At 46.6% G+C, this 60,948-nt stretch overlaps 4 protein-coding genes across 4 annotated transcripts; all 4 read right to left on the bottom strand.

Moving 5' to 3' along the window:
- Window positions 1-2,091: 2,091 nt before the first annotated feature.
- Window positions 2,092-7,138, bottom strand: CCL16 (C-C motif chemokine ligand 16). The gene is made up of 4 exons (XM_027518475.1): window positions 7,101-7,138; window positions 6,220-6,502; window positions 3,322-3,442; window positions 2,092-2,875 (listed from the first exon to the last, which is right to left on the bottom strand). Exons 2-4 carry the CDS (start codon window positions 6,287-6,289, stop codon window positions 2,764-2,766), a joined length of 303 nt encoding a protein of 100 aa, XP_027374276.1. The 5' UTR covers window positions 6,290-6,502; window positions 7,101-7,138; the 3' UTR covers window positions 2,092-2,763.
- A 1,838-nt stretch (window positions 7,139-8,976) lies between these two features.
- Window positions 8,977-13,700, bottom strand: LOC113877996 (C-C motif chemokine 14-like). Its single transcript, XM_027518768.1, has 3 exons — window positions 13,479-13,700; window positions 10,071-10,185; window positions 8,977-9,593 (listed from the first exon to the last, which is right to left on the bottom strand). Exons 1-3 carry the CDS (start codon window positions 13,561-13,563, stop codon window positions 9,509-9,511), a joined length of 285 nt encoding a protein of 94 aa, XP_027374569.1. The 5' UTR covers window positions 13,564-13,700; the 3' UTR covers window positions 8,977-9,508.
- Window positions 13,701-24,022: 10,322 nt separating this feature from the next.
- LOC113877830 (C-C motif chemokine 15-like) lies at window positions 24,023-29,202 on the bottom strand. The gene is made up of 4 exons (XM_027518373.1): window positions 28,811-29,202; window positions 26,039-26,113; window positions 25,085-25,196; window positions 24,023-24,668 (listed from the first exon to the last, which is right to left on the bottom strand). The coding sequence occupies exons 1-4, from the start codon at window positions 28,866-28,868 to the stop codon at window positions 24,473-24,475; spliced, it is 441 nt and encodes a 146-aa protein (XP_027374174.1). The 5' UTR covers window positions 28,869-29,202; the 3' UTR covers window positions 24,023-24,472.
- Window positions 29,203-47,060: 17,858 nt separating this feature from the next.
- LOC113877931 (regakine-1) lies at window positions 47,061-53,330 on the bottom strand. Its single transcript, XM_027518611.1, has 3 exons — window positions 52,997-53,330; window positions 47,684-47,798; window positions 47,061-47,457 (listed from the first exon to the last, which is right to left on the bottom strand). The coding sequence occupies exons 1-3, from the start codon at window positions 53,064-53,066 to the stop codon at window positions 47,364-47,366; spliced, it is 279 nt and encodes a 92-aa protein (XP_027374412.1). The 5' UTR covers window positions 53,067-53,330; the 3' UTR covers window positions 47,061-47,363.
- Between the last annotated feature and the right edge of the window lie 7,618 nt (window positions 53,331-60,948).

The raw sequence follows: 60,948 nt of genomic DNA, 5'->3' as shown, positions 1-60,948 counted from the left end.
TGACCTCTGTCCGGGACAAAGGGGAGGGTCAGAGTTTGAGGCCCTTACCTGCCCCAAGCTCCTGCTGGCCAGCGTGGTGACTGACAGGTCAGTACAGGAGTTAAAGTGCTTTTGGCACAAACGACAGAAGCTAAGACCTGCTAACTTGAGCTCGTGTAAGGAAAAGGGGGTACCCAGACACCCGTGGACACATTAATGAATGAACAAAACAGGGTAGACACAGACAATGAAATATCATTCAGGCCTAGCAAAGAATGAAATCCTGACAACATGCATAAATTTTAAAAACATTGTGCTACGTGAAATAAGACAGTTACAAAAGGTCAAATAACGAGATGATTCCATTTATACCTAGAGGTATAGGTACCTAGAGGTACCTAGAGGTTCCTAGAGGAATCGCGTTCATAGTGAAGGAAAGCAGAATAGTGGTTCCTAAGGGCTAGGAACTCCAGTACTTTAGCCACCTCATGCTAAGAGTTGACTCATTGGAAAAGACTGATGCTGGGAGGGATTGGGGGCAAGAGGAGAAGGGGACGACAGAAGATGAGATGGCTGGATGGCATCACTGACTCGATGGACGTGAGTTTGAGTGAACTCCAGGAGTTGGTGATGGACAGGGAGGCCTGGCATGCTGCAATTCATGGGGTTGCAAAGAGTCGGACACGACTGAGCGACTGAACTGAACTGAACTGAACTGAAGGGCTGGGGGGAGGGAGGAGGGGGAAGTTATTGTTTATGGGGAAGAGAGGTTTCAGTCTGGGGTGAGGGAAAAGTTCTGGAGATGGATAGTGGTGATGGTCGCATGACAATATGCCACTGAATTGTACACTTAAATACGGTAAAAATGTTGGGTACGTGTGAACACACACACAACAGAACTGACCTAAACCAGCAAAAAGTTATTGCAGAGGTGCTAAATGCCACCACGGTCCTCTAGGAATTCAAACAAACGGACAAAACAAACAAGAATAGTGGGAAGAATGTTGGGGCACCTCATGCAACTGAGGTTAGCCAAACCTCCAAGCCTGGAGGAGGGACAGGGCAGCTCCAGGGGCTTCCGCAGACGAGTACACAGACCTCTTCCCTTTGGACAATGCTCCAGGGCTGGTTTCTCAGGTCCGAAGTTCATCTAAGAGAGAGTCTGATTGGTCAGCTGGGGTCAGGTGGCGTCTGGGTGGGTTAGCGTCAGTTGGGGTCGGGGAGCAGGCAGGCAGGATGATGTAGTACCACGGGCGGCCACTGGGGGCAGGCTTGGGTCAGTTTAGCAGAATCCAAGTCATTGGAAGACCAGTCTTCCCAATGATCACTTCACCAAATTCGTTTCTCTATAGGGCTTTAGTCAGGGCTTTTGCCTGACTTTGCTTTGCCTTCACAACACCATTTTGGGGGAATGTTGGACTTTGTCTGAGTCCACTCCCTATTGTTGAGCTGGGGACAGAGAGGTAGGGAGGAGGGGGAAAAAATAATCCACGTCTGGAAAAAAAATAAAGTGAAAGTGTTAGTCACTCAGTCACGTCCTGCTCTTAGCCATCCATGGACTGTCACCTACCAGGCTCCTCCGTCTATGGAATTCTCCAGGCAAGACTACTGGCGTAGAATGCCATTACCTTCTCCAGGGGATCTTCCCTAAGCCCAGGAATCGAAGCCAGGTCTCCTGCATTGCAGGCAGATTCTTTACCATCTGATGTACCAGGGAAGCCCCCCACCTCTGGCCTCAGTGCTATATAAAAGCTCCAGTTCCCCAAATGGAGAAATTTCTCAGGGGAATGTGAAGACCCTGAAAAAACTGAGATTAAGTTTCTGCCATCCCAGCAGAAAGGAGGCAGGGAGTTAGAAACGAAGTTGGTAATAAAGGAAATTGTGTTTACTGAATGGTTGAGTTTTGGACCAGGATTTTCACCCCCAGCCTAGCCAAATGCCCTTCCAGCTTGCAGTGGGAGGGACCTAGGGATTGACACCTCCTCTTTTGTTTCAGTACCATCTGTACCCACATCACCCTGGGGAAGACCCAATATTGGGGAATTCAGCAAAGCCTCAGCAACAGGGACAAAAATCATTAGCATTTGACGATTCCCATAAGAAAAGGTTAGGTTTTTTGTTTTTAATTTTTATTTATTTGGCTGCCTTGGGTCTTAGTTGCGGCATGAGGGGTTTTTTAGTTGCCACGTGTGGGATCTAGTCCCCTGACCAGGGATTGAACCTGGGCCCCTGCACTGGGAGCACAGAGTCCTAGCCACTGGACCACCCGGGAAGTCCCAAAAGGTTAGGTTTTAAAAGAAAAGCATAATAGAAGAAAAAAGAGATCTAGACAAAGGATAAGGGTAGACAGGAAAAGTCAAGAGTCCCGTGAGTCTTTTAATGAGTGGGAGGCCAGAGAGAGCCAGAGGTGGTTTGGCTGTTGGGAGGCAGGACGTGATCGTTCAGGATGGGCTGGTGCATCGGAGGGAGGTGAGGGTCTGAAGCAGGACAAGGAGGAGGATGTGAAAGTGCTGTGCTGAGCGTTAAGGATGTATCCCTGCCCTCCCCCTCAACCTTGGCATTTCCTCCGGAGACTGAGAATATATTCGAAATGCTTTACTTTTTTGAATCTCTGGCCTCTTTCTCTGAAGGTGACTCTTGTCATTCAGACCACAAGGTTGCCTGTGTTTTCACGGGATTACGCCTTCCCCCCGCCCCCGTCGAACTTGGGCTCTGTTGGAGGCCTGACCACCACGGCGAGTTGTGGATCTGGGCTTGACCTTCCTCCCATCTGGTGATGTTAACCTAGGCCAACCTCCTGGAATGCCGCGGACGAAGTCTGGGATCCTTGACGTACTCTTGGACCCAGTCATTGTTGGGGTCGGTACAGACCTCTCGTTTCCGCTTGGTGATGAAGCTGTGGGGGCAGAGTTAGACCATCAGGGGCCCTGGAGCAGTTAGGGGTCCAGTCCACACGCTCCCCCTCACTTCTAGCTCACTGGGGGCTTGCCTCATGCCCTGTACCACCTCCCTAGGCCTCCCTCTGTCTGGGTCCCCTCAAAAAACTCCCCTCTCTGGCCTCTAGACCTCATCGTCTCTTCTTTCAGCCCCTCTCCATTCAGCCTAGACCCTCAGGCTCGAGTTCCGTTATGGCCACCGTTTCTTGGACCACATGAACCAGCCACGTGCCTCTGTAAGGTGGCAAAGTCTAGAACAAACCCCAGGCCTGTCCCATGAGAGTCAAAGCCCAGGCCCTTAACTGCTGCTCCCCTGTTCTAGCATGGAGACTTGGTTCTGTGTACCCCGATCCAGCCTTGGGCTCCCCTTCCCGCTGCCTGTAAATGTCTGCAGGACGGTGCTTACACGATTGCCGGCAGGTGACAGTTGAGGGCCTGTCTGTATCCCACCACCAGTTTCCTCGGCAATACTTTCTCATGATACTTCAGGCAGCAGTTGGGTGGGGGGTTCACCGACTCAGGAATTTCTGAGGGGATGACATTGAAAGCTGAGTTAAGAAGGCAGAGAGGAAGCCCATGGCTGCCCACCTCCATCTCCCATCTCTTGCATTTTGTCTGTTCTTCTGATGGCAAAGCCATCTGTCAGCAGGGATTGGTGGTAGCTTGATGGGTAACAGACAAGAGAAAAAGATGAATCTTCTGCAGATCTTTCAGCCTCATCTGAGGCTGAGCTTCATCAAGTACAAAGGACTGGGGGATTCACATTTGCTGATGAACTTGACTGGGCAAACATATATTAAGCTCCTATTACAAGCCAGGCTCTATGGGAGTTAGAACATGTGGAAGACACAGTCACTACTCTTGTGTCCCCTTATAGACCAGTCTGGGTGAAAAAGCAAAGTGAACAGATAAGCACTACAATGGGATAGAGTAGATTTTGACGCAAGGGGCCATGGGAACAGAACGAGGAGCACCTGACCCAGCCTGGCTGGTTGAGGAAGAAGTCCCGCAGCAGGTGATGTCTGAGCTGATTCCTGAGGGATGAGCAGGACTTAGGCAGACAGAGGGGTCATGGGATCTGGAAGAAAGAAATATATGGAGGCCTGAGGTGGGGGAAGCCCAGCGTGTCTGGGAGGATGGAGCAGTTCCAGGAGCCACAGTGCAAGGTGGGAAGGAAGAAGTAGGAAGAGGATATTAAAGAGGGCGGGGAGGGCTGCACCCCTTCTGAACTATGTCAGGGAGCCTGCATTCTGTCCTAGAGGCACCAGAGAAGCTGAGGTAGGGGGGAAGCTGAGATGCAAGGATGAGCAGGAGATGTCAGGGCAAGGGGAAAAGGCTTGTATTTAAGTTTTGGGGCCAGACAGCATGGGTTGGAGTCTTGACTAAATGACTTGAATCATGGGCAAATTTCTTAACCTCTCTGGATGCCTTCACCCATTAAATGAAGGTGAAAAAGCTCCATCCTACACAGCAGGGGAAGGAGAAGGCAGGATGAATTGAGACAGTGGCATTGACATATATATGCTACCATGTGTAAAACAGAGAGCTAGTGGGAAGCCGCTTTATAACCTAGGGCGCTCAGCTCAGTGCCCTGTGATGACCTAAAGAGCTGGGATGATGGGTGGGAGGGAGGCCCAAGAGGGCGAGGATGTGTGCAAACATACAGCTGATTCACATTGCGAACAAAACATTGTAAAACAGTTATTCTGCAAGTAACAAAATATCCTATGCTACACCATAATGAAACAATATTTAAAAAGAATGCATATATATGTATAACCAAATCACTTTGCTGTATAACAAGAATTAACAACATTGTAAATCAACTATACTTCAATAAAAATAAATCAATAATAATAAAAAGAAGTTATGTCCTAGGATCGTGGTGAGGATGAGTTGAGAAAATGCTTGCAAAACCCTTAACTCAGAGTCTGGTGTAGAAAGTGTCAGCGCTTGTGATTAAGAGCTGATGGTAGGGAGAATGGATACATGTGTAAGCATGGCTGAGTTCCTTCCCTGTGCACCTGAAACTATCGCAACATTGTTAATGGCTGCACTCCAATACAAAATAAAAACTTTTTCTTTTTTTTTTAAAGAGGTAATGGTAGTAATGGCCACTCTACTGGCTTGGAAAGTATTTTCTCTCCCTCTCTGACACTCCCAGGAGGCCAGACTTGGTTGGTTGGTAGCACTGTGTCCCCCTTGAGCTCCCCTGACTGCTCATCATTCAAGGATATTACCTTCCCCAGCCCCGAGACCTGCAGAGTGCAAATCCCTGACCAGTAGGTGGCAAAACTTGAGACGTCTCCAGGGCACCATTTGGCTGATCCATGCTTTGGCTGGGCCATTTTTCTTCCTGCCTGACCTTCCCGAAGGGCAATATTGCCCCCTCCCACCCCCAGGAGGCGCCTCTACCCACAGTGGCCCTGGTTCTTTAAGGCGACGTTTACAGGGATCAGGGGCGTGCTGAGAGTATGTGGGCAGATTACATGGTGTGTGTGACCCTCGCTCCCCCGAGGGTTCACAAAGGCAGAATCCAGCCAGACTACGTGCCAAGGGCAGCCTTAGGGAGAAAGAAAGGGCCATTAAAGGCGGGTATGTACTGAGAGATGGCCTGAGTCTCTGGTCCCTTGCCTGTCACCAGCCCTCATAAATGCTGGTAGAGGCAGAGCCCATGCATCTGTCTCATGGCTACAAAGCCTTTCAATCTCCTTCAACTCCTTTTCTCTTTTCTACAAACTTTTTTAGCCCTAGGCTGGGAGATGGAGCCAAGGGCCCAGAAATCCCCAAATGGCACATGTGGGCATCCCACTGGGGCGTCTCTTGGTTGCCATGGCAGTCCCAGAAATCTACAACAGATCCTGCCCGCAAGGGGTGTCTAGATTCAGACTCCCCGTTCTGGGCTTAGCCCCAAATCTCCCTCCGCCGGCCTCCCTGACTCCCTTGGTCCTGCCCTGCCAGAGCAGGCGTGGCTTTTCCCACCCACTTGCCTCGCCTTCCTCCTCATCACATATGTTTGTGATTGTCCCTTCTGCTCCTTCCTTGGCTCTTCCTCCTAAATGATCATTCCTGCTGTGTCCTCAGGACTCCTGACGTGACCTCGACCCAGCTTCCTGAGACTGCCCAGCCCCAGCAGCTCTGGAGCGCAGCTCAGCTCTGCTTGCCAGGGGCCAGTGTGCAGCAGCGTGGGTGCAGGTGGGGGCCTGGGGCTGATGACGGAGGCCTGAGAGCACTCTCGGCATCACCCTGGCCTGCTCCCTGTTCCCTTGGCTCAGTGCCGCCCTCCAGGGGCAGGTGGACTCACTTGGCTGGCTGTGAACAACAGAAGTGATGGTGAGAACGAGGAGAAAGAGGGCAGCCACGGAGACCTTCATCCTCTCAGTGGGCAGTCAGGCTCCGGGGGGAGGCTGGGCGGACACAGTCTCCTTCCTTGCTGGTCACCCACGCGGGGCCCTCAGCTCTCTGGACTCTGACCACTTCAGAGTGGGTGGAGGAAGAGAGACGACGGTCCTCCCTTCCTGTTTGCTGAAAGGGAGGGCAGTGGAGGGTGGGGTCTGGTGCACAGTTGAATTTGCTAATATTTGCATCTGCATGGAGGAAAAGAGAAAGGGAAGAATAGGCGCTGGGTGTCAGCTCCCTTCAGGCCCTATTTTACTTAAATTCACAGAGGGGAGTAGAGACTTTATTCCCGTTTTGCAGATGAGGCCCCTGAGGCTTAGAGAGGCTAAATAAATCTCACGTGGGTAGGAGGCAGAGGCTGTTTAGTCACTAAGTCGACTCGACTCTTTGTGGCCCCATGGACTGTAACCCACCAGGCTCCTCTGTCTGCGGGGTTCTCCAGGCCAGAATACCGGAGTGGGTTGCCATGCCCTCCTCCAGGGGATCTTCTCGACCCAGGGATTGAACCTACGTCTCCTCCATTGACAGGCGGATTCTTTACCACGGAGCCAGATAGGCAGTCCTGGAAACAGAATCTGTGTGGCTTCATCGAGTTCCCCGCCCCCATCTCTACTTTGGGAAAGAAGAGGGGAGGTTGAACCGACCTTTTCCCCAGGTGATCAGTCTTTGGGAGGCAAACAGAAAGCAGGGTTAGAGAGAGCACAGACTGAGGCAAGGGTAGGGTTTAGTGACCTCGGAAAAGAGTGTCCCCCTCGCCCCCGTCCGAGGACACACGATGGAACTCACACTTTCTTGTTGCAGATTACGTCACTAATACTCTTCCCCCATTCCTAAAGGGTCAGATCTTTGGGTTCCTGTTTGCTGAAATGTTTGTCTCATTTGTTGATGCTCTCATTTACCTCTTTGGACTTTGCACTGGGAACCAGTTTCAGGTCTAATCAGCTGATCCCTCCTGGGTGCCCTCATGCGTGCGGGTAAAGTCTCTTCAGTCATGTCCAAATATTTGCGACCCCAAGGACTGTAGCCCTCCAGGCTCCTCTGTCCTTCGGACTCTCCAGGCAAGAATACTGGAGTGGGTTGCCGTATCCTCTTCCAGGGGATCTTCCTAACCCAGGGATCAAACCAGCTTCTCTTAGGTCTCTGGCATTGGCAGGCGAGTTCTTTACCCCTAGCGTCACCTGGGAAGCCTGGGTGCCCTCAGTGTGGGTTAATCCAATCTGCCACCGTGGTCAATCATGGCCAGCAGAGGGCTGTCCAACACGGTGAACCTGACAACCTGCTTCTGGGTCCCAGAGTTCCAGCTTCCGCCCTTGGCTTTGGCTAAAGCTGGACTTGCCCCCTCGGGCTTCCCTGGCGGCTCGATGATAAAGAATCCGCCTGCAATGCAGGAGTCGCAGGAGAAGCAGGTTCAATCCCTGGGTCGGGAAGATGCCCTGGAGGAGGGCATGGCAACCCACTCCAGTAGAGGGGCTTGGTGGGCTACAAAGCGACTCAGCATGGGCCCATGGACCTGCCCCTCAGTATCTTCTCTTTTCAGACTGCCTCAGAACCCTGTTCCAGGCTGAAGGCAGCTTTCAGAGAAGAAATGAAAGAGGGGATTTGCTCTTTGATGGACTGTGACCTCTAGAGGCATGAGGGAGTGTTTCAGGAGATAGCAGTTGTGGGGGACGGGGTGTGGGGAAATAAGGATCTCGAAAATCCTTGTGGGTCTTGTTGTTTGGCAAGATTGCTTATAAAATAGGGAAAAGCAGGCAATGCAATTAGTCCTGGTGGGTTCAGGGCAGTTAGTGGTGGTAAAGCTGTGGCTTTTTATGAGGGTAGCGGGGTAGGTATATGAGATAACCCTTAACCTCTGTGTGTGGAGGAGAGGAGGTATGAGGAAGCCTGCTGTGCCTTTGCTGTGCAGACACCCTTGGTCTTTATGGAGGGCTGGAGACCAGGGAGGGTGGTCATCATGTCTACACTGGGTGTGCTCTTCCTCTGTGTATGCAGAGCTCCTTGAACCTGGAAGATGGGTCTGAGAGCCTTTGGGGTCAGCTGGAACATAAGCTTCCTCTTGGTTCCTTTCTCATTCCGTCTATCCACCCATCCACCATCCATTCATCCACCGATCTATGCATTCATCCATCCACCCATTCATCCACCATCCACTATCCATCCATCCATCCACCCATCTATCCATCCATCCATTTATGCATCCATCCACTCATTCATCCACCATCCATCCATCCACCCACTGATCTATTCATCCATTTATCCACCCACCCATCTATGCATCAATCCATCCACCCATCCATCTATGTACCATCCATTCATTCATCTATGCACCATCCATTCATTCATCTATGCATTCATCCATCCACCCGTTCATCCACCATCCACTATCCATCCATCTATGCATGCATGCATGCATCCATCCATCTACCCACCCACCCACCCATCCACCCACCCATCCATCCATTTCCTGAGCACCTGATGTGGGCCAGACTTTTTGCTATGCCTTGTGAAGTACACAAAAATGAATAAAACAATATAGTGCAACCTGATGTGTGTATGTGGATGGCGAAGAATTGGATAAAATTTGTCCATCAATCATTCCTATCTTAGCCAGCAGGGGACAAAGGCCTTGGGACCACCACAGAAAAAGACTATGGAACTTAACTGTTACAGAGAGGCCTTTATGAAGATTTAGCTGCAAAATCAAGCTTTCCTTGTGAAGCTTAAATAAATGAATGCACATAGACTGCTTTAGCAGAGTGCTTGGACTATGGAGGTGCTACAAAAATAGTATCTGTTTTTATTGTGGTCATTACTGTCTCAAGGTAGCCTTTATACAGCGTGTCTTCCTCACTTCCTGTTCAGTTTCTCTCTACCTCCATGGCAGACCTGACCCTTTTTTTTTTTTTTTGCACCAGGCTCTGGCCAAACTTCTGCAGAGTGAAGCATGAGGCTGAGGGTGGCACCCTGAGCTGCCTTGCCAGAGCAGGCATGGCTGGGCTCACCAGTGTCCTCAAGTCCGCAGCGAGCGGGGAAATTTAGTAGAAATGCATGAGGGCAGGGAAGGGCCTGACTGGTCTTTAATTCAAGTCAGGGCATCTCCCAGGAGGCGGCTGGGGCTGAGCTGGGAGGAGGGGAGTGGGGTTCAACCCCCTCTCTTTAAATCCCGAGCTGTGTCCTTCTCCATTACTTCTGGGTCACTCCTCCAGTTCCTTGATATAGTCCTGGACCCAGCCATCACGGGGGTTGGCACAGATGTAATGGCCCTTCTTGGTGATGAAGCTGTGGAACAAGAGGGGAGAAGGATGACCAACCAAGGCTCCGGGAGCCAGGAAGCGAGAGCCAGTCCTTCCTTCTTCACAGATTCCTCATTCCACCCAGACCGGTTCCCCTTCCTTAGTTAGAGGCAGCCCAGGGCCAGTGTATTTTCGGAGATACACCCTCCAGCCCCTCAGGGCTGCTTAGACCCGTCCAGTCTCCATGCCCAACCCAGGAGGTGTCCCTTGCCTCTCCTTCCTCTCCCCACCACATCCTCATCCATGGGCCCAGCTTCCTCCTGGACCCAGCAGGGCCCCCCTGACGGCCCCTGAGCCCCAAGTCTGCTTCTCCCTACCCCACCCCATGCTGCTTCTCTCTGTGGACACGCCTGAGAGCACTTTGGGGAGCACCCATCCTGCGTTCTCCCCCCTGCCCTTCCCCACCATGCTCCCAGCCCTACGGGCCCCCCATCCCCCAGGGTGGTGTGTGGGTTTCACCTACATGATTCCAGGCTTGGGGCATTGGCTGCTGGTCTCATAATAGCTTGAAACGCGCTGCCGGGGGACTGGCCGGCTCACGTAGGTGAGGCAGCACTCGGCGGGGTGGTAAGGTCCTCCTGAGGAGAAAGAGGGGAGCAAGCTGAGATCAGGGTGCTCGTTAGAGATGCAGGGTGCTGACTGCCTCTGGAACCCTAGGGGGTGCAGGAGGAAAGGAAGGAGAGCACCCCAGAATTCAGAGAGAGGGCTGTAGAAAAAGCTCAGTCCCCTGGCCTCCCTCTCAGGCTAATCCCCGGGCTCCTTTTTCTCTCCTCCTTCATCACCGATCACCCTGCCTCCCTTTCTCTCACCCCTGTGGAGTCCTTTACCAAAGTCACCTCATGGACTGTAGCCCGCCAGACTCCCCTGTCCAAGGAATCCTCCAGGCCAGAATACTGGAGTGGGTTTCCCATTCCCTTCTCCACGGGATCTTCCCTGACCCAGGGATCAAACCCAGGTCTCCTGCATCGCAGGCAGATTCTTTACCATCTGAGCCACCAGGGAAGCTATGTTGTCATGAGCCCCCCTGCTCTAAACCGGGCAGCTCCCTGACCCCACATTGACAAAAATACCCATCCTATAGCATCCTAACCAACCACCTAACACCACCCTTCTAGCAAGAAGTTTCTTTGTCTTGAGGCTATAAAAATTGGCTACCAGCCCACAAAAGGCACTGTCCCTGTCTTGAGCCAGCCCACTGGCCTAACAGCATCTCCTGCTCTAGTAAACTCTCTTCTCCTCTCATTCTGCCTCATGTCTCGAAATTCTTTTCCAACCTGCGCATAGACCACGACAATTGCCGCCTCACCCCCAAAGGACTGGCTGATGACTTTGAACTCTGGATGGAAGCGCAGCAAAGTCCAGATCTCAGCGAGCACACAACCCTGGGGAGAAGGGATATTAGGGGGGAAAAGTCCCAATAGGATTGGGGATGCAGATCCTGTCCCTCCCAGTGCCCCCATCCTGCCTGATCCCCACTGAACCCACGCCCTGCCAAGAGGGCAGAATGCCCACACCAAGACCCACGGACAATGACCAGGGAGCTAGGACTACCAGATCTAACCCCATCCAGCCTCTGTTGGCTTTGCACCATCACCCCCATGTCTGCTCATCTGTGAACAAGGCGGTTAACTGCCTTGGCGGCTGACTGCATTTTACACACAGCTTCCTGGAGGCGCAGAGGCACTTGGGAGCTGAGTTACGGGTATAAGACCCCATCTGCCGTTTTTCCCCTGTTTTACATTTTGGGCCTCCTGTGTAAGATTTTGCTGGAAGAAAAATTTTCCTGATCTAAAACACTTAAAAAAAATCACTGTATTTTTCAGTTATTTTTTGATTCCAAAATTTCATGGCTCTTGTAGGAGGTGCTCTTGGTGACAACAAAGTCACACCAAGATTGAATTACAGGGGCAGCAGGGGAGGGGTTTCAGATCAAGGGCCTTGCAGTTAGGGGGTGCAGTGATTGGGGCCGTCACGTTATGTGACCAACCTGGACAGAAATATGGGTGTGCACAGCGATGGCCTCGGCATCACCGAGGTGCTTGGGTGGCAAGGGAAGGGCTGGTCGTCTTATGCAGCGCCATCTCCAGCAGCACTCTCACCCCCTGAAGAGTGGAGTAAGGGACCCCCTGGTCCCTGAGAACCACTGTCACTGCATCCTCTGAGCTGCCCAGTGACTCCTCAGATAAGCAAAGCAAACTGTCCCCATTCCACCCAGTCTAGTCTAGCTCCATTTCAACAGCCTTCTATGTTTCCCTTCAGTTTCTAAAAAGGAAACGAGGTAAAATTGCAGAGTGACGAATAGCTTGGGTTGCCTGTAAAGGCAGCTCTTCCGAAGAAACAAGCTGAAAAATGGTGGCCTAGGAGCTCCCCCATCCCAACTGTTCCTTTCCCCCAAGTACATACCCAAGTGATGCTGCACTCATGGGGTAGGGAGACCCTGGAAGCAGCCTGGATCCAAATCTCAGGGGGTAAAGGGACAAAGTGACCTTGAGGGTCCCAAACACGTCTTCCCAGTCTCCTGGGGGATAATGAGCCCAAATGGGATGGGCCTGTCTTTAGTTTAATGGCAAAGAGAGAGGAATGGAGGGAGTGAAGAGATAACCTGGCCTCACTGCATGGCGTTGGCAGGGAGGGGACTGGTCCTGGGCAATGTGAGGATGAAACCAGTTTAAGAGGACATCAGACACAGTGGAATACTACTCAGCTGTAAAAAGAATGAAATATTGCCATTTGCAGCCACCTGGTTGGACTTGGAGGGCATTATGCTAAGTGATTCCCTGATAGTTCGGTTGGTAAAGAATCCGCCTGCAATGCAGGAGACCCTGGTTCGATTCCTGGGCCTGGAAGATCCACTGGAGAAGGGATAGGCTACCCACTCCAGTATTCTTGGGCTTCCCTTGTGGCTCAGCTGGTAAAGAATCTGCCCACAATGCGGGAGAATTGGGTTTGATCCCTGGATTGGGAAGATCCCCTGTAGAAGGGAAAGGCTACCCATTCTGGCCTGGAGAATTCCACAGACTATATCCATGGGGTTGCAAAGAGTAGGACACGACTGAGTGACTTTCACAGCAACAGAGCCTGCTAAGTGAAATAAGTCAGACAGAGAAAAATAAACACAGTATCATATCCTTATACGCAGAATCTAAAAAACACAACAAACAAATGAATAGAACAGAAAAGAAAAGATTCACAGATATACAGAACAATAGTGTTTACCAGTAGGGAGAAGGAAGGGGGGAGGGGCAAAGTTGGGCTAGGGGATTAAGAGGTACAAACAATTAAGTATAAAATAAGCTATAAGGATACATTATACAACACAGGGAATACAGTCAATATTTTATAACTATAAATTGAATATGATCTTTAAAAATTATGAATCACTATATTAGACACCTTAGGTAATATAACCTTGTGTAGGCATGCGTGCTAAGTTACTTCAGTCGTGTCCAACTCTTTGTGACCCTATGGACTGCAGCCCACTAGACTCCTCTGTCCATGGGACTATGTTGTTGTTATTTAGTCGCTAAATAGTATCTGACACTTTGCGACCCCTGGATTGTAACCGGCCACCCCTGGATTGTAACCGGCCAGGTTCCTCTGTCCGTGGGATTCTCCAGGTAAGAACACTGGAGTGGGTTGCTGTATCTTCCTCTAGGGGGTCTCCCCGATTCAGGGATTAAACCCGCATCTCCTGCTTGGCAGGAGGATTCTTTACCACTGAGCCACCTGGGGAGCCCACAGCAACTACACTTCAGTAATAAAGAAAAGAAGACACTAGACCCCCTTCTGGAGCCCCTTTCTCTTCGCATCCCAGCACCCCGGCTCCTGCTTGCTATCCCACAGGGACCAGGTTGGAAGGTGTTGTACTCACTTGAAGACGATCCGTTCTTGGACCCAAGGGCCACAGTGATGCTGAGGAGGAGGAGGAAGGAGACGGCTGCCATGGAGACCTTCATCCTCCCGTGGAGGAGCAGCTGCAGGAGGAGAGGCAGCTTGGTAGGGGCTTCAGAGGCTTCCTGGGCTTCGGAAGTTTTGAGAAATGCTCATCTAGACAAAATTTTTTTTTTTTTTCCAGTAAGGGAACTAGGATTTCAAAGGGAAGTAGGAAGCAGTAGATCCCTCAGCGATTTCACATCCTGCACATGTGTTGAGGGTGGAGTGAAGGAAGCCTGGAGAGCCAAGATTTCAGAGAGGAAATTGACCTCCACCCTAGTGGGAATATATTTAACCCTTTTCTATTGCCAGATTTTAGATATGATATTTTATTTTTTATCCCATGCTCAGTCGCACAGTCGTATCTGACTCTTTGTGAGCCCATGGACTGTAGCCCACCAGGCTCTTCTGTCCATGGGTTTCTCCAGGCCAGAATACTGGAGTGGGTTGCCATGTCCTACTCCAGGGGCTCTTCCTGACCCAGGGATCGAACCCACGTCTCCTGCATCTCCTGCATTGGCAGGTGGATTCTTTACCACTGAGCAACTTGGGAAGCCCTGTTTAACCCTCTGACGTACGCCTTTCCTTAGTCATAGAAAGACCACGAGCCCCATGGGGAGGGAAGACTGGCTCAGCCTTAGTTCAAGATCTCAAGGCTGGGATGTGTCCCGTACTTAGTTCTGGTACCAGGCCCCAGAGCAAGGCTGTATGGGGGCCAGAGGTCAGAGAGGATTTGGGGTAACAGGATAGGGTCTCCAGTCTTGGAAATCCTCACTTAAGCTCTTCAGCAGAACCTTTGGCTCCCAACCTCATCCTCACTCCTTCACTGTCCCCTGGGGGTGAAGAAGTGCCATGGTGCTCACTAGACAATTTATTTAACAAGCTTTATACTTTAATATGGCGCTTCCCAGGTGGTGCTAGTGGTAAAGAACCCGCTTGCCAATACAGGAGACATAAAAGACGTGGGTTTGATCCCTGGATCAGGAACATCCCCTGGAGGAGGGTATGGCAACCCGCTCCAGTATTCTTGCCTGGAGAATCCCATGGACAGATGATACAGTCCATAGGGTTGCAAAGAGTTGGACATGACTGAAGCAACCTCGGGTGCACACACACACACTTTAATACACACTAGCTGTTGTCCCAAATGCTTCATGAATTTAGGCATTTTAAGCCTTATATTATAAGGCTTAAATTATATTAGCTTATATTATATTATATTAGCAGTTGAGGAAACTGAGGCACAAAAAGCATCCATAACTTGCCCAAGCTCTGACAGTTGATAAGTGGAATCAGGCTTCAAACTCCAATTGGGTAGTCTGGTTCCCAAGTCTATGTTCTTTTTTAAAAAAAATATTTATCTAATTATTTGGCTGCACTGAGTCTTAGTTGCAGCGTGCAGGATCTTCGATCTTCATAGTGGCACATGAGATATTTAGCTGTGGCATGAGGAATTTTCAACTGTGGCATGTGGGACCTAGCTTCCTGACAAAGGAATGGAACCTAGGCCCCCTGTATTAAGAGCATGGAGTCTTAGCCACTGGACAACCAGGGAAGTCTTCCAAGTCTGTGTTCTTAACCACTATGCTATGGAGAAGAACCATGGAAGTCCCAATAAAGCGGTGTCTAAAATCGTCCTGCTTGCTTTGGCTTCTCTATAAAACCTTTGGTCTGAGACATTTCTGAGTTCAGGGAGATCTCTTAGGGACCTTCTCCCAGTTTCTGACTTCGTGACAGAGACGCTTAATGGGAACCTAGAAGATGCCTTCTTTGGGGTTCAGTTCAGTTCAGTTGCTCAGTCGTGTCTGACTTTGCAACCCCATAGACTGCAGCAAGCAAGGCTTCCCTGTCCATCACCAACTCCCAGAGCCTACTCAAACTCATGTCCATCGAGTTGGTGATGCCATCCAACCATTTCATCCTCTGTTGTCCCCTTCTCCTCCTGCCTTCAGTCTTTCCCAGCATCAGGGTCTTTTCCAACGAGTCAGTTCTTCACTTCAGGTGGCCATAAGTATTAGAGTTTCAGCTTCAGCATCAGTCATTCCAGTGAATATTCAGGACTGATTTCCTTTAGGATGGACTGGTTGGATCTCTTTGCAGTCCAAGGGACTCTAACAGGCAGCTGGCAGGTTTCCTGGACTAGCAGTGGCCAGGAGCTCAGTGCTGGAAACTGTTCTGAAGCTGCATCCGTGGATCATGTGATTGATGTGCTTTCTGTGAAGGGGCAGCTTGGTGCTACGTACTTGCTGTCCTTAGATCTGTCTACATGGGCCATTTACAGAGGAGGAGTTGGGACTCAGGAAGGGCAGAGACTCGCTCACAGTCATGAAGTGATTTGGATGCAGGACCAATCCACTCTTCCTTCTCTCAGTCCAATGGCCTTGGCCACGCTCTTCCAGTGGGGGCCCTTGCCCCATTCTTTCTGCTTTTGTGGTTAGAAGGCTGTTTCCATCTTCTCTCCTCCACTCATCAAGGCAGGGGCAGGCCTAGCAGATAGCAAATGATCTGTAAGTATATGTTTTATTTATTTACTTTAAAAAATATTTATTTGGCTGCGTTGGGTCTTAGTTGCAGCATGCAGAACCTTCCTTGCAGCATATGGACTCTCTAGCTGTGGTTTGTGGGCTCAATTGCTCTGCAGAATCTTATCCAACCAAGGATCGAACCTGTATCCCCTGCATTGCAGGGTAGATTCTTAACCACTGGACCATCGAGGAAATTCCTGTAAGTATATGTTTCAGAAGAAGGATGAATTGAGCTGGTCTAAGTATGTATATCTCACAGGAAATAGCTGAATTCTCATGCTTGGGTGCCAAGACTGTCATTTATTCGAAATTTTCTGTATTGTCTATAATAACACTGTTTAAATGCCTCGAGTCAAGTGATAGAAATTGTCGCCAGCAACAATATAAGGAAACAAGCTGTTTCTGGGAAGAATGTTTAGTTGGGACAAAATAATGACATTCTTTTTGTTTTTGTGGGGACTAGCCTACCTGCCAAGTTGTTGCTTCGATCTTTAGAGGAAAGTCTTTATTTTTCAAGCAGTTATTGAGTTCCTACCTACATTAGCCTGGATATGCTCACTGCTATAATAAACAACCCATAAATCTCAGGGGAGTCATTAAATGAAGGTTTATTTCTTGCTCATGTCACAGTCTGCTGTGGGTCAGCAGTGGGGTGTATGTGTATGTGTGTGTGTGCTGGGCAAAGCTTTTTCATGCATCCATTTTTTTAATCAATAAAATTTAATTTTAATACTTTTACATGATTTAATAAATGACAGCTATTTTTATTTAATAGTTACAAATCCATTGAACACTCTGGAATGTATGGAATCAGAGAGCAAGGTCAAGAAAAATGGCTGGGGTGTGATGGGGAGGGAGGTGGGAGGGGGTTCAGGATGGGGAACATATGTACATTCATGGCTGATTCATGTCAATGTATGGCAAAAACCACTACAATATTGTAAAATAATTAGCCTCCAATTAAAATCAATAAATAAATTAAAAAAAAAGAAAAATGGCTGAACAGTAAAAATTAAGAGTAAGCAGAATTTTAATTTGTAATTTACTTAGAAAACACTCATTTTCTTTGCCTTTTAATTTTTGAGAGGTTTTGGCCTCTTCTTTCTGCAATTCTTTTCCCTCTTGATGATGTTTTTCACATCTTCTATCTTGTGAAGATTTTCAAAAAAGGAGCCTCCAAGTTTGCTGCCAATGAGGAGAAGCAGAGGGGGATAGGCAGATTTTCATGGCCCATTTCTGGAAATAGCATAAATTACTTTCACTTACACTCCAGGGCCAGAATGAAGTCACCTGACTCCAACTTAAAGGCAGAGGTAAGAAAAATATAGGTCATCTATGTGCCCAGTGGGAAGAGAGAATGGGTTTAGTGACCACATCCCTTCTTTGTCATAATATTATGGACTCAGCCTGGAAGTGACCCTGACCTCATAGCTTGAAGAGGGAACTCAAAAAAGTAAATGAAAATTACAAAACAGTGGGGTGAATGGACTTTGATGGCAACATAATCAGAGACCTCAAAGGTTCTTCTGTGGCCCACTGGTGAGTATGCAGGAGTGCCTTTTAAAAAGTTTTTCAAATCAACACATTTGCATTGATTTTAAAAAATTGAATAATACTGAAAGGGTGGGTGGGACCCTTATATTAAAGGTTTACTTCTTTGCTACATCACTTGTATGTGACAAATACAGACCCCACCATCCATAATCAAGTGGGCCCTCTGCCCCAGCCCTGGTCCATGTCAAGAAAAAAGGGTATGAGCTACGTTACTTAAAAAATCTTGTCTATGGTTCTAAAAGTGAAATAGTAAATGTATGGATTTTTTTTTTTACAACTTTAAAGCACATATTTTTCTAGCTATTTTGCATTTGTAAGATTTTTATTTTTATTTTTTCCCCCACACCACATGGTAAGTAGGATCTTAGTTCCCTCTCCAGGGATGGAAACCATGCCTCCTGCATTGGGAGCATGGAATCTTAACCACGGGACCACTAGGGTAGTCCCAAGATTTTTACTTTTAAAAATTCAAAAATTGGTTGGCAGACTTACTGAGCCACATTTAAACTTTTTCCAGGGCTTCCCTGGTGGCTCACCAATAAAGAATCTGCCTGACAATGCAAGAGTTCGGGTTCGATCCTTGGGTCCAGGAGATCCCTCGGAGAAGAAAATGGCAACCCACTCCAGGATTCTTGCCTGCAGAATCCCAGGGACAGAGGAGCCTGGTGGACTCCAGTCCATGGGGTCGCAAAGAGTCAGACACGACTGAGTGACTAAGCACAGCACAGCACAGTCACTCAATCATTGTCAGCTTGAGTGATGATAAATATCTGTTTCAGAATTCTAGGGAAAGGGAGAGGGGTGTTCTGACTGGGACAGTGAGGGAAGATTTTATGGTTGCATCTAAATGAATTGAGTTTTGCTGGGAGGGTTGAGAGCAGGGGTCATTTCTGGCGGAGTCACCACAGAGAGCAGGAGACAATAGAGAACATGTTGTTTTTGAGGAACTGTGAAAAGAGAGTATCATGTAACTGACTTTACATAACATTGCATCGTATCCTCAAAGAGCTCAGAGAACAGCTGTGATTGACCAGGTGCTTGGTCAGGAAGGAAAGTCTCATGTCACCCCTCGTTTCTTTTCAGCTGCCATTGTTGTGAGGCACCTGGCACAGCCCAAGTGGTTTGCGCTCACCGTTTCACTCTACTCAGTTGGCAAGTCAAAACCACACACATTGCCCTTAGGGCTAGCATTGCTTTTCTCCAATAGTTCTTTGAGATCTTCAAGACTCTGAAACAAAATCTCAAGAGTATCAAAGAAAAGGGGGGAAGCAGGATCCTCTGGGGTCTTGTCCCCCATATCCTCTGCTTTAGCTCTTCTCTGAAGTACCTAGATAATACATTTATATACATTAATACATTTACCTAGATAATACATAATAATCACATACCTAGATATACATTTCTTGAGTTGTTTTACAGATGTGGAAACTCCTCATCAGATGGAAGATGTTACCTACTGGATGACCAGGAGCTCATAGCCCCAGGCCTCCTGGAGCCTCAATTCAGTTGCTCAGTGGTGTCCTCCTCTTTGCGACCCCATGGACTGCAGCACGCCAGGCTTCCCTGTCCATCACCAACTCCCAGAGCCTACTCAAACTCATATCCATCGAGTCAGTGATGCCATCCAACCATCTCATCCTCTGTCGTCCCCTTCTCCTCCTGCCTTCAATCTTTTCTAGCATCAGGGTCTTTTCCAGTGAGTCAGCTCTTCGCATCAGGTGGCCAAAGTATTGGAGTTTCAGCTACAGCATCAGTCCTTCCAATAAATATTCAGGACTGATTTCCTTTAGGATGGACTGGTTGGATCTCCTCGCAGTCCAAGAGACTCTCAAGAGCCTTCTCCAACACCATAGCTCAAAAGCCTAAGGACTTTTGAAGCCTAAGTCTGGTAAAGTTAACCCTTGTGACACCACCTTGTGCTCTCATCATCAGCCAATCAGAGAATTGTGCACAGTTGTGCACAATTGTGCACAATCACATACCCTGCAACCCTCCCCACTCCCACCTGATTTTTTAAAATGCTTTGCTGAAAACCTCTGGGGAGCTCGAAACTTTTTAGGGCATGAATCAGCTTGTCTCTTTGTCTGGGCTTGCAATAAATCTTTCTCTGCTAAAACAACAAAACAAAACAGAAAATAAACAAACAAACAAAAAACCCAAAAAATGCTCAACAGGGAAGTCAAAAGCTTCTGTGGACACCCCAAGTAATGAGAGCAATAGGAAAGATCATACAGGGCTCAAAATATAGGCCAGAACCCTTAGCATCTGTGTTGCCTCTTTTGCTTCCCCCAACTCCATAGAAATGACAGAATAAGTGGGAAGATAAAAACCACACTAAAAATAAATTCCGCTTTTCACAAAGATGGTGCCAAAGGCGAAGAAGGAAGCCCCTGCCCCTTCCAAAGCCTAAGCCAGAGCAAAGGCTCTGAAGGCCAAGGCAGCAGTCTTGAAAGGCATCCACAACCCAAAAACTGTGGCTAAGGTTCACAAAAAAAGGCGGCCCGAAACACTGCAGCTCAGGAGGCAGCCCGAATACCCTTGGGAGACTGCCCCTAGGAGAAATGAATTCGACCACTATGACGTCATCAAATTCTCCCTCGATCCGAGTCAGCCAAGAAGAAAAGAAAAGACCAAAACACACTGGTATTCACTGTGGCTGTCAAGGCAACAAGCATCAGATTAATCAGGCTGGGAAGAAGCTCGATGACATTGAGGGGGCTGAGGTCAACACCCTGATCAGGCCTGATGGACAGAAGAAAGCTGGCTCCTGACTAGGATGTTTTGGCTGTTGCCAACAAAATTGGGATCATCTAAACCAAGTCCAGCTGGCTAATTCCAAATATAAAAGTTTTCACTATTAAAAAAACAAACAAACAAACTCATAGTAACAGTAAAGGATCAGAAAAGATGACAGAAAGCTAACCATAAGGTGAGAAATTTCTGTTCTATATAAAGGACCTTTGTCAATTTGATGGCAACACACAAAGTGGCTGAAAAACGTATATCCTTACATAGGTGATGGAGAAGGTCATCGAGAAAACGTGTTTCCAACAGGACCCCGGGGAAGCCAAAGATCAGTTGGGAGGTGTTGGGAGAAGAATCTTGGGCCCAAAAAACAAGTAAGGACCTTGCCAGTCTCCACTTTTGGACAGTCAGGGGTTTGACTCAGGACGAAGCTGCAAGTACAGTTCTCTAAATAAAGAAGGGTATCTGCTGTGGGAGTCCAGAGGGGACCATGGGCCAGAGAGAGAGTTGGGCATCAGTTATTTCTATTTGGCAGCCCACTCCAGTGTTCTTGCCTGGAGAATCCCAGGGATGGGGGAGCCTGGTGGGCTGCCGTCTGTGGGGTCGCACAGAGTCGGACACGACTGAAGCGACTTAGCAGCAGCAGCAGTATTTCTATTACCTCCTTCCAACTGGCTGAGCCATTCCTCTGTGTCATTTAGTCTACTGTTGATTCCTTCTAGTGTATTTTTTACTTTATTGGTTACATCTGTCATCTCTTTGGGGGTTTTCTTTTTTACTTTCTAACTCTTTGTTAAAGACTTCTCACTTCTCGCTCTGTGCATCCATTCTTCTCCCAAGTTCTTTAATCACTGTTATGATCACTGGGCTTCCAGGTGGTGCTAGCGCTAAAAAGAACCTACCAGCCAATGCAGGGGACTCGGGTTTGATCCCTGGGTGGGGAAGATCCCATGGAGGAGGGCATGGCAACCCACTCCAGCATTCTTGCCTGGAAAATCCGATGGACAGAGGAGCCTGGTGGTCTGCGGTCCATAGGGTAACAAAGAGTCAGACGCCACTGAAGCAACTTAGCACACATGCATGCATGATTGCTACCCTGAACTTTTTTCTCAGGTAGATTGCCCATCTTCAGTTCACTTGGTTCTTTTTTCTTTTTTTCTCCACTTCAGCTAGTTCTTCTGAGGTTTAATCTTGTTCCTTCGTCTGGGGCATGTTCCTCTGGCATCTCATTTTGCCTAAGTTGCTGTTTATATTTTTATGCATCTGGTATGTGAGTTGTATTTCTTAACGTTGGAGAAATGGCTTTGTACAGGAGATGTCCTGTGCATTCCAGCAGTGCACACCCCTCTTGTCGTCCAAGCTGCATGCTCTGGGGACTCCCCCCATGAGGGCTGTGTGGTTCCTTTTGTTGTGGCGGGCTATGTGGGCGGTTTGATAGGCTTGGTTGACCCTGGTCTGTTTACTTACCAGGCACTTCCTTGTATAGAGGCTGTTGGCTGCTGTTAGTGGGGCCTGGTCACAAAGCAGCTGACTGCGGAACTCCAGGGGCCCTGGGGCTTGTGCTGGCTCCCTGGTGTGTGGACTCAAGACTAGAAGACTCTGGGGCTGTGGCCCACCTACTGGTGGTAAAGCCAGTTCCTGGGGTTAGTGCCAGAATACTGGCAGGGAGAGCTGAGTCCTAGAGTCTGGTTGCAGGGCTCAGGGGTCCCAGAGTTGGTGTCAGATCGTTAGTGTTGGTGAGGTGGAGTGGTTTCTGACACAGTTGGGTACAAGTTCCAGTTGTCCCAAAGCTTGTGTCAGCCTACTAGTGCTCAGGACAGAGGCCCAGGTGGTCCCAAAGTAGGATCTGGCTTCTTGGTGGACAGGTTGGTTCTGTAAGCCGTGGGGTTGCCCACTGGTGGGTGGAGCTGGATTCTGGGTCTTTGGGTGGATTGGGTCATGTCCAGAGGCAACTGTGTGCTCAGTGGGGTCTCAAGGCAGCCTGTCTACTGATGGTGAGGCTGTGCTCCTACCCAGGTAGTTGCTTGGCCTGAGGCAGGCCAGCACTGGTTCCTACAAGCTGCTGGACCAGGCAGGGCTGGATCCGGGGGCAATAGGCTAGAGGAAGGATTCCACAGTGGTGCCCACCAGCAAGGTGTCTTTGTGGCAGTGAGTTCCCAAGGACAGCTGCTGCCAGTGTCTGTCCCCAGGGTGAGCTGTAGCTGACTCCTGCCTCTCGGGGAGACCCTCAAAGATCAGCAGGTAGGTGTGATCCCAGGCTCCTATCAAATACTGCTTTTGCTGTGAGTCCTACAGGCTGCAAGACTTTGTGTGTGTTCTCTTTAAGAGTGAAGTTTCTATTCCTCCAGTTCTCTGGGACTGCCAAAATTAAGCCCTGTTGCTGCTGTTGTTTAGTCGCTCAGCTGTGTTTCTTTGCGAGCCTGTGGACTGCGGCACGCCAGGCTTCCTTGGGCTTCCCTATCTACTGGAGTTTGCTCAAACTCATGTCCATTGAGTCAGTGATGCCATCCAACCATCTCAACCATCTCTGTCACCCCCTTCTCCTCCTGCCCTCAATCTTTCCCAGTATAAGCCCTGCTGGCCTTCAAAGTCAAATACTCTGGGGGCTTATCTTCCCAGGGCAGGGCCCCTGGGTTGAGGAGCCTGAAGTGAAGCTCAGACGTCTCACTCTTGTGGGAGAACCTCTGCAATGTAAGCATTCTCCAGTCTGTGGGCCACCCATGAGGGTGAATGTGGGTGTGTGCTCAGTCGTGTCCAACTCTTTGCGGCTCCATGGACTGTAGCCTGCCAGACTCCTCTGTCCGTGGAATTCTTCAGGCAAGAGTATTGGAGTGGTTTTCCATTTCCTCCTCCAGAGGATCTTCCCGACCCAGGGATTGAATCTGAGTCTCTTGCTTCTCCTGCATGGGCAGGTGGATTCCTTCCCACTAGCGCCATCTGGGAAACCCACCAGGGAATATGGGACTTGGCCTATCATGAGTCTGCTCCACCCCCAGCACCGTATTATTGTGATTCCTCTTTAAACATCTTTAGTTGTAAAATATATTTTCTTGTTGGTAGGTTCTGTTTGTGTTTCTTTTTTTCCATTGATAGTTGTTCTACAAGTATTGGGTTGGCCAAAATAATTCATTTTGGTTTTTCCATACCATCTTATGGAAAACTCGAAAAAACTTTCTAGCCAAGTTGTGATTTTGGTGTGTTCATGAGAGGAGGTGAGTTCAGGGCCTTTCTACTCTGCCAACTTAGCCTGGAAAAAAATCTTAAACTTTTTTTGAATTAAAAAAAAATGTTGTTGTTTAGAATTCAGTCCTCTATTTCTGAATTTTATGCGAGAGTTGATTAAGATTTACTAATTATAAATAGAAATGTATATGCTTTAATAGATATGAATCTAAAATTGATATTAACTTTAGTTTTAAGTGTTTTCCTAATGTCCTTTAACTTCAGAGAAGATATCTTTTAGGAACTTATATCTGGTAAGAAAAAAAAAAATCCAAAGAGTAGCATTAAGGCAGAAGGATGAGTATAGGCCTTTCAATGTCATATTGGAGCACTTTCTGAAGGACTCACCCAGGATTCCTTAATCTGTATGGGAAATGTACATTTGATTGACTGTCTATATACGTTGACCAACACCCAGAATTTATGAAATTGCTTGTTGACTGAGACTGATTTGTAATTTTATTGTTAAGCACAGATCCAAAGGCTTGCTGTCTAGTACAAAAGATAGTCCCCAAAGTTACAGATTTATTGCCCTCTAGGATTTTAATTTGTTTTTCTCTAACAAAACATTTCAGAATGCCATCTCCAATAACTATACCAACTTCTGTTCCTCAGATGATCTTTGAATCGGTTTAGTGATTAATGGGTTAAATACACACTCTAAGTCTGTATTTGAATGCCATGTTTTTAGCTTAAAAAAGTTTACACTGTGATATCTTGTTCAGACCCCCCCCCCAAAAAAAAACCCCACGAATCCAAAGTTCAGGAATTTCTACACAATCTTTTCCCTCTAAAAGTTTGAGTGAAGTCAAATTGGATACTCTTGATGAATGTGTTGTGCTTGTAATTAGAACAGAACAGTAACTGTTGCTTTTTAAAAAGTAATTCAGGCCACGGCCCTCCAATGAGGACGGTGAGGCAAGAGAGACGGAGAAGAGGGGGCCCGGTCCAGGCGCTTCCGCTCAACCAATAGCGATCTCAGGTCCTCGACGGCTGACCCCAGCCTCAGCTCCGACTTGCATTTCTGAACTCCCTCATTGTTAGGATCAGCACAGACACGCTGCCCCTTCTTGGTGATGAAGCTGGGAAGAAGGTGGGGGGAAAGATTACAAACAGCAGAAGGTTCAGCAAATATGGGTGGGCACCCTATCCTCCCTGCGCCTTGGGCCCCTGACAGCCCAGCCAGTTCTTCCCTTTCTCTGCTGCAGGAATTTAGAGCAGCTTCTCTCTGAGACTCTCCCTCAGGCTGAGACGCCCTCAGCGACTCAGAGTTTTCTTGTGAAGCCTCCCTCCGGCTCTCACCTTCCTTCCCTAGCTTCCCTTTTCACCTGGAGCATCTCATACCTGGTGCCCTGAAGGATCCTACTGAGGACACATGCTTCTGCTGACCTGGCAGGATCCAGAGGGTGGGACTTTCCTGGACATCCATTCCTCAGGTGCCACCCCTTCCCCTCTCCACTCTGCCCCCAGCGATGGCCAGTGAGCTTGGCATACGTACATGACAGCTGGCCGGGAGCACCCACTGCTCGTCTCTATATAATTTTCCATGAATACACATCGGATGTTTCGTGGGGTGTAAGACATGCAGCAGTCCGTGGGCCGGTGAAAACCTGCAACAAGAGAAAGCATCACTTAAGGACTAAGTGGGAGGAAAACTTGCAGAAGGAAACAGCAAGCCGCCCTTGTATTCTTGCTTGGGAAACCCCATGGGCAGAAGGGCCTGGAGGGCTACAGTCCTTGGGGTTGCAAAAGAGTTGGACCCAACTTAGCAACTAAACAAACAAAACTGATGAAAACTGCATCCTTTCTCCCTTTCCTCCCACCTACTGGGAAGAGTGAGAAGGTGCAGGGCTTTAAAAAAAATTATCTTTGGCTGTGCTAGGTCTGTGTTGCTGCACACGGACTTTCTCCAGTTACAGCGATCAGGGACTACTCTTCCTTGCAAGGAGGCATGGGGAATCTTCCCGGAGCAAGGATGGAACCCGTGTGTCCTGCATTGGCAGGCGGATTCTTAACCACTGGACCACCAGGGAAGTCCTGAAGATTCAGGACTGGAAAGGGATGTTTGCCTTCTCTTCCAGCACTTATGGCCTCTCCTTGCCAGAGACATTTCGCTCTCCCCAGGGCTAAGCTGTGTGTCTGAGGGCATCCAGGCAGGGCCACGACAGAGCAGAATTTCTCCCAGAAGAAGGAGAGTCTGAGGCCTGCAGGAGGCATCCCAGAGCACCCTTCCCCTCTCCCCGTAGTGAGCCAACTCTTGGGACAGCCAGGTGGAATCAAGTCCATCTCTGGAAGAGGCCATCTATGGACACACAGCCCCTCCTGAACTTCCTTGGAGATGTTCACCACCCTCAGGACCCCCCTCAGGTCCTGTAAACCAGGTGGATTGAAGTCTTTGAGCCAATCTGTACCTGCTAGCTGTTCTAAAATATATGCCATAACAAAACTTTACCTCCTTGAGACAATGAGTGGTGATTCTTTTCCGGACTTGAGAGTTCAAACTTCAGGTTTGACATCACGTCTTTTACTTGAGAGAAACAGTAGAGAAGGGGAGAAAAATTACTGGGAAGCAACGTCGTTTCAACACCTCCATCTGTCTCATTCCTCAACCCCATCTCCTGCTAGGGAGGCAAGGATACTGAACCATTGGCCCAGATGTGCCTCCAAGCCCATTTTCTCTATCAAGGCCCTGAGACTTTTCAGGGGACTTTTGAAAAAGTTCGAGATAGGGAACCATTCTATTGACTGTGAATACAAAAAGCTAACTGCACACCCAACACGAGTAGATCAGTTGAATAGTTCCATAATGCGATCCAATGCACCATGCTCTCTACACATTTCTGGAATTCACAGGGCTCTGGAAACAGTAAACATTTCTCTATAACTGATCTGGTGACACAACATCACCCAAAGTGAAGTGAGGCTATTTACAGGCTTTATTTACTCCATTAGTGTGAATGTGTTTGCTGCAGAAATGTGACTGTGTTTGGTTAATGTGTGTGTCTCAGACTCTGCCAGGGATGTTAAGTAATGCCCAGGTATGTGTTACCTTTTTAAAAATACATTCTTTTAGAATATGATAGCATGAACATAATGCAAAGTTTACAATTTAAAAAAAATACTAAAATATTTCTTCATTTGAATAAGGTCACTGTTATTTCTTGAATTCCAGCTAGCATCAAAATTAACAATCAGAAAAAAAAATGCTTGACAAAATGTTATCCAATTGATATTAACCCCTTTTAAACTTTAAAAGAAATATATTAAACAGGCAACATTCAGATCTAAAAAGTTGAAAGTAGTGGTTTTACATCAGATCTTATAAATAAAAAAGTCTCTAATATAATCATTTGTTCACTGTCTCCCTGTGATCAGAACATGGATAGGAAAGAATAATCATGTCTGAATATTCACAATTGTCATTTACAATCTTTGCAAAGATTACATGTCTACAATGCAGCAGGTCAGGCAGTTTTTCAGGTAATTTTTGTTTTCCTCAAGTTATCAAAAAGTGCAATTGTCTGAGATCAAATGTCACAAAAATCACAATCAGGAAAAGCAAAAGCTCTAGCAGGCAGACCTGAAGACAGGGGTATTCGTGGTTTGACATGAACTGGAGGTGATTTTGTACATTTAAGAGCTGTCAACCGAAGTACCAAGAGCTATAGGCAGCAATTTGGGTTTAGTCTGTAGTTGCTAATAACCAAGAGTTAGCACATACGTAATGCAAAAAACATAAACTTTACAATTTTAATCATCTCGAAAAGTTCAATAGCATTAAGTACCTTCTCATATTGCGCAACTTACCACAATCCATCCATGGAACTTTTTTCATCTTGAAAGCTGAAACTCTGTGCCCATTACACAATAGCTCCCCATTTCCCCCTTCCCTAAACCCTGGGCCACTGCTACTCTACTTTCTCTCTGAATTTGACTATTTTAAGTACTTCGTAGGAGTGGAATCATATTATCTGTCCTTTTGTGACTGGCTTATCTCATCTATCATCATGTCTTCAATGTTCGTCTATGTTGTGGAACATGTCAGAATTCCCTCACTTTTTAAGGCTGAATAATACTCTCTCTCTCTCTCTCTCTCTATATATATATATATATACACACACACATCCTGTTTTCCAATCCATTTGTTTGTCAGTGGACACTTGGGTTGCTTCCTCCTTTTGGCAAGTAAAAATTAAGCTGTTATTAGCAAGGTTGTGTAGGTATCTCTTTCATGTATCTACTTTCAGTTCTTTTGGCTATATCAAGAAGAAATGGAATTTCTGGGTCATACTGCATTGCCTTTTTAAAATCTGAAAAATTCTGCATTCCAAAATGCATCTAGCCCCAAAGATTTGGATAAATGGATTGTGGACCTGTACTAGAATAATTAGGCAAGCATAACTAAAATTTAGCTCATTCTTATGTAGTTACATATGAATTATATTAAATGAGGCATGTGCCTACACTTCAATATGCTTAATATGATATGTATGGAGCTTGCAAAACGAAGTCTTGGATGGGTGTTGTCTTCCCATTACAGCTTCCTAACTAGCTTGTAACCTAATGCCACCACGTATGCGTGTGTGATCTTGAGCAAGTTATCTAGAGTTCCTATGCCTCATCTCTTGTTTGTAAGAGGGTAATTAATAATAATAATAAGTAAATCCATATAGTTTGCTGATAGTCTACTCTACAGCATTGTCAGGAGGATCCAACATATTAATATCTACAAGACACTTAGAACAGTGCCTGCTTTCAAATAGGAAATACTAGACATCTATTTGTTACATAAATAAATAAGATGATTAAGTACACTTGAGTGAGTCACTTGTCTGGCTTGTCCAATTTCTTCTCTGAAGTGAGAGTTTTATGCTAGAGGGCATATAATAGTTCTAACATTGTGAAAGTCTATACTTCTTTCTACAGATCTACGATTTTTCTACAGTTCTCTTGATCTCGTCCATAGTGTTCCTATGTCAGCTAAGAGAAAGTATCAGATAATTCTGGTCATGAAAGGGAGAGAATTGTTTCCCCAGGTGGGACCAGTCAGCTGTATGCTGCTTTCCCCGGGGACCAGCGGCTAAAGGGAGAGGTCTGTACCTACTCCTGCTGCTTTTAAACAGGAGCTATATCCACGCTGGGCAAAGGTGTCCCTCTGCATCTCCTCCCTGGTCTGCAAGTTACCACCCACCTGCCCACCTGGAAGAAGGCTCACTGAACTCACCAAGTGCAGCCTGGGCAGCGAGGATGAGGAAGGGCAGGGCAGCTATGGAGGTCTTCATCTTCCTGGTGTACAGACGGTGGACCAGCCTGAGGACTCTGGGGCTCTCTCGGACTTCCCTGGATCTCTGCTCTGCCCTTGTATTTATAGAAAGAGGAGGAATGGGAAGTCACAGGGCAGAGATCAGAACGCTTTCCTGGGTTGTATAATAGATAACACGCTATTTCTAAATAAAGGGAAGGAGGCTGAGAAGGCAACAGGAAGAAGGGGCGAGGATGACATGAGGCTTCTCCAACTGCCCACTGGACACAGGCAAAGGGAGAAGCCAGTTTATGAAGGATCCTTCCTCTAGGAGGGTCACTGAATCCTCTCATCAGAATGTTTTCCTTGGGAGTTCACCCCATTCAAGGGCACAGAGAGCCTGTTATCAAGGTGCTCTAACATGTGAGCCTGGTCATGTGACTCCTCACATAGAATCTTAACCCTTGACTCCTCTGTTTGTTTCACCTCCACATCTGATCCATTAAAAATACTGGGGTGAGTCTACTTTCAAAAATGTGTCCAGAACCTTATTGTTCCTCACCACATCCTCTTTCTCCACCTGGTCCAAGCCATTCCTGTCTCTTACCAGGATTCTTGCAAAAACCTCCTAATGTGTCTCCTTCCTCTGCCCTTGCCCCTTTCCAGTTCATTCTCAACATTGCAGCCTGGGTGATCCTGTTAAAATATAAATCAGCCAAGTCAATCCTATTTAAAACCCACGGATGGCTTTTTAATCCTGCATCCCAACCCAGTGTAAAGCCCAATCCTTCTCCTAGCCTACAAGCCCCTATCTGATCTGGTCCCTGTTCATGCTCTGTTATCAAGTCCTTATTACTCTTCCCCTCACTCATTTTGCTTTGATTATGCAGGCTGGCTCAGAGATTTCTGTTCCTGCTTCCTACATTGCTCTTCCCTTCAATAACTTTTCTGGGAGAAAATTTTACTTTCTCCCTAACCTCCTTCAACTCGTCATTCAAATGTTGTTTTTCTTGTTAATCTTTCTGGGACTCTCTATCTGAAATTATAACCTCCCTCTGCCCAGATTTCTTGTCTTGATTTTTCTCCTGTGTATTTGACAGTATGTAAAATACTACATGAGCTTCCCAGGTGGTTCAGCAGTGAAGAATCCACTTGCCAATGCAGGAGACGTGGCTTTGATCTTTGGGTGGGAAGATCCCCTGGAGAAGGAAATGCAACCCACTCCAGTATTCTTGCCTGGGAAATCCCCAGGACAGAGGATCCTGGTGGGCTACAGTCCATGGGGTTGCAAAGAGTTGACACGACTTAGAGAGTACAACAACAGCATGCAACTTGCATTGTATTTTTACTAGACAGCCCTGCTCTAGATGGTTCCCCATCCCTTTGGGTCATTTCTTGCTTTTCGTGTCTTCCCAGGCATGCCCCAGGCATCATGAAGCAGAGACAAGCCATCCGGGCTGTGCCCTGTGTGAATTTCTGACCCGTAGAATTTGTGAGTAGAATACAGCTGTTGCCAATTTATACTAGTAAGCTTCAAGTGGATTGTTACGCAGCAATGTGTTAAACTGTTGTGAGAGCAAGACTTCATTGGCCAGGGATGGATTTCAAATATTAATTTTATTTTATTATTGGAGTATATTTGCTTTACAAAATTCTGTTAGTTTCTGCTGTAATCAGCTATAGGTATATACATATATCCCCTCCCTTTGGATCCCCCCTTCCACGCCGCATCCTACCCCTCTAGGCCATCAATCACAGAGCATCGAGCTGAGCTTCATGTGTTATGTAGAAGTTTCTCACTAGCTGTCTATTTTATGCCTGGTAATGTATATATGTCAATGCCACTCTCCCAGTTTGTGCCACCTTCTCCTTCCTGCCCGTGTCTGCATGATTCTCTATATCTGTCTCTGTTCGTTCCCTGCACATAGGGAACTGCACCATTTTTCTAGACTCCATATATACAAGCATTAATTTATTCACACTTCTGGTTTGCTCATGAGTGTCTGTTATGTTCTTTCACATATTCCATACCTCAGAATCAGAGAAGCCTGGAGTTACGAGGTAAGCTAGAGTTACGAGGTAAGACACCTCCATGAAGCAGGAAAAGCAGTGACTGAGCAGTGGCTGAGGTAAGGAGTGAGGTTGCAAAGGTGTGACGTAATACATAATACAGTCTGCCCCTTGCTTCCCTCCAAGGTGTTTGTGCCTTTATTATGTCTGCTGCTGCTGCTGCTGCTGCTGCTAAGTCACTTTAGTCGTGTCCGACTCTGTGCTACCCCGTAGACTTAAGCCACCAGGCTCCTCTGTCCCTGGGATTCTCCAGGCAAGAACACTGGAGTGGGTTGCCATTTCCTTCTCCAATGCATGCATGCATGCTAAGTCGATTCAGTCGTGTCCGACTCTGTGCGACCCCGTAGACTTAAGCCCACCAGGCTCCTCTGTCCCTGGGATTCTCCATGCAACAACACTGGAGTGGGTTGCCATTTCCTTCTCCAACGCATGCATGCATGCTAAGTCGCTTCAGTCATGTCTGACTCTGTGCGACTCTGTAGACTTAAGCCCACCAGTCTCCTCTGTCCCTGGGATTCTCCATGCAACAACACTGGAGTGGGTTGCCACTTCCTTATTATGTCTAATCCATCACAAAGCTTGCTTCAGGCTGGTTGTATTAGTCTGTGGGGTCGCAAAGAGTTGGACATGACTGAGTGACTGAGCGCGTGTGCGTGTGCACATGCACACACACTCACACACACACGTTCTTTCAGGTTCAGTAGAACCCACACTGTGCACTCATACTTGTTCATCTCCACCTCTCCCATCTCCCTGGAAATCCAGCAGAGTCTAATGCTTCAGGGATGGGAATCACAAATAGATGACTGGAAATATGAAGACGGAGGCCAACCCCTTGATTCCTGTGTGTTTTAGCCTCCAGGGACATGGCATTATCTAACATTTTTTGCTTCCATGCATACACTGCATTCTGGAGAAGTCCCAGCCCTGAAGTTTGTTTTTGCTTCAGCTAAATTATTAACCCCTCACCATTCTCTTAGCTGTTTCAGTAACACCAAGTGGATCCCATATGCCCACTGACTCACACCATTTGTAAGATGGATCCTTTGACCTGAGGCCCTCTTGTGCACATACCATACTGAGCGATCAGGCATTCTCTAAGTCCTTGGACCATTGGCCTGGCAAAGGTACTGCTGGTAGTGAAAAGCCCCACATCGGGAATAAGTGTTGGTCCTGCTAAGGTTGGCAGACGTCCAAGATAATCAACATGCCACTGTACGGCTGCGTTTTCTCCTTGGAGGCCGGCGCCATAGTGAGACTTAATGTCTATCTCTGCCGGAAGGTTATGCATCCAGCAGCAGCCACAGTTAAATGGGTCTTGACGAGAGACAGCCCACACTGTTGGGCCCATGCCTAACCTCTGTCCTTGCCACCACGGCCAAGGGCTTGTTGCACTAGCTCTGTTGTGGCTGAGGGAAGAGGCTGGCTGACTTCCACGGGACAAGCCATTCCATCCATGTACTCGCTGACTTTCTCTTTTGCTGTGGATACTCCCCAGGGACTTCCAAGTCTTTGAGTCTCTGAGGCTCCCGAGTCCTCGTCCAGTACCTCCAGGCTGCAGCATCTCAGTCCTGAGTACCAAGTGGTTTCCTGCAGGTTCTCTATCTCAGCATCGGAGACTCCCTGATTCAGGAGAGGAATGGCATGCATGATGAGATGAAGGCTATGAAAGGGGAGATGCTGCCAGACTGCCCCTCCATGGAGCTGGGCAAGGCCTGTACAAGATTGGTTGTTGTAGTGGTGGCCAGAGGAAGCGATGGGGCTGATGGGTGGGAAGTAGTGTAAGAAGTGTCTGATGCAGCATCGAATGCACATCTCTTCAGCAAAAAGAAGCGATGAAGACACATGTACGATTTCACAATATAGTGCTGTTTCTCTTTTTTTTTTAATTTATTTATTTTTAATCGAGTGGCTTTGGTGTACTTCCTGAGTCTTTTATGGATTTTTTCTTTCCTATGCCACCTAGCATCATTGTTGACATTGAAGAATCACATCAGCTCTATTTGTTACTCAGCTTGGCATGGTTGAGGGAGCAGGCTGTGCTCCTTGTAAGCTGCTCCAACCTCAGGGGTCTTCCAGGGCTGATGATAACAACAGCTGGTGCTTTCTGAGCAGTTACTACACTCCGAAACTGCGTTATGGGTACTTCCTTTGAGACGAGATGTTTACTACATGAAGCGCTTACTACAACTATTTCACAATACTGCCTAGCACACCCAGCAGCTTCTTCCCTTGCAGAAATACCAACGACCCTGTCATTTCTGCCTGTAAACACTGGTCTTGCCACATCCCGGGACCTAGGCTTGCATAACCTGTTTGTCTAGCATAAGCTGAGCTGCCCTGTACTGTTACAGTGTCAGCATATTTGAGCTAAGATGGCCCACCTGCTTTCTCAGATCTGCACTTGGCCTGTGACAATTGTCTGCCATTGCTCTCAACTCCCCATCACTCCTTTCTTTGTCACTCCGTGTGTTATGTGTCTGTATCCTGGGCAGGTCTTGAAATCTCAGGATGGTGTTCCATGCACAGATGCACTGGTCCCTTTTCAGGAGAAAGGCCTGAAGTGGTTTTTCCCTGCACTGCTTGCTGTTCCTTTCTTGGTGCTGTTTATTTGCTAAGTCATGTCCGATTCTTTGTGACCCCATGGACTGCAGCATGCCAGGCTTCCCTGTCCTTCACTATCTCCTGGAGTTTGCTCAAACTCATGTCCATTGAGTCGATGATGCTCTCCAACCATCTCATCCTCTGTTGCCCCTCTTCTCCTCCTGCCCTCAGCCTTTCCCAGCATCAGGGTCTTTACCAATGAGTTGGCTCTTCATATCAGGTGGCCAATGTGTGGGAGCTTCAGTTTCAGCATCAGTCCTTCCGATGAGTATTCGAGGTTGATTTCCTTTAGGATTGACTGGTTTGGTCTCCTTGCTGTCCAAAGGATTCTTAAGAGTCTTCTCCAACACCAGAGTACCTTTAGTTTCCAAATGAAATCATCCCAGGTGTCTGGCCTCCTCTGATGGCTGTGTAAGGAAGGTACGGAAGTAAGGAAGTAAGGAAGGTACCTTGAATTCAAGTTAAATACCTTGAGTCCCACACAAAGGCGAGGTAGTGATCTAGTTCTCCCTCAGGCCAGCTGCACACTGCATCGGGAAAGGCATTCTAGTCTATGCAGTCTTTCAACCCCTTCAGGGCCACAGAAGAGAGGCCTTGGGGCTGGAACACTTCTTTCCCCAGAGATAAAGTGCTGCACAGCTGTGCTGGGCTTATTGCCTTGTGTGAGATTATCTTACTCTGTTTTGGACTCAGCGTATGCTCCTTCGTTTTGCTTAAGCTTGTAATGACATAGGGCACCAGGCCAACCCCACTACTATCTGTTCCTGGTGGGGAGGGAAAGGGTCCTTCACTTGCAGCCCAAGAGGGAGCATGCAGATCATTGCCCTAAGTCAACTGCAAGATGGCACCCACTGGCTGTGTGTGGGGGGACTGACCCTCACTGTTGAAGCTGATCTTGCTCTGTCTCTTCTCTTCTTGAGTAAACTGTTCCATCCAGGGCCTGTGTAAGTCATGTCCTTCGAGGCAATCTGACACAAAGCATGCAGTATGTTGACATATTGGGACAGTGGTTATTACCTGCCTAGCGCATCCCAACTTTCAAAGAGCCAGGACTTTAAGATGCAGACAGTGGGGAACCCTGCTTGGATCCCTTACTTTGCAGCACTCTTCATATCGCAGCGTGCTGTGCGGTGCTCAGTCGCTTCAGTCGTGTACAACTCTGTGATCCTATGCACTGTAGCCCACCAGGCTCCTCTGTCCATGGGATTCTCCAGGCATGAATACTGGAGTGGTTGCCATACCCTCCTCTAGGGGATCTTCCCGACCCAGGGATCAAACTCTGCATTTCTTAAGTCTTCTGCACTGGCAGGTGGGTTCTTTAGCACTAGGGCCACCTGGGAAGCCCCTTTTATACAGTAAAGTGAAGTCGCTCAGTCGTGTCTGACTCTTTGCGACCCCATGGACTGTAGCCCACCAGGCTCCTCAGTCCATGGAATTTTCCAGGCAAGAGTACTGGAATGGGTTGCCATTTCCTTCTCCAGGGGATCTTCCCAACCCAGGGATCAAACCCAGGTCTCCCGCACTGCAGGCAGATGCTTTATCATCTGAGCCACCAGGGAAGCTTTTATACAGTAAGCCCACACTAAATAAATTCATCAGAGGACACAGAAAACACCTCTGTCTCTTGGTATGTGGTCCTCAGGGCTGGCTTGGCATGATCTGCAACACTAAACATCCGTTCTAGTGACACAGTTCATGCCTCCAGGGAAAATGCTTTTTCACCTCTCCCGCTCTAGCTCTATGTCTTTGGAAGGAAGCACACCCGAGTCCAAAAGCTGTGGAGGCTGATGGGTTACCACTGCCAACACAGGAAGAAGATACCCCTTTGGACTGCAGGAAAGATTTGAGCTGCAGAAGACTTTAGATGAGAGAAAAGACAAGCCAGCTAACTTGTCAAAATCTTTCCTCTCATATGGTGTGAAAACGATACATTCTTGTAAAATAAAGAGTTGTTCCCCTGAAATGCTCCATGTACAGTTTCTTGCTGCTTTTTTTGTGCTCCAGTCTATGGCGATAGACTCCTGAATTAGGGCTGTATATGCAATAGTTTCAGGCTTCCTTATGTGGCTCAGGGGTAAAAAATTTGACTGCCAATGCGGGAGATGTGGGTTTGATCCCTGGGTGGGGAAGATCCCCTCGGAGAAGGAATGACAACCCACTCCAGTATTCTTGCCTGGGAAATCCCATGGACAGAGGAGTCTGGCGGGCTTCAGTCAATGGGGTTGAAAAGAGTCAGATACGACTTAGCAACTAAACAACGACAATATGCAATGGTTTCATATGGTTGCAATATTAAGTAATTCAGTGTACTTTTAAATTTGTTCACTCACTTATGTTTTGAATATTGGCACACCTGACTCCTTATGGATTCTTGCTGTGGGTTGTGTAAATGTTAGAGACGCAGGACCCACAGAGGCAGGTGGCCACATCCTCTGTGTCCTTACTGTAAATATCTGTGTTTGGAAATAATCTATGTGTGCATTTTTCTTCCACATGCATGATCTTAATCTATGTCACTATCGCACACAGGAAAATCTTTCTTTTCAAGTTGTAAGAGGAAAAGCAGATCCAACCAACTGGTCTTCTTGTTTTCCTTGCTGTCTACAAGACAGGGCCCACACCCTCCTTAGAAAAATACAGCAACCCCAAACAATAATATTCCATTCAAGATTCCATAGCTGAAGTCTGTTCTATAGTGTAGAATTGAAACCATTCTGTGGTCACACATGGACGGGGTTCCTCAGATACTGTCTGACCATTCCCTATATGCTTTGGTGATATCAAGTCAAATAGAGAGGCTTCCCTTTTGTACCAAGCACTTCTCCTAACTCTAGCTTGGCTATTAGACATTAGATCTTGGTTCAGATATTTAACTTCTTCCTCCCTTTGGTAGCTTCGGTAAAAAAAGGGCTTCAAGAATCCCCCCCACCAAGTATGTATGCATGTGGGAAGTCACGTCCCATACTGACTCTAGTCTTGGCTATGAGACTTTGGTAAATGAGATAATAGAATGTATCATGCAAACAGAGACTTGAAAACTGCTGGCCTGTTGAGACTTGTGTTAGTTTTGTGCTAGGAACTTTTATGCCTTTATGTGTACCAGCCCACAACAACCTCTCAAAGGTTGAGTGACCATGTGGAGAGCTGTCCCTGGTGAGAGATCATCCTCAACCATTGAACCCCAGCTGAATTGCCTCAGACCAGCAGAACCATTTATCCAACCCATAGATTTGTGAGAAATAATAAATCCTTGCACTTAAAAATTTTTTTAATGTTTTCATTAATACTTTTAAAAGAGCAGTTTTAGATTCATAGCAAAACTGAAGGGAAGTATAGATGTTTCCTGCATATACTCTACCCCCAGAGACAGTCTCCCCATTTTCAATAGCCCTCATCAGAGTGGTACATTTGTCACAAGCGGTGAACCTACATGGACGCAGCATAATCACCCAAAGGCCATAGTTGTTTTTTTGGAGTATAGCCAATTAACAATATTATGATGGTTTCAGGTGAACAGTGAAGGGACTCAGCCATACATATACATGTGTCCATTCCCCCCCAAATTCCCCTTCCATCTAGGCTGCCACATAACACTGAGCAGAGTTCCATGTACCATATAGGAGGTCCTTCTTGGTTATCCATTTGAAATATAGCAGTGATTACATGTCCATCCCAAACTCCCTAACTATCCCTTGCCCCCATCCTTCCCTACTGGCAACCATAAGTTCATTCTCTGTGAGTCTCCAAAGACCATAGTTTACATTACAGTTCACTCTTGGTGCTGTATATTCTATAGGTTTGGGCAAATGTATAATTATATGTATCTATCATTATGGTACCACACAGAGTATTTCCACTGCCCTAAAAATCCTCTGTGCTCTGCTTACTCATCTTCCCTAGCACCTGTCCACTCACCCCCAACCTGCAACCACAGAAATTTTGACTGTCTCTCCAGAGACAGTTTTGCCTTTTCCAGAATGTCATATACTTGGAATCATGCAGTATGGGGCATTTTCAGATTGGCTTCTTGGTAAATGAGATAATAGAATGTGTCACACAAACAAAGACTTGAAAATACTGGCCTATTGAGACTGCACTTTTAAGATATGTAATATGCTTTTAAAATTCCTCCGTGTCTTTTCATGGCTTGATAGCTCATTTGCTTTAGCACTGAATGTTCCATTGTCTGGAGGTAACACAGTTTATTTACCCAGTCACCTACTGAAGGACATCTTGGTTGCTTCCAAGTTTGGAAATTATGAATAAAATTACTATAAACATCTGTGTGCTGGTTTTTGGGTGGACATAAGTTTTCAGCTCCTTTGGGAAAATACGAAGAAGCATAACTACTGGATTGCATGGTAAGAATATATTTAATTCTGTAAGAAATCTATACATTTTCTTCCAAAGTGGCTGTCCCATTTTGCATTCCCATCAGCTATGGATGGGAATTTCAGCTGTTCCACATCCTTGTCAGCATTTGATACCGTTACTGTTCCGGATTTTCACCATTCTAATAGGTGTGCAGTATCTTGTTAACACTTGCTTTAATCTACTAAATTTTAGGGTGACTTGTTATGAGTAAAAGCTAACTAATAACTTCCTCTTTGGACAATAAAGATTGCCTCATCTTTACAGGCTTGCTGAAAGCAAAATAAGAGTTCCTCATTCAAGAGGAGGCTTATTGCTTTTTGTTGTTGCTGTTGAGGTAAAACTCACATAACGCAATATTAATTGCATTAATCATTTTAAAATGTGAAATTTAGTGGCATTTAGGACATTCACAGTTTGTGTGCCCATCACCTCTATCTAGTTCCAGAAGGTTTTCATCACTCCAAAAGGTGTTACAGGGATTCCCTGGTGGGCCAGTGGCTAGGACTCCATGCTTCCACTGCAGGGGAAGTGGGCTCAGTCAGCGGTCAGGGAGCTAAGATTCTGCAAGCTACAGGGCGTTGGGTTGCAAAAGAGCTGGACACAACTCAGAAACTAAACAACATCGTGTAGTAGTTTCACACAGTTGCAATATTTAGATTTAGTTCAGTCCCTCAGTCGTGTCTGACTCTTTGCAACCCAATTAACTGTAGCTCGCCAGGCCTCCCTGTCCACCACCAACTCCCAGAGTTTACCCAAACTCATGTCCATTGAGTTGGTGATGCCATCCAACCATCTCATCCTCTGTCGCCCCCTTCTCCCCCTGCCGTCAATCTTTCCCAGCATTAGGGTCTTTTCAAATGAGTCAGCTCTTCGCATCAGGTGGCCAAAGTATTGGAGTTTCAGCTTCAACATCAGTCCTTCCAATGCACACCCAGGACTGATCTCCTTTAGGATGGGCTGGTTGGATCTCCTTGCAGTCCAGCGGACTCTCAAGAGTCTTCTCCAACACCACAGTTCAAAAGCATCAATTCCTCGGTGCTCAGCTTTCTTTATAGTCCAACTCTCACATCCATATATGACCACTGGGAAAACCATAGCCTTGAGTAGACAGACCTTTGTTAACAAAGTAATGTCTCTGCTTTTTAATATGTTGTCTGGGTTGGTCATAACTTTCCTTCCAAGGAGTAAGCGTTTTTTAATTTTCATGGCTGCAATCACCATCTGCAGTGATTTTGGAGCCCAGAAAAATAAAGTCTCTCACTGTTTCCACTGTTTCCCCATCTATTTGCCATGAAGTGATGGGACCGGATGCCATGATCTTAGTTTTCTGAATGTTAAGCTTTAAACCAACTTTTTCACTCTCTTATCAAGAGGCTCTTTAGTTCCTCTTCACTTTCTGCCATAAGGGTGGTGTCATCTGCATATCTGAGGTTATTGATATTTCTCCCGGCCATCTTGATTCCAGCCTGTGCTTCTTCCAGCCCAGGGTTTCTCATGATGTACTCTGCATATAAGTTAAATAAGCAGGGTGACAATATACAGCCTTGATTTATTCCTTTTCCTATTTGGAACCAGTCTGTTGTTCCATGTCCAGTTCTAACTGTTGCTTCCTGACCTGCATACAGGTTTCTCAAGAGGCAGATCAGGTGGTCTGGTATTCCCATCTCTTTCAGAATTTTCCACACTTTATTGTGATCCACACAGTCAAAGGCTTTGGCATAGTCAATAAAGCAGAAATAGATGTTTTTCTGGAACTCTCTTGCTTTTTCCATGATCCAGCGGATGTTGGCAATTTGATCTCTGGTTCCTCTGCCTTTTCTAAAACCAGCTTGAACATCTGGAAGTTCATGGTTCACATATTGCTGAAGCCTGGCTTGGAGAATTTTGAGCATTACTTTGCTAGCGTGTGAGATGAGTGCAATTGTGCGGTAGTTTGAGCATTCTTTGGCATTGTCTTTCTTTGGTTGCAATATACATGACCATAACAAATTAAATTTAAAAGAAAATGATAAAAAATAAAACACACACACATACAAAGGTATTACAATATTCAGTGGCAACCCACTCTCTTTCCCCCTCCCCCAGCCCCCGGCAATCACTAATTTGCATTCTGTCTCTACAGACTTATCTATTCTGGGTGTTTCATGTGTAAAGGGAATCATTCTATATGTTGCCTTTTGTGTCTGACTCCTTTCATTTAACAAAGTTTTCAAGGTTCTTCCATGCTGTAACATGGATCAGTACTTCATTCTTTTTGATGGCTGAATAATATTCCACTGTATGGCTATATCTCATATTGTATATCCATTCATCACCTGATGGGCACTTGGTTTGTTTCATAACCTGTGGGTATTAAGAATAATGCTGCTATAAACATTATTCATGTACAAGTTTTTAAGTGAAAATATGTTCAGAGATCAGGGTAATGCTGCCTTCATAGAATGAGTTAGGAAGTAGTTCTTCCTCTTGTCTTTTAGAAGAGTTTGGTGTGTTAATTCTTCTTTAAGTGTTTGGTAGACATCACCAGTGATGCTATTTGGACCAGAGATTTTCTTTGTTAGGAGATTTAGGCTTATTTCTTTTACTTAAACAAATCCTTGTTAAGAAGGATTACTGTAAGTATTAGTAAAGATGCTTTTATTCTAGTTGGGGTAGAGATGAAGAAAACTGAGAAAGACCTTGCTGACCAGAGCTGTGGGACCTCAGCGTTCAGTGAGGATTTCAGAGGAAAGCAAGAGAGAACTCCTTAGATTAGAATGCGGAGGAAAATTCATGAAAGGGATGGCATTTGGCCTGGGTCTCAAAAATTAGACTGAGACTGTATTCGATTTTAGAATGCAGAGAAAGACAGAAGAACATTCTACTCAAAGGTAACTGCCAACAGGGATAATAGTTGTTGTAAGACAGGAAGCACTTACTATTTTGAAAATATTTACAATTATTTCCTGACTACAGCCCTGTGACATTGGTAGAGTTGTCGTCCCCTTTTACGGATGAGGATACAGAGGCGCAGAGCTATGACATAATTGGCTCACACAGCTAGAAAGGGGGCAAAGCTGGGATTCAAACAGAGGTCTTCTGATTCTAGAGCTCACCCTTTCAGACTAAGGCGTGGAAACAACAAAACGTGAGGCATGTTCTGGGTGTGTCCACATTGTGGATCACAACAAACTGGAAAATTCTTAAGGAGATGGGAATACCAGACCACCTGGCCTGCCTCCGGAGAAATCTGTATGTAGGTCAAGAAGCAACAGTTAGAACTGAACATGGAACAATAGACTGGTTCCAAATCGGGAAGCAACTGTTAGAATTGGACATGGAACAACAGACTGGTTCCAAATTGGGAAAGGAGTACATCAAGGCTGTATATTGTCACCCTGCTTATTTAACTTATATGCAAAATACATCATGTGAAATGCTGGGCTGGATGAAGCACAAGCTGGAATCAAGATGGCCGGGAGAAATATCAATAACCTCAGATATGCAGATGACACAATCCTTATGGCAGAAAGTGAAGAAGAACTAAAGAGCCTCTTGATGAAAGTGAAAGAGGAGAGTGGGCCCCACAAAGTCTCTGTCACACCTGCCCAGCTCTTGTTTGTAGATCAAAAGCAGTCAAAGGCCACATGAAAACAAACGAGCATGACTGTGTTTCAATAAAACTTTATTTACAAACAGGCAGCAGCTGGATTTAACTCCAAGACCATAGGTTGGAGACCCCCTAACCTGAAAGTCTGATAGAAACCTACTGATCCAGCCCATTAAAAAATTGTACTTTATTTTTTATTTTTGGCTTTACCACATGGCTTCTGCAGTCTTAGCTCCCCAACCAGGGACTGAATCCCAAGCCCTTGGCAGCGAGAGTGCGGAGTCCTTACCACTGACCCACCAGTGGAATTTCCAGTTCATGTTTACAGCAAAGGCAGGGCTGGGGTGATGCTGTCTGGGCCATCAGCAAAGAGTTTGCCTCTCCTAATTCACCTACTCAATGCTACTTGGCCTCATGGAACTGTCTTATGAGGGAGAAAGCCATTAACGAAATAGTGTCATATAATAAGGACAGAGTTACAAGTTGTGATGAGAGCTATAATGGGTTATTTCTAGGATTTTTACGAAACTGTGTCACTGGAGACCAAACTTATACTAGAGGTTAACACGAGGCTGCTCTAAGAAGAATCTTTAACAGAGACCTAAAGGATGAATGAGTGTTGGCTAGCTAAGAGTGGGTGGAATAGAAGCCGTAGGAGAAGGAGACTAGCATTTGCAAAGACCCTGAGGCAAAAAATGAGGTGTGAGTGTTTGAGGTGACTAAAGGAGGTCTGTGTGGCTGGAGCATCAAAATGAGGGAGCGGGCTGAGCCTCAGGAGACAGGCAGGGTCCCAGTTATGGGGCATTTGGCTGGACGTGCTTATAAAGATTTTGGATTTGATTGTGTTTATAAAGGGAAGTATGGTGGCTAAATGGTATGATTTTCAGGTGGCTGTGGTGGAGCATGGAGGGCATGGAGGAAGAATGGAAGTGGAGAGACTGAGTAGACCATATTTTGGTCATCAGGGCAAGAGATGAGTATGACTTGGATTGGTGTGAGGTTTTTTTTCATGTCTGCAGGTCAAGTTTTGTGTGTAGGAAGCTATTGCAGTTACTTTGATTTTTAAATGAATATTCAGTAGAGCAACAAATTAAAAATATAGCTTCCCGTGCCTCACCCATCTTACCCTATTTATAAAACTAGCAAAATTTAAGTCCCTGATGAATGCTAATTAAGTAGACTAGACAAGCCTTAAACAATCAGTCCTGTTTAGAACTTTGTGGATTAAATTTTTGTAAATAATGTAAGCTGTTTTAATTAACTTAATATACTGGATTTTAGGCTTCCCAGTTGGTGCTAGTGGTAAAGAACCTGCCTGCCAATGTAGGAGATGTAAGAGACTTGGGTTTGATCCCTGGGTTGCAAAGATCCCTTGGAGGAGGGAATGGCAACCCACTCCAGTATTCTTGCCTGGGAAATCCCATGGACAGAGGAGCCTGGCGAGCTACATGGGGTCACAGAGTTGGACACAACAGAAGCGACTTGGCACATTAAATTTTTAAGAATATTCTCCATGTCCAATCTACCATTCAGAATCTTCCAAAGCACTTCACTCCTATAATAACAGCAAATTAAACTTAGGACTATAGGAAAATCAAGTTGTGTTAAATACTCCAGTGTTCTTTGTTAACTTAGCCATATTCTCTTATATTTATTGCTCAGCTCAAAATCACAAGCACAAATAAGTTATTTAATTACACATTTAATACTGGAATCACATGAATAATCTGTTATGTACTTTAAGAAATCATTTTAAAATGTATTATAAGTGCTCTAAGTTCCAAACTATATAGATGATTCCAATGATTACAAACCTGTAACTCATCTTTGCATTTGAATACTAATATTCCTGGCCTGATTTACACTATACGACCTATGTTTAATTGTAAGCTTCCACAGGCTTACCAGTTACAGAGTAACTCTTAACTTACAGAGTTATTATCTTATGAAATTGAGATTACTGGGCTAATTATATGTAATTGCCACCAGATCACTATCCTAGCATTGGTGGTGGTTTAGTTCCTAAGTCGTGTCCGACTCTTGCAACCCCATGGACTGTAGCTTGCCAGGCTCTTCTGTCTACGGGGGTTCTCCAGGCAAGAATACTGAAGTGTGTTGCCATTTCCTTCTCCAGGGGATCTTCTCAACCCAGTAATCAAACCCGGGTCTCCTGCATTGCAGGCAGATTCTTCACCAACTGAGCTACAAGGGAAGCCTTGTGGCTTCAGGTTTCTTAAAGGGAATGAATCCGATTTCCATGGACTGGACTTTAGGTCCTTAATTCTGCACACTCTCTTCCCACTTAGCCATTTACTGGAACACATGCCCATTTGGAAGGGGCGTATCCATTCTACATTGCTGCAATCTCCCCTAGTCCCTGTTAACCTAGCATTGGGGAGTGCTTACTGGCCAATAGAGACTTGAGAGTCAGGCCTGTGCATTTCAAGTGTGATCATCTCTACACTATAACTGCGTACACGCAGCTCTACCTTTATAGTCAAAATGACAATAGGAGGCTTGGAATTCGCATCTTTTAAAAAGGGTTGTTTTTTTTTTCTTCAGGAGCAGATTTATTTATTTATTTAAATTTTATTTTATTTTTAAATTTTACAATATTTTATTGGTTCTGCCGTATATCGAAATGAATCCACCACAGGCATACATGTGTTCCCCATCCTGAACCCTCCTCCCTCCTTCCTCCCCATACCATCCCTATGGGTCGTCCCAGTGCACCAGCCCCAAGCTGGTGCATCGAACCTGGACTGGTGACTCGTTTCATTCATGATATTATACATATTTCAATGTCATTCTCCCAAATCATCCCACCCTCTCCCTCTCCCACAGAGTCCAAAAGACTGTTCTATACATCAGTGTCTCTTTTGCTGTCTCGTATACAGGGTTATCGGTACCATCTTTCTAAATTCCATATATATGCATTAGTATACTGTACTGGTGTTTTTCTTTCTGGCTTACTTCACTCTGTATAATAGGCTCCAGTTTCATCCACCTCATTAGAACTGATTCAAATGTATTCTTTTTAATGGCCGAGTAATACTCCATTGTGTATATGTACCACAGCTTTCTTATCCATTCATCTGCTGATGGACATCTAGGTTGCTTCCATGTCCTGGCTATTATAAACAGTGCTGTGATGAACATTGGGGTACACGTGTCTCTTTCAATTCTGGTTTCCTCAGTGTGTATGCCCAGCAGTGGGATTGCTGGATCATAAGGCAGTTCTATTTCCAGTTTTTTAAAGAATCTCCACACTGTTCTCCATAGTGGCTGTACTAGTTTGCATTCCCACCAACAGTGTAAGAGGGTTCCCTTTTCTCCACATCCTCTCCAGCATTTATTACTTGTAGACTTTTGGATTGCAGCCATTCTGATTGGCGTGAAATGGTACCTCATAGTGGTTTTGATTTGCATTTCTCTGATAATGGGTGATGTTGAGCATCTAAAAAGGGTTGGTTTTGGGAACTTCCCTGGCAGTCCAGTAGTTGACTCTGTGCTCCCACTGCAGGGGGCTATATGCTGTGCAGCACTGCTGGGGAAAAAAAAAAGAAAGAAAGAAAACCACAGCACAACAAAACAAAAAACGATTGGTGTCATCTAGGTTCTAACTAGACACTCCAGTGATCCTTCTGTGTGACTTGTGTAGACAAAAGCCAGCACCTTCATTGAGGGTGTAGCAAACTTTCCTCATGGCTATGCTAGACTTTTCTCCTGTCTTTAGCTCTTTCAGAACATTCATTACCCTCCCCTCTGGCACTAAGGACACTTTAAGCCAATCCACCAGCCCTTAAGATCCTTCTTTTATTCTCTGTGATCTGTGTGGATGGAATCTTGCATCTCCTTCTAAGGTTACAGCTGATGCCCTGCAGCAATTTCTTCCCACATAATTCAGTTCTGAATGCCTGCGGTCTTCCTGGTGCTCCACCTTGACTCCGGGTGCCTGGTTGGATTCTGCGCACCGGCCAAGCTCTCACCCGCTTCTGAGGCACATCCTGAGGTCAGGCAGGTGAGAGCTTGGTTGAGGATGGTGACTTCCTGTTTGGTGGAGAAGCCAAAGTGGCTGGAATTGAGAGAGATTTTGAGAGAGTTGACAGGATTTGTTGATAGACAGGATTTGTTGATAGATTGGATGGATGGATCAGGGAGAGTGTTTCAAGGGTGACTTCCTGTTTTCATCTTGAGCAGCTTGGAGGATGGAGGTTCCATTCCTGAGGAGGGGGGCTCAGAGAAGGAGCGCAGGCGCGGTAGTTACAGCTCCACATTCAGGGGACGCTCGGTATCCACCCAGCTCCCCGCAGGCCCAAGCACCCCAGTAACCCAGGAGGAGAGCCGACCTGCCTGGCAGCGGGGTGAACGCCACGGTATGCCACTTGTAGAGCCTGTTCTGCAGAGGTTGTCAGTGGCCCCTGCCGTGCCCACCTCCTCCCTACCCTTCGCCCCTGCACTCCCGCCCGTCCTTCCCGGAGACCCCAGGTCTCCCCACCTCCTCACTCATTCTAGTCTCTTTGCCTTTGAGATTTGAGCTTCCATCCCATTTTAGTGTGGATGGAGGTGCAGAGAACTGGTTTTCCGATGGGATTTGTGTGAGTCCAAGAGCACAGGGGCGCTGAGGACTGGAGTTTGGAAGAGGAGGGGGCCGTCCAGTGAGGAAATGGCCTTGGCCAGGGCAGCCGTGGGCTCTGAGGACAGACTGTGCTCTTTTCCTGACTTTGCCCCTGACAGTAGGTGGTCGTCCGCTCCCCACCACTAAACTCATGGATGGACAGAGACCTCTGACCTCTGGGGTCGAAGAGCATCCTTCCTGCCCAGGAGTTTAGGGTTGAGGCCGACAGCCATGGCAAACCTTCCCCAAGGACTGAGTTGGAAGGCGTGTGCTGGGCCACACTGGTGTCCCTGAGGCCCTTCTGCAGTCTGTGTCCAGTGACACACGGCCAGACTGGCATCAGCCTCCGCCTCCTGCCTGCCTCCCTTTCCTCCTCACGCCCACAGAGCACTGCCCTGTACCTGCCTCTGTCTTTAGTTGAGGAGGTGGCGAGGAGGATGGCCACATTTCCAAGGTCACTTTTACCCCAGGTGTCAAGGATAAGGGTCAGGCGGCATCTAAAGAGACTGTAGGACTTCAGCGTTGGGGTGCATGGATTGTGGATGGAGCACGGATTTGAGGGGAGAGCACAGATTTGATGAGTGAGCACAAGGGGGCGCTATTTACAGGCGGTCGAGGAGGGCCCAGAGAAGTAAATGTTTTGAATGGCAGAGACCTGGGGAAGAGCTTTCTAGGAAGGGTGAGCCGCTCTGCCCACTTGGACGAGGCAGTGACCAGGTGCGTTTGCTGTGCACCTGAGCTCTGCACATGCAGACAGAGGGTCTCCCCACGGTCGTCTGCATTCACACTGTCCGCCTTGTCTAAGCACCCTGACTGGGGTTACTGTTCGTCCTCCTCCTGGTCCTAACTACGCCTCCATCATCCCACTATTTACATCTACTCCTATTGAAATGTTTACAAGCCCCGGATACGCAGTAAATACCATAGAAGTGTCTGTAAAATCAAAGAAATGACCAGGCTGTCTGTGGGAGAACCACTTTAAGCCACCAGTCCCTTTCTGCAGCACGGATTTATTTCAAGACCTGAGCGCGGGCAAGGGGACGACAGATGCTGTCCGGAGGCCACAGTCTCCTCTGGCCCCAGGAGGCGGAGCTTCACGGCAAAGCTTCGGGAGAGCGCAGACCATGAGAGCAGGAGCACGGAAACGCGAGCACGGGCTTTCATTCGGGCCAGGACTCGCCCAGGGCCCATCTGGGGTGAGGGAGCTGGTTGGGGAGGGGAGGTGGCTCTGTGGCTTCTTCTCATGGTCCCTCGACTGTGAAGGTCCCACTGTTCGCAGCTCACTTGGACATTTGGTCCAGGTATTCGATGTACTGCTGCACCCAGGCCTGGCTTGGGTTGGCACAGATGGATCGCCCACTTCTGGTCTGGAAGCTGAGGAGCAAGAAGGAGAAAATGAAAAATGGAGAGTCAGCAGGCAAAGAAGAGTCCGTCCCACCACTCCAGCCTCTCCCCCGACCCCCACCAGCAGCGCCTCCTGTGTCACCCCCACCCCACCCTGCTCTTGTCACTGTTCCTAGAGAGTCCCGCCCCCTTCCCTCTCCCAGCCCTACTGGTTCTTGAGATTGCACCCTTTCCATTGTTGGGGGGCTGTACTTACATGACCGCTTCCTGGGGGCACTTGTCACTGGTCCTTTCATAATTTTTCACCAAAGAGAGTGGGATTTTCCTTGTTACCGAGGAGAAACAGCAGACTCTCATGTTACCAGCTGGTTCTGCAAGGTAGAGGACTGTAAGATGCTGGAAGCTTCTCCATGAGAAAGCTTAGACCTCTATCTGCATTCCCCGCAGCCCCTGAGGAGGGGAGGGAGACAGGAGATGGGAGCACCTGGCAGGAAACGGCCTGCTCTTCCTCCTCTCTCCGCCTTTTAAAAAATCTTTTGGCTAAGCCACACTGCATGTGGGACCTGGGTTCCTTGACCAGGGATAGAACCAGCGGCCCCTGCATTGGCAGCACAGAGTGTTAACTACTGGACGATGAGGGAGGCTCCCTTGCGGCCCCCCCCCAACCACCCCCTATCCCCGCTTAAATTGTCCTCCTCTAAGTCCTTTCCTCCCTCCTCTGCCTCTCCAGCCCCTCCCAGCCTCTTCTCCCAGACCCTCTCCAAGGCTGGGATGGGACTCTGTGGTCCTAGTGTTTCAAATTTCTGGTTTTCCTCAGGATTCAGGAATACGAAATCAGAATTCCTGGAAATTCTCAGATCATAAATTATTCTATATTCATATTTTTTAAAAATGAGATAAAAATCATTTTAGGTTGTACTACATATTAATTTTTTTTTCATTTTAAGGTTTTATTTTATTTTGAAGTATAGTTGATTTAGTGTTGTGTTAGGTGATTTTTTTAATATATAACACTTTATTCTCATGTTTTAAAAATAATGTGACTACACAGTAAACAGTGAATCATTTTTCTATGAAGGTTTTTTTTTTTCCCCAAAAAAAAGGTTTTCTATAAAAATAAATTCAAAGTAACAATAAGGGATGTTTTTATGTATGATGACAAGATTATAAACTCAGTAACACATTTAATGTTCTCTAGCAGCTAAAGACAGTTGATAATAAAAAACATGAAAAGATGGGAACATTAACACAAAATAAAGGGCCAATGAAAACCATTTAAAAACCAAAAAAAGTGCAACAACTATTTAAAATATTTAAAGTTCTCATTCAAAAATAAAAATTTAAAACACAGGCAGCATCAATTGCAAACTGCTTGTAGTCTTTACCTTTCTTTTGTAGCAAGTAATTCCATAGAACATTTTTTCCATTCTGGATTGGCCCAACTGTTGAAAGAATGTCTAAATGCATTTTCAGTTGGAGTTTGAGTACTAAATGCTTCCTTCACGTGAGCTAATTTCCTATTTTAATGATGGACATATCTGGTCTGCTTCTCCTGAATTTGTTTTTCTCATTCAAATTGATATTGCATTCTGCCCACACAACACGTGGAATCTTAGTTCCTGGACCAGGGATCAAACCTGTGTCCCTTTCATTGAAAGTGTGCAGTCTTAACCACTGGACCACCGGGGAAGTCCCCTGCTTTAGCTAATTTAGATCGTATATAAATGTTAGCAAATGTTTTTGGTTTCATGTCCCAGTATTCTGTGACATGTATGCATTTTCTCTTTGTATTTCCTCTTACGTGATTGGGCTTCCCTGGTGGCTCAGATGGTAAAGAATCCGCGTGCAATGCAGGAGACCTGGGTTCAATCCCTGGGTTGGGACAATCCCGTGGAGGAGGGCATGGTAACCCACCCCAATATTCTTGCCTGGAGAATCCCCATGGACAGAGGAGCCTGTGGGCTACAGTCCATGGGGTCGCAAAGAGTCAGACACAGCTGAGTGATTGTGAAGGTGTATGAATTTTACAAACTTACTAGCATTTCTTCGGAAAAGGCAATGGCACCCCACTCCAGTACTCTTGCCTGGAAAATTCCATGGATGGAGGAGCCTGGTAGGCTGCAGTCCATGGGGTCGCTAGGAGTCGGATACGACTGAGCGACTTCACTTTATTTTTTCACTTTGATGCATTGGAGAAGGAAATGGCAACCCACTCCAGTGTTCTTGCCTGGAGAATCCCAGGGATGGGGGAGCCTGGTGGACTGCCTTCTATGGGGTCACACAGAGTCGGACATGACTGAAGTGACTTAGCAGCAGCAGCAGCAGCATTTCTTAGCAGCAGACAGAGCTGTGAACTGCCATGTGTAACAGGGCAATGGTCTCAAGAAGCTGGATCAAGACCACTTCTCCCGTTTGTGCTCCAGCCCACATCCCCCCACGTGCTGATCTTAACCTTAACTCCACGTGCCAGTGTTTCCTGCTTTCATGCCTGATGTCAGCAAATTCCTTTAAGTCAGTGACATCTCTCTGTTGAATGTTAAGCTTTATTCCATCAACAGAATTAGAATACTTTTGCCCGTTTTCCCCAATTGCTCAACTGACTTTTCTTGGGATTTGGAATTTAGAAAAAACATATAATGTCCTGAGAAGTGCTGAGAAGAATTCCCACTTGAAAATGCTAGTGGACGTCCAGGGTGGGCCACAGCAGGGCGGGACTGTTCCCTGCATCTGAGAGGACCCTCTCTCACAGGTAGGGGCGGGGTTGCTGCTAGAAGCGGATGTTTGCTCGGCTCAGAGGAGCAGGGCCTTGGCTAGGAGGCAGGAAAGTTCAACTTGTCCTTGTTTTTTTTTTTTCCTGAAAGCTGTGTGACTCCAGGCAGGACACCCACCCTTTCCTTTGTCCTTGAAATGGCAAATAATGGCCTTGCGGCAATAGCCTTGTGCAAATTGATTTTTATACCGATGATTGTTTTGTGCAGTAAAGGCCTTATTACCCCCACGGAACAGACGAGGAAGCTGTGGGTCCGGAAAACTAAACAAGGCACAGAAGGTCACAGGCTGACCAGAGCAGAGCTTCCAGACCCAGGCTCCCGGGGAGAGATGATCTGCTTCTGCTCCCAGTGCATTCCAGTGTGTTGCCCGAGCAAGTGGCACAAAGTCGGCTTTTTACGTATATACGGGATAGATCCTCTCTTGAGATGCTGTGCAGAGCAGCTGCAACTCTGGATCAGGCATGGGATCATTGGGGTCAACACTGACGCACTTACCACCAGTCTGGACCCAGACAACCATTCTGTGGATCATTTTCAGTACAGTGTTCAAAAACATTACCTGTGTTAGACAGCATTCCATCACAAAATAGGCCTGTGTTGGATGATGTTCCCTGACTGTCAGCTAAGGTGAGTTCTGAGCACCTTTGAGATGGGCGAGGCTAAGCTATGGTGTCTGGGAGATTAGGTGCATTATATGCATTTTCAACTTCCGGTATTTTCCATTTCCGGTTGCGTTTATCGGGAGGTAACCTGAGAAGGAAACGGCAACCCACTCCAGTATTCTTGCCTGGAGAATCCCATGGCCAGAGGAGTCTGGTGGGCTACAGTCCACGGGGTCGCAAAGAGTCGGACATGACTGAGCAACTTAACTTTCAACTTTCAACTCAACCCCCTCGTGAGTCCAGGAAGATGTGCCCTGAGACTCTACTACAGGCCTGGTGCCTGGCTTAGTTCCCGATGTGACTCATCTTCCTTCCTCAAAACCACCCTTTGAGAAGTTATCACTGATCTGGTTTGCAGATGAGAGGTCTTATGACAATAACTGAAATTATTGGAAAGCAGTGAAAAGCTCTTTCGCAGTCAAAATTTCACAGTCAAAATTGAAAAACAGCCATCATCCATCGAACTAGCAGGATGTCAAAGGACAGTCCTAGTGTGGAGTATTGGTTGGTCTCTGATTTCAGTTGAAATTCAGCTCAGGAGATCTGTTTACAATAGCCAAAACTTGGAAGCAATCTAAATGTCTATTGATAGAGGAATGGGTAAAGAAGATGTGGTACATGTGTACATATATACATACATACATGTATACATATATACATACATGTGTACATATATACAGTGGAATATTACTAAGCCTTTAAAAATAATGAAATGATACCATTTGCAGCAACGTGTATGGATTTAGAGACTGCCATACTGAGAAAACTCCGGGAGATGGTGAGGGGCAGGGAGGCCTGCGTGCTGCAGTCCATGGGGTCTCAAAGAGCTGGACACGACTGGGCGACTGAACAGCAACAATAGCGACATGCTAAGTGAAGTAAGTCACACGGAGGAGAAATATCCTATGACATCCCTTATACTCGGAGTCTAAAAATAAATGATACAAATGAACTTATAAAACAGAGACTCACAGACTTAGAGAATGAACTTGTGGTTGCCAGGAGGGAAGGATGGGGGAAGGGAGAGTTAGAGAGTTTGAGATGGACATGTACACACTGCTATATTTAAAATGGATAACCAATAATGACTTACTGTAGAGCACAGGGAACTCTGCTCAATGTTACGTGGATGGGAGAAGAGTTTGGGGGAGAATGGATGCGTGTATATGTATGATTGAGTCCCTTCCCTGTTCACCTGAAACTGACAACATTGTGAATCATCTATACCCCAATACAAAAATAAAAGTTAAAAAAAAAAAAAAAAGAAATTCATCTCAGGAGAGTTGTTTCCTGGGAAGCCTCCTCCCAGGTCCCTCTGTGCCGCCTTATCCCCTGGCTCCAGCCCCCCGCAGTGAGGCAAGCAGGCCTGTTGAGGGCAGTGAGCTGGGGGTCAGGACACTGGGGTTTAGCCCTGCCTGCTCTTCCTGTAGCACAGGTATTTACTGAGAGCTCGTACACAGCTCTGCGCTGTGTACACACTGGACAGGTCTTGCAGCGAGAGGAGGGAAGCTGACCCGCGTGTCTCAGGCTCAAAGTCCCCCCAAGACCACGCAGACCACAGCTGGGTGTGGCAGGCAGTGGGGACCCTGAGGCCTGGGCAGCGCCCCTTATCTAAAGGGACAGCACCTCCACCTCAGTCTAATTTGGAGGTGAGCTTGTGGAAACTCGGGCTCATGTCTGCTTGGTCTTCCATATTTGTGAAAGAAATGGGCAATAGGGATTTTTAACGTTTCCAGTTTTCAATGCTGGCAACCATTCAAATACGGTCAACCCCTCATCTAAGCCGTGAAGAGAGCGTGATCCTTTGTGGGTTCCTCTCGCCCAGATTCTGCTCCTGTATGGAGGCAGCTGAGCAGACACCTGGAGGGCTCTGGGTCAGCTTCTCGAGGCTGGGGACCAAAGGCCAGGAAGGCTGTTTTAGAGGCAGGTTTTCCCCACCCTAGGGGAGGCAGAAGTGAGCCCCTACCGGATATGGGGAGACACCCTCGGGAAAGACACTGTTTTGCAGGAACCCCAGACCATGTTTTCCAGACCACCCACAGCTCCTCACTGCAGCCCCACACCCTGCCCACCCCCACCTTCTGTCTCCAGCCCCTGTGTTCTCTTTGTTCAGAGCAGTGGGAGTAGCAGGCTCACCTTCATTGGCCTCCGAGTGCAGGACGGCAAGAGTGAGGAGGAAGGCCAGGGCGGCCAGGCTGACCCTCATCGTTCTGGGTGCCAACCAGCAACAGGAACAGGGCTGGGCTGTGGAGTCCTGGGTTCTCTGGCTCCTTGAAATCTCGGCTCTGAGCCTCCTTTATAAAAAGTTGCTGCTCAGGAAGTCATAAGATCCAAAAATTTAAGCTTGCAGTTTTGATTCTTTGGAATTGTGACCAATGACATATGTAAATTATGAGAACTCAGTCAATTTAGACGAAGAAAAGAGGAAGGCAGAGAGTGGCCCTGGCTTTCACGTTTGGCTGATGTCTTGAGGGTGGTGGTGGGGGAGGCCCGAAGACCAGGAGCTATGTCAGAAATGGCCCCCCTTTCCTGGTCTCCCCTGGGAGGCTGGTTAAGCCCCCTCGGAGAGCCCGACCTAAGGGGTGGACCGTGAGCTCAGAGGCTGGGTGACTGTCTCAGGATCAGCAGCTCTGGCTGGACACCAGAGAGGGATGTGGGGGTGAGTGCAAGTTCACCCCGAGCACAAGACCCACGACTGATGGGGGCTGGGCGGGGGGAGCAGGGTCCAGGGGGGTCCTGGGACGGCTGGGCCTCACCAGCCAGGGTGGATTAGAAACCTTCACCTACGTGGAACAGAAGGGCCCTGCCCCCTGCCCAGCCCAGGGAGCTTCATCAGACCCTTAGCTACGCAGGCAGGGGCCTGGGCTCTCTGCTCAGCCAGGCCGGCCTCCAGGACAAGACTGAGGGACAGTTTCTTCTGGACTGAGCTGGGGGAGCCAGAGGCAGGGCAGTGTTGTCCACAGAATACAGTTGTGTCTTGTCACCCTAAGTGTGTGCGGCAGGGGCCGTGCTCAGGATGCCAGGATGGTTTAGTGACTGAGATGGAAGGTGCCAACCACCCTGGCTTGCCTGGGTAAGAGGGTTCCAGCAAATATGGAAAACTCCACAGTGGCCACAGGACTGGGAAAGGTCAGTTTTCATTCCAGTCCCTAAGAAAGGCAATGCCAAAGAAAGCTCAGACTACTGCACATTGCACTCATTTCACACGCTAGTAAAGTAACGCTCAAAATTCTCCAAGCCAGGCTTCAACAATATGTGAACCGTGAATTTTCAGATGTTCAAGCTGGTTTTAGAAAAGACAGAGGAACCAGAGATCAAATTGCCAACATCTGCTGGATCATCGAAAAAGCAAGAGAGTTCCAGGAAAACATCTACTTCTGCTTTATTGACTATGCCAAAGCCTTTGACTGTGTGGATCACAACAAACTGGAAAATTCTGAAAGAGATGGGAATACCAGACCACCTGACCTGCCTCTTGAGAAATCTGTATGCAGGTCAGGAAGCAACAGTTAGAACTGGACATGGAACAACAGACTGGTTCCAAATCGGGAAAGGAGTATGTCAAGGCTGTATATTGTCTCCCTGTTTATTTAACTTATATGCAGAGTACATCATGTGAAATGCCAGGATGGATGAAGCACAAGCTAGAATCAAGATTGCCAGGAGAAATCTCAATAACCTCAGATATGCAGATGACACCACCCTTATGGCAGAAAGTGAAGAAGAACTAAAGAGCTTCTTGATGAAGGTGAAAGAGGAGAGTGAAAAAGTTGGCTTAAAGCTCAACATTCAGAAAACTAAGATCATGGCATCCGGTCCCATCACTTCATGGCAAATAGATGGGGAAACAGTGGAAACAGTGGCAGACTTTATTTTTTTGGGCTCCAAAATCACTGCAGATGGTGATTGCAGCCATGAAATAAAAGACTTTTACTCCTTGCAAGAAAAGTTATGACCAACCTAGACAGCATATTAAAAAGCACAGACATTACTTTGCCAACAAAGGTCCGTCTAGTCAAGGTTATGGTTTTTCCAGTGGTCATGCATGGATGTGAGAGTTGGACTGTGAAGAAAGCTGAGTGCCGAAGAATTGATGCTTTTGAACTGTGGTGTTGGAGAGGACTCTTGAGAGTCCCTTGGACTGCAAGGAGATCCAATTAGTCCATCCTAAAGGAAATCAGTCCTGAATGTTTGTTGGAAGGACTGATGTTGAAGCTGAAACTCCAACCGTTGGCCACCTTCTGCAAAGAGCTGACTCATTGGAAAAGACTCTGATGCTGGGAAGGATTGAAGGCGAGAGGAGAAGGGGATGACAGAGGATGAGATGGGTATGGCATTACCAACTCGATGAACATGAGTTTGAGTAAACTCCGGGAGCTGGTGATGGACAGGGAGGCCTGGCGTGATGCGGTTCATGGGGTCACAAAGAGTTGGACACAACTGAGCAACTGAACTGAACTGAACTGAAGAGGGTTCTTTTGGGATATGGGACTGTTATTTCCTGTATCTTTGAGAGTGGCCAACTAATGATGTGGGGTGATAGTTCGTGGTGTTAAGTACCTGTGTTTTATCAGCTGTACATAGTAGGGTTCCAGTTTGTTGTCCCAAAAAAGTTTCCCACTGAAAGGTAAAAGCATTAACCCCCTGTTCTCATGGAAAGAGCAGAAACTTTGGATCTAGTCTGAGGCATTGTTTTAGGTCCCAGAGTCCACCACGTACAAGCTATGGGAACTTTTGAGTAATTTCATTAAGCTTGTAAAGCTTTGCATGCTTTCTGAAAGGTGTGTGTAACCTAACAATGTAAGTGAGTGAAATTTCCCTTAGGTGTCTGCATTGAGACATTCCCGAGCGCTGAGGTTCACTCATTCAGTAGATTTAAAAATTTTAACCTTATTTTTAATTTTATTTAAAAAATTATTTTTTATTTAATTTTTAATCTATGTTTACAGATTAAAGATAAAGAGATAAATGGTTAACATTGATTGACCATTCGCCAGATAGTCAATACCGAAATCACATTGATTATATTCTTTGCAGCCAAAGATGGAGAAGCTGTATACAGTCAGCAAAAACAAGACTGGGAGCTGACTGTGGCTCAGATCATGAACTCCTTATTGCCAAATTCAGACTTAAATTGAAGAAAGTAGGGAAAACCACTAGACTATTCAGGTATGACCTAAATCATGTCCCTCATGATTATACAGTGGAAGTGATAAATAGATGTAAGGGATTAGATCTGATAGACAAGGTGCCTGAAGAACTATGGATGGAGGTTCATGACACTGTACAGAAAGCAGTAATCAAGATCATCCTCAAGAAAAAGAAATGCAAAAAGGCAAAATGATTGTCCTAGTGGGCCTTACAAATAGCTGAGAAAAGAAAACATGTGAAACGCAAAGGAGAAAAGGAAAGATATACCTATCTGAATGCAGAGTTTTAAAGAATAGCAAGAAGAGATAAGAAAGCCTCCCTCAGTGATCAGTGCAAAGAAATAGAGGAAAACAATAGAATGGGAAAGACTAGAGATCTCTTCAAGAAAATTAGATATACCAAGGGAACATCTCATGCAAAGATGGGCACAATAAGGGACAGAAATGGTATGGACCTAATAGAAGCAGAAGATATTAAGAAGAGGTGGCAAGAATACACAGAAGAACTGTACAAAAAAGATCTTCACGACCCAGATAAGCACGGTGGTGTGATCACTCATCTAGAGCCACCTGTCCTGGAATGTGAAGACAAGTGGGCCTTAGGAAGCATCACTAAGAACAAAACAAGCATAGGGGATGGAATTCCAGTGGAGCTATTTCAAATTCTAAAAGATGATGCTGTGAAAGTGCTGCACTCAATATGCCAGCAAATTTGGAAAACTCAGCAGTGACCACAGGACTGGAAAAGGTCAGTTTTCATTCCAGTCCCAAAGAAAGGCAATGCTAAAGAATGTTCAAACTACCACACAATTGCACTCATCTCACACACTAGCAAAGTGATGTTTAAAGTTCTCATAGCCAGGCTTCAACAGTATGTGAACTGTGAACTTTCAGATGTTCAAGATGGATTTAGAAAAGGCAGGGGAACCAGAGATCAAATTGCCAACATCTGCTGGATCATCGAAAAAGCAAGAGAGTTCCAGGAAAACATCTACTTCTGCTTTATTGACTACGCCAAAGCCTTTGACTGTGTGGATCACAACAAACTGGAAAATTCTGAAAGAGATGGGAATACCAGACCACCTGACCTGCCTTTTGAGAAATGTGTATGCAGGTCAGGAAGCAACAGTTAGAACTGGACATGGAACAACAGACTGGTTCCAAATCGGGAAAGGAGTATGTCAAGGCTATATATTGTCTCCCTGTTTATTTAACTTATATGCAGAGTACATCATGAGAAATGCTGGACTGGATGAAGCACAAGTTTGAATCAAGATTGCCAGGAGAAATATCAATAACCTCAGATATGCAGATGACACCACCCTTATGACAGAAAGGGAAGAAGAACTAAAGAGCCTCTTGATGAAAGTGAAAGAGGAGAGTGAAAAAGTTGGCTTAAAGCTCAACATTCAGAAAACTAAGATCACAGCATCTGGTCCCATCACTTCATGGGACATATATGGAAAAACAGTGGAAACAGTGGCTGACTTTATTTTTTGGGCTCCAAAATCACTGCAGATGGTGACTGCAGCCATGAAATAAAAAGACACTTACTCCTTGGAGGAAAAGTTATGACCAACCTAGACAGCATAAAAGCACAGACATTACTTTGCCAACAAAAGTCCATCTAGTCAAAGCTATGATTTTTCCACTAGTTATGTATGGATGTGAGAGTTGGACTCTAAAGAAAGCTGAGTGCTAAAAAATTGATGCTTTTGAACTGTGGTATTGGAGAAGACTCTTGAGAGTCCCTTGGACTGCAAGGAGATCCAACCAGTCCATCCTAAATGAAATCAGTCCTGAATATTCATTGGAAGGATTGATGCTGAAGCTGAAACTGCAATACTTTGGCCACCTGATGCAAAGAGCTGACTCATTGGAAAGGACCCTGATGCTGGGGAAAATTGAAGGCAGGAGGAGAAGGGGATGACAGAGGATGAGACAGTAGGATGGCATCACCGATTCGATGGACTTGAGTCTGAGCAAGCTCTGGGAGTCAGTGATGGACAGGGAAGACTGTGTGCTGCAGTCCATGGGATCGCAGAGTCGGACACGACTCAGTGACTGAACTGAACTGATCTTTATTGAACTTCTTCTGCATGCCAGATACTTTCTACAACCTGGGGATACTAAGGCAGACAAGAAAAGAAGGCTTCTGCTTTTTAGATGCTCAAATTATAGTGGAGAATCAGACAAACAGGGAGTAGGAGATGGAATTAGAAGTTAGAAAGAGGAAAAACCAAGGTGTTCTGATAGACCTGAGGGTCGAGTGGAGGTTGCTTACCAAGCCAGTCAGGGGAGCCTCTTCAGAGGGAGTGTCACTTCTGCTGGGGCTGGCCTGTTGAGGATGAGCCAGACTTGCTTGGGGGAGACTGGAGGAGGTGTGTCCTAGGAGTGGGAACAGCAAGACCAAGACCTAGAGGAGGAATGAGATTGGAGCATTCGAGGAATACACAGATGAGCAGGTGACTGAAGAGAAGGGAGGTGAGGGCCATTGTCCAGGTCCTTTCTGTCTGGTCACTCTACAGTTTACTTTCCCTTTCATCCATGTGGGCCCTGAAGGTAGCTGCATCCTGGAGAACAGGTGGGTGGATGTAACAAGAGCTCTTGTCAGCTGCTTTAAGGGAAAACAGGAAGAGAAGACTGTGAATGCCTCCCCCTGAGACTTCAGTCTCCCCCCTGTAGGTGGATGGAAAGGATCTGAGCTGCCTAATTTCTCCCAGCAAACCAGAGCCCAGTGGGGAGCAGGGCCTCTCCCAGTTCTTTTTAAGTTCAGAGAGATGGAGAGACATGTAGTGGATGCCTCTGATGGCTGCCTTTGTCCTCCCTGCTGACTGTGGGCTCCTGGGTGTGCACCAGGAAGGGGCAGGTGGCCGACACTGGTCTTTGTCCCTTGGTGAGCAGAGCGTCAGATGTGGGGGAGGTGGGGGACACACGTGGGCAGGAGGAGGGGAGAAGCTGATTCATTCACATCATCGCTTGCATCCCTGTGCCAACTTCTGGACTCTTGAATCTAAGTTCCTGGTAACACTCAGGTATCAGCTTTCCATACTTTTGTAAACAGCGTGTACCCTCCTCCTGAAGCTTTATTCTTGCATAACTGACCCTACTTCTCTACTCAGAAAAGAAGGGCTGGAGTGAGGCAGGAGGCCTGGGGAGGATTAAGGCTGGGTAACTTTTGGGGGGTTAAAGTTTTTGTTTTTTGCACTGGCACATGGGATAATGTACCAGCCCACAGTAGACAGTACATTAGTTTCCTGAGTTTTACTGTTTTCCTAGCTGGAGAAAATTTATTAAATGCTGGAGAGCAGAGCCTTTGCTCGCAGCTTTTTCCAGCCCATGGCTCCTCAGCAGTTCATTGCTGCCAGAGAAGGAAGTGAAGTTGGCCCAGCCTCATTGCCCCAGCTTCACCCATGCTGACTTGCAGTGAACACTTCCTTTTCAAAGTGCCAACAAAGGATGTCTTACCAAGAATTGCAAAAGCATAGAATCTTGCCCTTAACAGAGGTGGATGACCCCTCTCAAGTTCATGGAATCCCTCTTCTTTCCACTTCTTCTTTTTTTTGAAACTCGGTTGCTGTTTGTTCATCTTATTCTACAACCTCCCTGCCTCCTAAGAATCCACAAAGATGGTCAGTCTGTAAGGTGTCTGGGCTGCTAGAAAGGACTTCATCCAAGCCAAGGAATGAAACACCATACCCTCTCCTACCCATCTTGGGCTTCAATTTCTTCTCATCCATGGAATTTATACCCTTTTCGACTGTAATGGACAGAGAAGGAAATGGACAGAGAAGGGACAAATAAATATTGGAGACCAACTGTTGTGCTTTATCCCTTCCACCTGTTTATTCATCAATTCACTCATTTACTCTTTCATTTTTTCTGTAAATAATTAATGAATGCATCCTGTGAGTAGAGCGCTTCCAGGTGCCAGAGATTAAGCCATGAGCAAGATGCATAGAGTCCTCTGAAAGCTTACGTAAGCAGTAGGCTTTTGGCACATTCTTCTTCTTTTTTGGGGCCATACTGCACAGCTTGTGGGAGCTTAGTTCCCCAACCAGCTACTGAACCCGGGGCTTCCACAGTGAGAGAGCAGAGTCCTAACCACTGGACCACCAGGGAATTCCCTGGCTCATCCTTCTTAAAATGAGACAAACAAAAAGCTTTCATCATGATTTATTACTGAAAAAGTGGTACTGTGAAGGAGCTTAGAAAATACTTAAGCAAAATGAATTAAACAGAAATTCTGTGTGGTCACACAGTATCACTTTTAGGTGTATCTTTTTCTTTTGTCTCTGAATGCTTTCTCTGAGCTGGGATCATACACAAAAATGTCAATTTCATAGCCCAGGCTTTGACATATTGTGAGCAATATCATTTCATTATAAAATTCTATATGTGGCTGAAAGTAATTTTTCAATAAAAATGGTGCATAATTCTTACAGACTTTTTAAGAAAATCAAACTATAAGAAAAAACTCATTGTTTAATACTATTCATATTTTGATGTGCAATTTTCTAGTCATTTTTACATACATAATCATTATACATATTAAATACATATACCTTTAAACAAAAAATGGGGTCATACTAAATGTTCTTTTCTATAACCTGATTGTTATGGCTTTATAATTGCTTTTATTTAGCATTGAGTAGGCATTAAATCAGAGAAGGCAATGGCACCCCACTCCAGCACTCTTGCCTGGAAAATCCCATGGACGGAGGAGCCTGGTGGGCTGCAGTCCATGGGGTCTCGAAGAGTTGGACACGACTGAGAAACTTCACTTTCACTTTTCACTTTCATGCATTGGAGAAGGAAATGGCGACCCACTCCAGTGTTCTTGCCTGGAGAATTCCAGGGACAGGGGAGCCTGGTGGGCTGCCGTCTGTGGGGTCGCACAGAGTCGGACACGACTGAAGCGACTTAGCAGTAGCAGCA

This window comes from Bos indicus x Bos taurus, chromosome 19, assembly GCF_003369695.1.
Source record: "Bos indicus x Bos taurus breed Angus x Brahman F1 hybrid chromosome 19, Bos_hybrid_MaternalHap_v2.0, whole genome shotgun sequence".
Taxonomy (NCBI): Eukaryota; Metazoa; Chordata; class Mammalia; order Artiodactyla; family Bovidae; genus Bos; species Bos indicus x Bos taurus.
This window is presented reverse-complemented; position numbering and strand designations above follow the sequence as displayed.

What these genes read in the sequence shown, in the direction of transcription:
- LOC113877931 (XM_027518611.1), bottom strand. Translation starts at nt 53,066, where the DNA reads ATGAGGGTCAGCCTGGCCGCCCTGGCCTTCCTCCTCACTCTTGCCGTC. An exon ending in GCACTCGGAGGCCAATGAAG is followed by an intron (nt 47,799 to 52,996) that starts GTGAGCCTGCTA and finishes TCTACCTTGCAG; the next exon opens with AACCAGCTGGTAACATGAGA. An exon ending in TGCCCCCAGGAAGCGGTCAT is followed by an intron (nt 47,458 to 47,683) that starts GTAAGTACAGCC and finishes CTTGCTCCTCAG; the next exon opens with CTTCCAGACCAGAAGTGGGC.
- LOC113877996 (XM_027518768.1), bottom strand. Translation starts at nt 13,563, where the DNA reads ATGAAGGTCTCCATGGCAGCCGTCTCCTTCCTCCTCCTCCTCAGCATC. An exon ending in CAAGAACGGATCGTCTTCAA is followed by an intron (nt 10,186 to 13,478) that starts GTGAGTACAACA and finishes CTTTCTCCTCAG; the next exon opens with GAGGACCTTACCACCCCGCC. An exon ending in TGCCCCAAGCCTGGAATCAT is followed by an intron (nt 9,594 to 10,070) that starts GTAGGTGAAACC and finishes CTTGTTCCACAG; the next exon opens with CTTCATCACCAAGAAGGGCC.
- CCL16 (XM_027518475.1), bottom strand. Translation starts at nt 6,289, where the DNA reads ATGAAGGTCTCCGTGGCTGCCCTCTTTCTCCTCGTTCTCACCATCACT. An exon ending in TGTTGTTCACAGCCAGCCAA is followed by an intron (nt 3,443 to 6,219) that starts GTGAGTCCACCT and finishes TCATCCCCTCAG; the next exon opens with AAATTCCTGAGTCGGTGAAC. An exon ending in TGTCACCTGCCGGCAATCGT is followed by an intron (nt 2,876 to 3,321) that starts GTAAGCACCGTC and finishes CTGCCCCCACAG; the next exon opens with CTTCATCACCAAGCGGAAAC.
- LOC113877830 (XM_027518373.1), bottom strand. Translation starts at nt 28,868, where the DNA reads ATGAAGACCTCCATAGCTGCCCTGCCCTTCCTCATCCTCGCTGCCCAG. An exon ending in CGCTGCCCAGGCTGCACTTG is followed by an intron (nt 26,114 to 28,810) that starts GTGAGTTCAGTG and finishes GTTTCTCTCAAG; the next exon opens with TAAAAGACGTGATGTCAAAC. An exon ending in CCACTCATTGTCTCAAGGAG is followed by an intron (nt 25,197 to 26,038) that starts GTAAAGTTTTGT and finishes CTCTTGTTGCAG; the next exon opens with GTTTTCACCGGCCCACGGAC.